This window comes from Gopherus flavomarginatus, chromosome 5 (assembly GCF_025201925.1).
Source record: "Gopherus flavomarginatus isolate rGopFla2 chromosome 5, rGopFla2.mat.asm, whole genome shotgun sequence".
Taxonomy (NCBI): domain Eukaryota; kingdom Metazoa; phylum Chordata; order Testudines; family Testudinidae; genus Gopherus; species Gopherus flavomarginatus.
In genome coordinates, this window is record NC_066621.1 from 53,373,334 (window position 1) to 53,434,281 (window position 60,948).

A 60,948-nucleotide genomic window follows, 5' to 3' on the forward strand; every position below is an offset into this window, starting at 1 on the left:
CCTGTATTGGGGGCACATGGAAGAGAGTATGGCCAGAATGTGCTGCACTCTGGTGATCCCCACCAAGCCCATTACAAGCTGGCACAGTTTAAAGGGCTCATGAGACGGTTTATAACTTCCGCTGGGGGCAATGCCAGGGGTTAAAAGAGCACGGATCCCCTCCACTCAGTGTCGCGGATACAGGGAGTTGTTCTGCAGAACTGTGATAAGCTCAAAAACCTACTGTTTCTTTGTTGCCTACAGGCGGAAACTACTGAAGTTCCCCATGGCAGCCTCTCATCATTGTCTGTGTCTACCGTCCCCAACTACTGCTGTCGATTCCTTTCTTCTGTAATGTTTCCATGACTATAAACTATAATTACTGTGCATTGAGAGAGATTTGTATGAGTAACATGTAGGATTAAATGACATGGTGTGGTTATACTCTGGGCTAGGTTAATGAATACCTGATTTTCCTGGTGAGACTGTTGAAAAAGAGCATCCTGACTGGCAAATCATGTTTAACTGGAGAAAAACAAATATATTTTTCTTGTTGCTCCCAGTCTCTCCACTTCTAGTTGCTTAGCATTGCTCCTGGTTCATGTTACTCTGAGCAGTGACTCAGCAGGGTTGCCAAACAAATGTTGAACAGAGCTCCAAAAAAATCCAGTTGAAAAATAGCAGGCATTGATGGGACACACAGACATGTTACTGTGATAGCTAATCAAACTCCTTGGCTACACTCATTAGATGCCAGCATCAGGAACTGGCCTCTGGCTTTGTCAGCAAAGCCTTGGAAATTGCCACAGAGGTTGAAACTGGATCTTCCCAAAGAACCCCAGTTAGCTAGATTGTACAGACAGAGGTGTTACTGGTGACGCCATACTGTTCAGTTTTACCTTCAGAGCATGTCTGTGTCCTGCAAACCTTTAATTACTTTCCAAATAAAAATGAATATGCATCCAAACAACTGTAACTACAGGCCAGTTAGTTTGACATCTGTAGTATGCAAGGTCGTGGAAAAAATTTTGAAGGAAAAAGTAGTGAACGACATTGAGGTCAGCAGTAATTGGGACAAAATACAACATGGTTTTACAAAAGGTAGATCATGCCAAACCAACCTGATCTCCTTCTTTGAGAAGGTAACAGATTTTTTAGACAAAGGAAATGCAGTGGATCTAATTTACCTCGATTTCAGTGAGGCATTCGATACGGTTCCACATGGGGAATTATTAGCTAAATTGGAAAAGATGAGGATCAGTATGAAAATTGAAAGGTGGATAAGGAACTGGTTAAAGGGGAGACTACAACGAATCATACTGAAAGATGAACTGTCAGGCTGGAGGGAGGTTACTAGTGGAGTTCCTCAGGGATCAGTTTTGGGGCCTGTGAGGAGGCGCCCTGGCTCCCCGCTGCGCCTGAGAGGGACGAGCCAGAGCAGGTGCCTCAGTGGGCAGAGCCACCGCTGCCTGTCCCCGCCCCCCAGAAGTCAAGGGGCGGGACAGGAAGTATAAAAGCCCGGCCCAAGCGCTCAGTTGGCGTCCGGCTGCCAGAGAGGACAGACATTGGAGCCCGAGCTCCCGCCGGGCCCAGCCTACCCTGTGCTCACTACCCGGAGGAACGCTGGCCTGACCTGTCTCGCGCTCGGTATCCGGAGGAGCGCTGGCCTGACCTGCCTCGCGCTCACTACCCGGAGGAACGCTGGCCAGACTTGCCTCATACCAAGTACCCGGAGGAACATCAGCCTGACCTGCCTTGCACCCAGTATCCCGAGGAGCGGCCTGAGCTTCCCTATGACCGGTATCCCGAGGAGCGGCCTGAGCTTCCCTATGACCGGTATCCCGAGGAGCTGCCTGAGCCTCCCTATGACCGGTACCCGGAGGAGCCCATGGTCTGGGACCCCCCAGACGAAGCTGGTGAGAGACAGGTACCCAGAGAGGGGGAGGTCAGAAGTGGCCCGGGGGTAGCGGACCCTGGTTTGGCTCCTGAAGAGCCTGAACCCATGTCAGTGTGTTTCGGCCAGGATCCCCACTGACAGCAGCGTGCCTTTGCCGCTGCTAGGGCCCCGGGCTGGAACGCAGTGGAGTGGGAGGGCCTGCGTTCCCCCTGCCACCCCCCGAAGGGTGGCAAACTCCCCCTCTCCCTGGCCTGAGGAGGCCTGCTGTATAGACTTCTGGGATACTGTGTTTGCTCAGCCTGCTGAAGGCCTGAGCCTGAACTGCTACTGCCCGCCCTGCCCAAGGGCCTGGGCTGATGTACTTTGTTTGCTCAGCCTGCTGAAGGCCTGAGCCTGAACTGCTACTGCCCCGCCCTGCCCAAGGGCCTGGGCTGATATACTGTTGCTCAGCCTGCTGAAGGCCTGAGCCTGAACTGCTACTGCCCTGCCCTGTCCAAGGGCCTGGGCTGATATACTTTGTTTGCAGACCCTTTATTCCCTCAACGCCTGCTGATGGGTTAGTCGTACCCGGACTGCTATGTGTAAGGAGGCGCCCTGGCTCCCCGCCGCGCCTGAGAGGGATGAGCCCCGACACTGCCGGCTTACACATGGTACCAGAAGTGGGGAGCACCGCCCAGTATGTGGGTGCGGACTCTTAACGCCGGTGAACGAGGGGCTGCGGGAGAGGGAGCCCCCTCCCCCGAGATGGACATGTCCCAACTCGTCGCCCTTCTGACTGAGAACCAGGATCGGCAGCAAGTGGCTCAGTCCCAGCGGCAAGAGGAGCAGCAGGCCGCCCAGCTCCAGCAGCAGCAGCAGCTCGTCGAGCATCTGAGGACTCAACAGCACCAACTGATCCAGGACCTGGTTAAGCAGCAGCAGGAGTTCCAGCTGAAATGCCTCCAGCACCTTGCAGCAGAGCGGGCCCCTCGAGAGGGGGCCCAGTTGGGAGGCATCGATGGGGGCCCGGGCCCCCACCTACCGATTCGACTGACCAAGATGGGCCCCGGCGATGGCCCCGAGGCCTTCCTGGTCACCATCGAGCGGGTGGCAACCGTCACGGGGTGGAACCCTGACCAATGGGCCTCCATCCTGGCCCCATACCTGACAGGAACGGCTCAGGCAGTCTATCGAGGCCTGTCTGCCGAGGCCGCCCAGGACTATAGTTAGGTGAAATCCGCTATCCTGGACGCCCTCGATGTGAGCCCGGAGACTTTCCGACAGCGGTTCAGGGGCCTGACGTACCCCGCCCGGCCCGGCCTCGTATGGTGGCCCAGGAGCTCCGGGAGACCTGCCAGCGGTGGTTGCAGCCCGAATGTCGAACGTCGGAAGAGCTGGCAGAGCAGGTGATTCTTGAACAGTTCACCCACATCCTTCCATCGCGAGGAAGAGCCTGGGTCCTCCGTCATCGACCGGCCACACTGGCCGCTGCTGTCACCCTGATGGAGGACTTCCTAGCGGCGGAAGCCCCGGTGGGCCCAACTGGCTGAACAACCCCATCGGGGCCGGAACGCCCCAACCCCGAGAAGAAGGCGACGCCCACTCGGGCTGCAGCCCCACCTGCGAGGCCGGCCCAAGCCCCAACTCCCGCTCCCCAGAAGATGCCCTGGAACCCTGCTCGGGACTCCCCCAGGATTCAGCCCCGATCTGGACAAACCGACTTGGGGCCTTGTTTCTCTTGCGGCAAGTCAGGACATCTCCAGAGAGACTGCCCCCACATGGAGTGCATCTTTGGCCAAGTCTGCTCCAGGGAGGCTTGGGCCCGTCGCCGACAGCCCATCAAGATTACAGCGCCCGTGGTGGTTGAGGGGTACCCGACCGTGGCCCTTCTCGACTCCGGCTGCGGACAGACGTTAATCTGCGACCACTTAGGTCCCCAGGCAGATGCACGCCTGGGCGAAATTCACCTGCAGTGCATCCACGGCGACATACGGCCTTACCCCAGTGCCTGGGCCCAACTGACAATAGACGGGGTGACCTGACGGCTGGTAGTAGGCCTCGCACCCAGGCTGGCGTATCCAGTGATCCTGGGCCAGGACTGCCCCGAGTTTCTGGCCGTCCTGTGCCAACATACCAGAGGCGGCCTGGGTCCCGTACCGGCCTTGGAAGGAGAGACCCCAGAAGGGAAGGAAGATGAGCGGGAGGCCCCCGAAATGGAGGAGGATGAGCAGGACTCCCCCGAGCACCCCGTCGAGATAATGGATGGGGACGATGCTTCCCCGGGGGAGGCAAGGGGTCCCTCGGGCCCTGCAGACTTCTGCCGGGACCAAAGAGCTGACCCCATCCTCAGCGGGGCATATGAGCAGCTCGCTGCCGTGGATGGGATTATCCTCGATCCGGGTCGAGTAGCCCGGTGGCCGCACTTTGAGTTGTGGCAGGACCGCTTGTATCGGGTCGAGAGGGACCCGCACACCAGGGAGCCCCGAACTCAACTCCTCGTGCCCCGATGCCATCGACGGGCGGTCATGAAACTGGCCCATGATGTCCCGGCTGCCGGACATCTGGGTACCGAAAAGACCCTGGCCCGAATATTGGGACGCTTCTATTGGCCAGGGATACACCACGAGGTGAAGGACTATTGTACCTCGTGCCCAGATTGCCAGTTGATTGCTCCGGCAAGGACGCCCAAGGCACTGCTGGTCCCGATGCCACTAATCGAAACCCCTTTCGAGCGTGTGGCCATGGATCTGGTGGGGCCCCTCCCTAAGAGTGTTGCGGGGTTCCAGTACATCCTAGTGATGCTGGACTATGCCACCCGGTTCCCCGAAGCGATCCCACTCCATAACATCACTGCCTGCACCATCGCAGGCGAACTGGTCAAGGTCTTCGCCCACGTCGGCTTGCCCCAGCAGATCCTCACGGATCAGGGGACCAACTTCACCTCGCGGCTGTTGGAGCAGGTGTGCAGGCTCCTAGGAATCAAGCAGCTGCGGACATCGGTATATCATCCCCAAACCAATGGGTTGGTAGAGAGGTTCAATCAAACCCTGAAAGACATGTTACGAAAATTTCCCCCGGAGGACCTCCGCCGGTGGGACCAGCTACTCCCGCCCTTGCTCTTGGCGGTGCAAGAGGTCCCCCAGTCCTCAACCAAGTTCTCGCCTTTCGAACTACTGTATGGCCGCCGACCCCGGGGCCTCTTGGACCTGATGAGGGAAACCTGGGAGCAAACTCCATCATCCGCCCAGGGTCTCCTACAATATGTGATCCAGCTCCAGGAGCGTCTCAAACAGGCTGGGACCCTCGCGCAGGCAAACTTGAAAGCCGCCCAAGAAACGCAGGCCCAGATGTACAACCGGGATGCGCAAACCCGTGACTTCCAACCTGGAGACCGGGTCTTACTCCTCCTCCCCTCCAGTGAGTCCAAGGTCCTGGCTCGATGGCAGGGCCCTTATGAGGTGGTTTGAAAGGTGGGCCTCGTTACATATGAAATTCGCCAGCCTGACTGGCGGAAAGAGCTCCAACGGTACCACGTCAACCTCCTCAAGCCCTGGCGGGAACGAGAAGGGTTATTGATCAATCTCTATCCACCGGAACCCGAGCTAGGGCCCCAGGTATACCCCAATGAAGACCCCGAGGGACCCCAGCTTGGGGAAACGCTGACAGAAGAACAGCTCAAGCAGACCCGCTGCCTCCTTCAAGCGTTCCCCCGTACTTTTACGGCCTAGCCAGGACACACCTCGATGATCTATCATCGGATTCAGACGGAGCCGGGGGTGGTGATCCGGGCTGCGACCAGACCCCTGCCGTATCACCGAAGGCGGATCATTGACGACGAGGTGCGGGCGATGCTAGACCTGGGAGTAATCGAACCTTCGCAAAGTGAGTGACGTAGTCCAGTCGTCCTGGTGCCAAAGCCCGATGGCTCCCAGCGATTTTGTATTGACTTTAAGGGCATTAACGCCATCTCCAAGTTTGACGCCTACCCCATGCCCCGGATAGATGAGCTGCTGGCCCGGTTGGGGGAGGCCTGTGTCATAAACAGATAGCTAAGGATTAATGTCTCTTTCACCTATAAAGGGTTAACAAACAGTGACCTGCAAACACCTGACCAGAGGACCAATCAGGAGACAAGATACTTTCAAATCTCGTGGAGGGAAGCCTTTGTTTGTGGGTTTTGGGTTTGGCTTTGTTCTCTCTGGGTCCTGGACGGGACTAGAGTGCAATCAGGTTTCTACCCATCTCTCTGCTACAGTCTCTTATCTATTCAGAATTGTAAGTAAGAAAAGGCGGTCATAGTCTTTTAATTTGTTTTTTGTCTTATTTGCATATGTGTACTTGCTGGAAGTAGCTTAAACTGTGTTTCTGCTGGAGAAAGTTTCTTTCTATTGTTTATAAGTTGAAAGACCCTGTAACTGTTTACCATCTAAAGTGCAGAGATAAACCTTTTACTTTTTTCTTTCTTTTTTATTAAAAGTTTTGCTTTTAAGACCTGTTGATTTTTCTCTCCTAATTAAGGCTCAAAGAAATTGAGTCTGTATATACCAGGGAATTGGTGGGAAGCCAGGAGGGAGGGGTAAATTTGTATTGCCTCTGGGTGAGGGGGAGAGAGAAACTTGATCTCTCTGTGTTGTGTTTCAAGGAATTGATTCACGGTATCTCCTAGTGTACCCAGGCAGGAAAGATCTGGGAAGAGGTAAAGAGGTGGGAGGGACTGGTTTATTTCCCTTTGTTGTGAGACTCAAGGAATCTGGGTCTTGGGGTCCCCTGTGTGAAAGTAAAATAAATTATATATTAAGAATAGAAAGGATTAAAAAAATGTTGTCTGTATTTTTAAGCAAAAATGTTCGAATGTTGCAACCAGGTGTCAGGAATACAGACATTAACATAGAACAATTGCACCGTTTAAGGGCAATTGGTGAAGCACTAGCCTTAGATCGATAACAGTTAGTAAGGAAATAGGATATGCATGCTGTGCCCCAGGTGAATTTTCCTGTTTTGCTTTCTTTGTTCCTTTGTCTAATTCCCGCTCTTTTATCTGTATAAATAATACTGTTTGGGTCTTGCATGGCCACTCACATATTCTAATAAACAAAGTGGTCTGACAAATTGTGAGTCTTGATTCTAACTTTGACAATTTGGAGGTTCCACCGAGATGGCAACCGTCTTCACTGGGGCTGTGTGATTCCTGACCGTTTGTGTAGGACGACCGTGGCAGCCGGCACCTGGGCACTTGGCCCAAGCGGTCCTCCACTAAAACGGAAAGGCGCATGACCACAGTGAAGTCTACGCCATCGAACCTGTTGGTTCCCACTCTGTTCTGGTAGGGATCCTGGGATCTGACATCAGGATTCTGGTCAGGTAATTATTTCTGTGTTTTGTCCAGACTGAGGACTGTCCTGGCTCTGTGTCTATCCATCCTCCCTGTGGAGTGTTTGAGTCTGGGTGCCGTCTCTATCTGGGGATCGGCCGACCAAGGGGTTCCTGTCCCTGCGGTCTGAGTGAGTGAAATCTGCACAATCGCAGCCGCACCACACCTTGGGTAAAACCCTTAGTGTGAAAGCAAGGGCGATTGAGGCAGTAGCCTGTGGGCTCCTTTTCTGTGTTGCACTGGGCATCGCTCTGACGAACCCTAATTTCCTTCTTGTGTGATTGGTGTGTGAAGTCCTCCTGTATGGGTAACCAGACGTCTAAGCCGGGGCAGTTCCCTAAAGGAACTCCGGCTCATTTTATGTATTTTAGGAAAGGTCTAGACTCCTGTAAGTTTCTGGAAAAATGGTCTAGGCTAACTCAGGGAGATCCCAAAACTCAGTGGCCACTGTTAGGATCTTGGGATAAGGATCGAGTAGACGTCTTAAAAGACAAGCTCGGCCAATCTAAAACTAAATTGGCAAAAGGAGAGGTCGATTGTTTCATGCAATGGTGGGAAGAGGCAATTCGTAGATGAACAGAATCGAAACTCGCCTCTCTCAAAGATTCAAATGATAAGTTAAAATCTTTATTGGAAACCTCCTCTCCCACCACTAGACCGAACGCTCCCCTTTACCCTGTTCTCCAAGCAGACCCCCCTTCATACTCCTGTCTCCGGGTGGGAAAAGACAAAGAAAACCCCTTGCTAGATTCCGGGGATGAGGATGAAGAAGACGCATTAATTGGCCTGGCAGCCTTGCGTCGAATCAATAGACGGCCACCCACGCCCCCAGCTCAGGAACAACTGTCACCAGATCTCCCAGATCAGGAACAATTCCCAGAGATCTCCAGTTCGGACCCGTCTGGACCATCTGGTAATGCTGAGGCCCATTCCTCTGGACTAATTCTGCCTCGTAAAAGTTCACGCTTAGGCCTTAAAAATATCCAGGCTCCCCTCCGAATCCTGCATACTGGGGGCCAGAACGGGGGTCCCACCTGGAGCTATAAACCCTGGACTCGAACTGAGCTCCTTTCAATTATAAAAGGCTTTCCAAAGCCCCGAGAAAATCCTACCAAATTTGCAGAGGAATTTTTGTTGGTGTGCGATACCTATGAACCCTCTGAGGCAGACCTCCTGCAGCTGTGCAAGCTACTTGTAACAGCCTCTAGTGAGCATGATAAATGGCTCACAGCAGCAGATTGGCCCGCTGCTGACCGCCACTCTACTTTGCCAGACACTGGTCCTACTGCTAAATACCGAAAAAAGTGTAAGGAACGAGCTAAAAATCTATTTGAAGCCATCCCTCGGGTATGGACCCCTAAAACCAACTGGACTGCCATAAATAGCTGTAAGCAACGACAGGGAGAAAACCCTGGCGACTATCGCACCCAGCTAACTGACATTTTTCTGCAACATTCTGGTATAAAGCAACCAGATACAAATGGACAGGGTGCCCTGGCTAGTGCATTTGTTAATGGCCTCCTGCCTGCTATTGGCAATCTGCTAAAACGCATAAGTGTTGAATGGAAGACCGAAACCATGGACAAATTGCAAACAGTGGCAGAGCACTGCCAACGTACTTTAAAAGGAAAGGAAAAGCAATCAGCTCAGCAGTTAATGGCCTTGCAAATACAGCATTATTCAGGGCAGGGCAAACAGTACCGGGGACGGGGAAAATACCAGGGACGAGGACGGGGGGGACGTGGTCGCGGGAGGGAACAGGGAACTGGATTTTCGGGTTATGGAGATGTTTGTAATTACTGTAAACAGGGACATTGGAAAAATGAGTGTCCAAGCCGGCCTGGTAACTCTGTGAACAACCAGTTAAACCCCCTGCCAGCACAGCCAGTCAGCCCCCAGCCTTACTTTGCCCCACAACAATGATGGGACACCGGGGAACCTCAGGAAATTTTAGCCCCTTTACTACCTCTCACTCCCACTGGTGAGTGTGTGTTAACTATCAATGATCTTTCTCTCCCTTTCCTTGTTGACACGGGAGCTTCGCTCTCTGCAGTTCGTACTACTGACCTGCCTGAGGTTCCCCGCTCCGGAAAAACTGTGTCCGCTGTGGGCATTACGGGAGTCCCAACCCCTTATCCCCTTTCAAAACCTCTACCGGTCCAGGTTGGTCCCCTTTCTGCGGATCATGCCTTCCTTCTCTCTGATTCCACTCCGGTAAACCTTTTGGGTCGGGATCTGTTATGTAAGCTTGGCTGCACCATATACTGTTCCCCGGATGGGGTCTATTTACAAATTCCCCAGTCTTCCCTGAGTGATTCTGTAGCCTCCCTGCTGTCTGAAACGTCCCTTTCTACTCCGGTCCCTTGTTGCCCACTGGTCCCGTCCCTTGAGCACCTAATTTCACAGGTCCCATCCTCTCTGTGGCCAACCCATCCCTCTGAGGTGGGCCGCTTAAATACTGATCCTGTCTGCATTACTGTTGACTCTTCCAAACCCCTGCCTCGCCTATCTCAGTACCCTTTAAACCCTGAGGCAGAGGCTGGCATTGCTCCGGTCATAACTGCCCTGCAGGAGCAAGGCATTATTGTTCCCTGTTCCAGTCCCTGTAACACCCCTATCCTCCCCGTTCGAAAACCTGATGGCAAATCATGGCGATTTGTTCAGGACCTTCGAGCCATTAATCGTATTGTCATACCTGTTTTTCCTGTTGTCCCAAACCCAGCAACGATCCTGGCTTCTATTCCACCAGCTGCAACTCATTTTACTGTTGTTAATTTGTGTTCTGCTTTCTTTTCTGTTCCGGTTCACCCTGATTCCCAATACCTCTTTGCCTTTTCCTACAGGGGACAGCAATATACATGGACCACACTCCCTCAGGGGTATACGGAAAGTCCATCTTATTTCTCCCAGGCATTAGCCCGAGACCTAGCTGACCTTGTTTTCCCATCTGGGTCCACTCTAGTCCAATATGTAAATGATCTGCTCCTCTGTTCCCCCTCGTTATCTGCCTCAGAAACTGATTCTTTAGTGCTCCTTACTGCCCTAGCAAACAAAGGTCACAAGGCTTCTCGCTCTAAACTACAGCTTTGTCAAACCTCTGTCACATACCTTGGTTTTCTCCTCTTCCAGGGTTCCCGTACACTTTCTCCCACCCGCGTCCAGGCTATTCTTAGCTTTCCCCGACCCTGCACTCCAAGCCAGGTCCGAAAATTTTTAGGCATGACTGGATTTTGCAGGCAATGAATTCCCCAATACGCCTCCCTTGCAAAACCTCTACAGGAACTCACTCGACTCTCTGTGCCTAATCCCATGCCATGGTCACCTGAAGCAGACTCTGCCTTTGTTTCCCTCAAACAAGGTTTGGCTTCGGCCCCCGCTTTAGGGCTGCCAGACTATTCTAAGCCTTTTACCCTTTTCTGCCATAAACAATCTGGATGTGCACTTGGAGTTCTCACTCAGGTGCACAGAGGCAGGAATCGCCCAGTAGCTTATTTCTCTGCCACTTTGGACCCCGTGGCCCAAGGCCTGCCCCCCTGCCTGCGTGCTGTGGCTGCTGCAGCACGCTTAGTCGAAATGTCTGAATCCCTTGTCCTTTGCTCCCCCCTTACTCTCATGGTCCCTCACTCTGTAGAAACTCTGCTGTTACAATGCAATACAAGCCACCTCTCCTCCGCTCGCCTTACCAGGTATGAACTTCTACTGCTGTCGGCCTCATATATCACTATAAAGCGCTGTTCTCAGTTAAATCCTGCCACTCTCCTTCCTTTGTCTAATGACGGTGATCCTCATAACTGCCTTGCAACTGTCTCTGCTATCACCATCCCGCGCTCTGACCTTTCTGATGTCCCTCTCCCTAACTCTGACCTTGTTTTGTTTACTGATGGTTCCTGTTTTCGAGACAACCAAGGTCGTCTCCTTGCAGGATACGCTGTAGTGTCACTCTCTGAAACCCTAGAAGCTGCACCTTTACCTTCTGTAACCTCAGCACAAGTTGCTAAATTAGTTGCCCTCACCCGTGCCTGCTTTTTGGCTGAGGGACGCTCCGCCACCATTTACACTGACTCTCGCTATGCTTTTGGGGTTGTACATGACTTTGGTACCCTCTGGCAAGCTCGGGGTTTCCTTACATCTGCTGGTACCCCTATTAAGAACGGCCCCTATATCGCTGCTCTCCTGTATGCAGTTTTACTTCCCTCTGCCCTGGCTATTGTTAAGTGCCCTGGCCACTCAATGGCAGACACTGATGTTGCTAAGGGTAACGCGTTTGCTGATGCCTCTGCTAAACATGCTGCTGCTATAGAACCTTCCCCAGATGCATTTCTAGGTTCCCTCTCTGTTTCTATACCACTACCGTCCCTCACTGACCTCACCCTGCTCCAGGACTCTGCCCCAGAAACTGAAAAAGATTCCTGGGTTGCCCAGAGTTGCTCTCTACATCGTGATTCCCTTTGGCGTTCGTCTACTGGTACCTTCGTAGCCCCCTTTTCATTCTACCCATCGCTGGCTGCCCTGCTACACGGTGTTTCGCATGTCGGAAAGGAGGGAATGGTGTCTGCTATAACTAAGGCGGGATGGTGGGCTCCCCATTTCAGCTCTTTTGCAGCCCGCCACTGTGCTGCCTGCACTACTTGCCAAAGCCACAATATTGGTAAACCTGTAAAAGTGGCTCAGGGATTCCGGGGCTTGCCCCAAGCACCCTTCTTGCATTGGCAACTTGATTTTGTACAAATGCCTAAGTGTCAACGATTTGAATTTATTTTGGTTATGGTATGTTTATTTTCTGGTTGGATTGAAGCCTTTCCTTGTTGCAAGGCTGACTCACTGTCCGTTGCTAAATGTTTGTTAAACCATATTATGCCTGCCAAGGGAATTCCTGCCACTCTGTCCAGTAACCGGGGTACACACTTTACCGGACAAATTGTTCAACACCTGGATCGTATATTACATGTCACACACCTGCTGCACTGTCCCTACCACCCACAAAGTGCAGGTGCTGTGGAAAGGTGAAATGGTGTACTTAAGAATAAACTTGCTAAAATTTGTGACTCCACAGGGTTAAGCTGGTCAGCAGCTTTACCACTAGCCCTTATGAAAATGCGATCCACTCTATCCCAAAGGCATAAACTAAGTCCTTTTGAAATCGTTATGGGACGCCCTATGCGAACTGTGGCTACCATTACTCCAGTCCCAAACTTGAATTTGACTCACAGTGCTCCTTCAATATTGCAAGGGATTAATGCAAGATGTAAGTCACTTTCATTCACAGGCTCGAGCCGCCTGGCCGACGGAACCCACCTCTGACGCCTGCCACAACCTTGAACCAGGTGACTGGGTCTATGTACGGCATCACCATCGAAAACACGCCTTGGAACCTCGCTGAAAGGGTCCTCATCAGGTACTGTTTACTACCCAGACAGCTGTTAAGCTATCTGGCACTGCAGCATGAATACATGCTTCACAGTGTAAGAAAACACCCTCCCCGGCGAACCAATCAACACCTCAGGACTGCGCAGAGTCAATTTTGACTCCAAAAGAAGACGTAGAGGAACAGCCTGCAATACCTTACAATCTACGCTCTCGTAAGGGTTGCCAAAAGCAGATGACGATCTAAAGCAAGGCCCAAGAAGCAGCAGCAGTGAGCCTAGCGCCTGCTGTCTGGTGGACATAAAACTGTGAGTGCAATTCCCTCAGTTGAGGTTGTCAGAACCAGAAGGGCCTTGCCTCCAACATGCAGCTCTGATGGCGCCTGTTCCTCGGCTGCTGGTATCTTAAGGTCTGGGGTGCCCACAATGACAATTCTTTTATCCAGCAGCAAGTGTGGATAGCCCAGACCCTTAATATTTCTAAATGCTGGGTCTGCAGCCACATCCCAGCCCACTCTCAAGCTGGTGTTCCTGTCCTGGCTATCCCACTGAATTCCCCAGACCTTACTGGAGGACCTCGTCCATTTAACAAAACATGGAACATCAATGACATTTGGGAAGCAGTGGGAATAAATGTATCTAAATGGATAAGTGTGGTGGAGGGGAAAGGTCATTGGTGTTGGGTGTGTAATGGGACAGGGCTGAATCTGGAAACAAGCCGTTGCCTTCAGCATATTGTGGCAAATGGTGTATGGAATTATTCAAACAAAACTAAAAAGTGGCGGACTGGGTATGGGGATATAAATTTTTTCTCAACCTGTGATCAAACAAAAAAATCAATCTCATGTTCCCCCTACAGTAATCTTAGTAAAAATAATACAATCTTCCAATGCCATACAAATACTACCACTCTTCGTAAAAAGGATTACCCTGTGCCCTTTGGAGGATATTACTCCTCATTTGCAGATACCTATGTAACAAATGGATGCAATCGACCCTTCCCGGCCTTAATAGGCCATCATTGGGTTTGTGGAACCAAAGCTTATACTGTATTACCAGCTAACTGGTCAGGTATCTGTTATCCCGCCCAACTCTTCCCACAATTCCGGGTGCTAGAGTCCCTCCCACAAGAACGCCTCCGTAATTTCAGGCGAAAAAAAAGGGACTTACTAGATGCCCAATGGTATATACATAACATAAGCCCCTTAACTTGGAAAGAGGCCATTGGCACTTCCTTTATCCCACTTGGGGGAGTAATACACCACGCAAAAAGACTCCTAAGGTTACAAGCAGTGGTTAAAATAATGGCAAATAAAACCGGAAAAAGTTTAAAAACCCTGGCCAAAGAAACAGGGGTAATCAGACAGGTTGCCCTCCAAAACCTTCAAGCATTAGACATAGTGCTGGCGGCCAAAGGAGGGACCTGTGCTCTCATTGGAAAAGAATGTTGTATGTTTATACCTGACAATACCAATGAGGTAATAAATCACGCTAGCCACTTAGAACAAATCGCATATCTTCCTCATGAAAAGCTAAGTTCTTTATGAAAGTGGCTAAGTAACCTGTTCAATTTCTCTGGCATAGGAAACTGGTTGTTTCAGGAAGCCCTAACTATCCTGTTTGGAATCTTAGTGATTTTTATATGCTTTCAGTTAATCTCCTGTTGTATTCACAATTGTGTCACCCAGATGACTACCCCAAAACAGAGTGCTAACATGATGATTTTAAATATCACTAATGAACTAAGAGATAAGAAACGGTTAATTTGTGGAACCCAGTAAGGGTTGGTCATCGCGTACGCCTGACCAAAAGGAGGAATTGTGAAAGTAAAATAAATTATATATTAAGAATAGAAAGGATTAAAAAAATGTTGTCTGTATCTTTAATCAAAAATGTTGGAATGTTGCAACCAGGTGTCAGGAATACAGACATTAACATAGAACAATTGCACCGTTTAAGGGCAATTGGTGAAGCATTAGCCTTAGATCAATAACAGTTAGTAAGGAAATAGGATATGCATGCTGTGCCCCAGGTGAATTTTCCTGTTTTGCTTTCTTTGTTCCTTCGTCTAATTCCCGCTCTTTTATCTGTATAAATAAGACTGTTTGGGTCTTGCATGGCCACTCACATATTCTAAATGTTATTGGCAGAGCGCTGTGCTAATAAACAAAGTGGTCTGACAAATTGTAAGTCTTGATTCTAACTTTGACACCTGGGAAGGTTTTGGGGGGACCAGAGGGTATCAGGCCCTAAAAATTCCTGATTGGTGGCAGCGCTACAGAATCTAAGCTGGTAATTAAGCTTAGAGGACTTCATGCTAGTACTCATATCCTGGACGCTAAGGTCCAGATTTGGGAATTATACTTGACAGCCCGCTATATCACTACCCTGGACTTAAGCAAGGGGTATTGGCAGATCCCCCTGGAACCGGCCTCCAGGGAGAAGACCGCATTCGCCACTCCGACCGGCCTGTATCACTTCATGCGGATGCCCTTCGGCCTTCATGGGGCACCCGCCACGTTCCAGCGCTTGATGGACCGCCTCCTCCAACCACATCACGACTACGCCGCAGCCTATCTAGATGATGTAGTCGTCTACAGTCAGCAGTGGGAGACTCACCTAGAAAAGGTCGCCGCTGTCCTAAGGTCCTTGCGGGTGGCCGGGTTAACGGCCAACCCTAAGAAGTGCTGCATCGGCTGGCGGGAGACCACCTATTTGGGGTATACCGTCGGAAATGGGCAAGCGAAACCTCTCGTGAACAAGGTTCAGGCCATCGCAGCCTGTTCTCCGCCGACTACGAAGTGCCAAGTCCACCAGTTCTTGGGGTTGGCGGGATATTATCGACGGTTCATCCCCCAGTTTGCGGCGATGGCTGCCCCCTTGACCGGGCTCCTCACCAAGGACAGCCCGCGACAAGTACGCTGGACCTCCGAGTGTGACGAGGCTTTCCAGTCACTTAAAGCAAGCCTCTGTAGCAAGCCGGTCTTGTTTAGCCCTGACTTCCATCGACCATTCGTCCTGCAGACTGACGCTTTGGAAGTGGGGCTCGGGGCTGTCCTCTCACAGGAGGTGGATGGGGAGGAGCATCCGGTCCTCTACATAAGCCGGAAGCTGTTCCCCAGAGAGCAGAACTACGCAGTGGTCGAAAAGGAAGCCCTCGCGGCGAAGTGGGCCTGCGATGCCCTGCATTACTACCTCCTTGGGGCCCCGTTCACCTTGGTCACTGACCACTCTGCCCTCCAATGGTTGTGCTGTATGAAGGACCACAACATGCGACTTCAACGGTGGTACTTGGCTATGCAGCCCTACGCCTTCACCGTCCGCCACAGGGCTGGAAAGGACCACGCCAATGCTGACTTCCTTTCCTGCTTGGGAGGTATGGACGAGCCTGGCCCCGTTGCCCGGGAGCCAGCCTTGAGGGTGGGATGTGTAAGGAGGCGCCCTGGCTCCCCGCCGCGCCTGAGAGGGACGAGCCAGAGCAGGTGCCTCAGTGGGCGGAGCCACCACTGCCTGTCCTCGCCCCTGGAAGTCAAGGGGCGGGACAGGAAGTATAAAAGCCCAGCCCAAGCGCTAAGTTGGCGGCCGGCTGCCGGAGAGGACAGATGCTGGAGCCTGAGCTCCCGCCGGGCCCAGCCTACCCTGTGCTCATTACCCAGAGGAATGCTGGCCTGACCTGCCTCGCGCTTGATATCCGGAGGAGCGCTGGCCTGACCTGCCTCGCGCTCACTACCCGGAGGAACGCTGGCTGGACTTGCCTCATACCAAGTACCCGGAAGAACGTCGGCCTGACCTGCCTTGCACCCAGTATCCCTAGGAGCAGCCTGAGCTTCCCTATGACCGGTATCCCGAGGAGTGGCCTGAGCTTCCCTATGACCGGTATCCCGAGGAGCTGCCTGAGCCTCCCTACGCCCGGTACCCGGAGGCGCCCATGGTCTGGGACCCCCCCAGACGAAGCTGGTGAGAGACAGGTACCCAGAGAGGGGGAGGTCAGAAGTGGCCCGGGGGTAGCCGACCCTGGTTGGCTCCTGAAGAGCCTGAACCCATGTCAGTGTGTTTCGGCCAGGATCCCCACTGACAGCAGCGTGCCTTTGCCGCTGCTAGGGCCCCGGGCTGGAACGCAGTGGAGTGGGAGGGCCTGTTGTCATAAACAGATAGCTAAGGGTTAATGTCTCTTTCACCTGAAGCACCTGACCAGAGGACCAATCAGGAAACCGGATTTTTTCAACTTTGGGTGGAGGGAATTTAGGGTCTGAGGTCTTTTGTCTGCCTGCCTGCTTTCTCTGAGCTTTGGAGAAGTACTTTCTACTTTCTAGTCTTCTGTTTCTAAGTGTAAGGACAAAGAGATCAGATAGTAAGTTCTATGGTTTCTTTTCTTTGGTATTTGCATGAATATAAGTGCTGGAGTGCTTTGATTTGTATTCTTTTTGAATAAGGCTGTTTATTCAATATTCTTTTAAGCAATCGACCCTGTGTTATATCATCTTAATACAGAGAGAACATTTGTATGTATTTTTCTTTCTTTTTATATAAAGCTTTCTTTTAAGACCTGTTGGAGTTTTTCTTTACTTCAGGGAAATTGAGTCTGTACTCACCAGGGAATTGGTGGGAGGAAGAAATCAAGGGGAGATCTGTGTGTTGGATTGCTAGCCTGACTTTGCATTCCCTCTGGGGGAATAGGAAAGTACTTTTTGTTTTCAGGATTGGGAACAGAGAGGGGGAGTCTCTCTGTGTAGTTTCACAGAGCTTGTGTCTGTGTATCTCTCCAGGAGCACCTGGAGGGGGGAAGGGAAAAAGGATTATTTCCCTTTGTTGTGAGACTCAAGGGATTTGGGTCTTGGGGTCCCCCAGGGAAGGTTTTTCAGAGGGACCAGAGTGCCCCAAAACACTCTAATTTTTTGGGTGGTGGCAGCAGGTACCAGGTCCAAGCTGGTAACTAAGCTTGGAGGTTTTCATGCTAACCCCCATATTTTGGACGCTAAGGTCCAAATCTGGGATTAAGGTTATAACACCTGTGTTCCCCCTGCTACCCCCCCAAGGGTGGCAGACTCCCCCTCTCCCTGGCCTGAGGAGGCCTGCTGTATAGACGTCTGGGATACTGTGTTTGCTCAGCCTGCTGAAGGCCTGAGCCTGAACTGCTACTTCCCCGCCCTGCCCAAGGGCCTGGGCTGATATACTGTTGCTCAGCCTGCTGAAGGCCTGAGCCTGAACTGCTACTGCCCTGCCCTGTCCAAGGGCCTGGGCTGATGTACTTTGTTTGCTCAGCCTGCCGAAGGCCTGAGCCTGAACTGCTACTGCCCCGCCCTGTCCAAGGGCCTGGGCTGATATACTGTGTTTGCTCAGCCTGCTGAAGGCCTGAGCTTGAACTGCTTACTGCCCTGCCCTGCCCAAGGGCCTGGGCTGATATACTTTGTTTGCAGACCCTTTATTCTCTCAACGCCTGCTGAGAGGTTAGGCCTACCCGGACTGCTGTGTGTAAGGAGGTGCCCTGGCTCCCCGCCACGCCTGAGAGGGACGAGCCCCGACACCGCCAGCTTACACAGCCAATCCTATTTAATCTTTTTATTACTGACCTTGGCACAAAAAGTGGGAATGTGCTAATAAAGCTTATGGATGACACAAAGCTGGAAGGTATTGCCAATACAGAGAAGGACCGGGATATCATACAGGAAGATCTGGATGACCTCGTAAATTGGAGTAATAGTAATAGGATGAAATTTAATACTGAAAAGTGCAAGGTCATGCATTTAGGGATTAATAACAAGAATTATTGTTATAAGCTGGGGATGCATCTGTTGGAAGTAACAGAGGAGGAGAAGGACCTTGGAGTATTGGTTGATCACAAGATGACTATGAGCCGCCAATGTGATATGGCAGTGAAAAAAGCTAATACCGTCTTGGGACGCATCAGGCGAAGTATTTCCAGTAGAGATAAGGAAGTGTTAGTACCGTTATACAAGGCACTGGTGAGACCTCATCTGGAATACGGTGTGCACTTCTGGTCTCCGATGTTTAAGAAGGATGAATTCAAACTGGAACAGGTACAGAGAAGGGCTACTAGGATGATCCAAGGTATGGAAAATGTGTCTTATGAAAGGAGACTCAAAGAGCTTGGCTTGGTTAGACTAACCAAAAGAAGGCTGAGGGGAGATATGATTGCTCTCTACAAATATATCAGAGGAATAAATACCAGGGAGGGAGAGGAATTATTTAAACTCAGTACCAATGTGGACACAAGAACAAATAGATATAAACTGTCCATCAGGAAGTTAAGACTTGAAATTAGACAAAGGTTTCTAACCATCAGAGGAGTGAAGTTCTGGAACAGCCTTCCAAGGGGAGCAGTGGAGGCAAAAGGCATATCTGGCTTCAAGACTAAGCTTGATAAGCTTATGGAGGGGATAGTAAAATAAGATTGGTCTTTGACTATTAGCAGTAAATATGACCAATGGCTTGTGATGGGATGTTAAATTGGGTGGGATCTGAGTTATTACAGAGAATTCTTTCCTGGGTGTCTGGCTGGTGAGTCTTGCCCACATGCTCAGGGTTAAGCTGATTGCCCTGGAAGAAAATCCCTTCCCGACCCCAAATACGGCAGATTGGCATAGGCCCTGGAGGTTTTTCGCCTTCCTCTGCAGCGTGGGGCACAGGTCACTTGCTGGAAGAGTCTCTGCACCTTGAAGTCTTTAAACTATGATTTGAGGACTTCAGTGGCTCAGACACAGGTTTGATACAGGAATGGATGGGTGAGATTTTGTAGCCTGCATTGTGCAGGAGGTCAGACTAGACTATCATAATGGTCCCTTCTGACCTTAATGCCTATGCTTCTATGAATTTATTTTAGGACATTTTTCAAAGCAGTGGGCCAAATTCTGCTCCTAATAACACAGGTACTAATCTGAAGTCAGCAGAATTACTCTAGATTTAGGCCAGGCTAATTGACACCAGAATTTGATTCCTTTATGTAGGAATCTGAAGCAGCTAAAACTCGTCCCTTTGAGAATTTTTGGTCCTGAACCTTTATGGGTTTTATTTTCTCATCCTTAAATGGGAAAAATGATATTACTTGGGCCCTTCAGACTTTTCACATATCACAGATCATTCAAGAATCAGGGTACTTTGTAATCTAAACTTAAAGAGGAAGCTGTTATAACCATTATTTGTCCGTTTTGGTTTTGTTCAATACCCCCCAGAAGCTGATAGAAAGTATGTTGTAAGTGTAACAGGGTGCCCAGCTCCTTTAAGGGCTGGAGGCCTGGAATGGGTCTGTCAATTAACTCGCCTGCCCACCCCTAAGATGGGGTGTGACTTGAAGTTTAATTGGTAAAACTAGCTGAGTACGGAGGAATTGATTCCCCTATAAAGAGCAGCAGGCAGCAAACTATAGAGGGAGATGATGGGAAAGAAGCTAGTGTGTGAGATTTCAGCAGAGGTTTAGCAAGGCGTGGAATGACTGCTGACAGTGAGTAGATTTTAGCAGGGACCCCTGAGTCTTTAAAGAAAAGGTTCCAGCCGCAGAAGGCCCTGGAGACTCCAAATGGGAAGTGGGGGCTGGGAGGGGGACCATGAAACTTGCTGGAGATTGGATAACTTGATTTGGGGTATTATTGTTATTTTAATAAATCCAGCCCTAAGGAGAACTGTTGTTGAACCAAAGAGTTTTTTATGGTAGCTTGAGTGGGAGAGCCCTGAAAGGTGGGGAAACTGAGGCAGGGCTGCTGCAGAGCAACCTCAGGCCATGAGGCGGCACTTGGAAGGCAGCTGACCTATTAACAGTCAGGATCTGACACAAAACTTTTTTTTTCATGCCAAAACTTTAAGTAGCTAGGGCAAATCTGCTGGGGGCCAGGGGAAAGATAGAGGAGCTTCCACATCTCCTGTGGAGCTAAGGAACTCTGTAGGAGAGAGAGATAGCAAAAGCTCCCTTTGCCCAAAGAGTTCCTGAGCAGCGCAGCAGAGAGGAATTTCAGAAATGCCCCAATCCTGCAGAGTTCAGGAATTCCACAGGACAGGAGAGTATTGGATGCTTCCCTCCTACGGACCTTTCTGCTGTACTCTTCAAGGTGTGGATGGATGGAACATCTGTCTTGCTCCTTCCTGTATGCATTAGGAAGTGCACAATAAAGGAGGTAAGATTCTATGGACCTTCAGAGGTTTCCCTCTTGTACATTTGTTAAGAGGCCCCAGAAACTATAGACAAATGAGAATTTAAATCAGTTTATCTTTCCTGAGGCAGATTTCATGTTTGTTTCTATTTCTGTACAGAATCAACAAATTATGCTGGCTCACAATTGCCAATAAAATAACTGGAAATTGGAACTGTTCCCAGTCAGAGTGTTTCTATTGCTATGGCTGTCCTATTAGAAGATTCCGCCTTCCCACATGAATCATGAGATTATCTAGCAAAAGTGGAAGATAGAGAAGCTAATGGGCTCAAAATCCTTCCTGCTGTTCTGGCCTCTTCAGGCCACTCAAGCAAGTGCAAAGCAGCAGAATCTGGCCCTAATGACCAGCTAAGAATGGGGGAGCTCTGAACTAATATAAAGTGTCATAGCTAGACCCTATGGCAAATGTCCGTCTGCATTCTATGTAGGTAGGGTGACCATCTGTCCCGTTTTTAAAGGGACAGTCCCATTTTTGGGGACTTTTTCTTATATAGGCACCTATTACCCCCCCACCCCCTGTCCTGTTTTTTCACAGTTGCTAACTGGTAACCCTATATGTAGGGGGCAGGAAGAGGTGGGTTGTGGGTAGGAAAAGTGCACCTGAGCTACACTAATTCACAAGTAATGTAAAGCCCCTGGGACCTTAGCTAGTTGGTGTAATTAGAGCAGCCCATTAGCGGCTCTAAATTATGCCAGTCATCTGGGACTGGTGCATGAGAAGCAGGGAGGTATAACTTGCTCCCTGACAGCACCTTTCCTTTTCTGTGCCAAATGCAACCTAATGAAGGAGAGCATCTGGAGCCAGCCATCAAAGGAAGTTTTTCCAGCATACAGCTGAATTGTCAAGAAACTGGCACAGTGACACTGCTACTATTATCTTGTTTTATTATTATTTGTATTACAGTAGCACCTGGAGGTCACAATTGAGATTGGACCCCATCATGCTAGGCATTGTGTATACAGAGACTAAGAGACAGTCCAAGCTCTGAAGAGCTTATAACCCTAAATAAACAAAGGGTGGGAGAGGCACTGAGGGGTGAAGTGACTTGCCCAAGGTCACATAGCAGGTCTGTGACAGACACAGGACAAGAATCCAGGTCTCCTAACACAGTCCAGTGTTCTTGTCTTAAGAATCAAGTGTATCCAGTTGTTTCACTCCTTCTAATTTCATTTAGTGACTCTCAGATTAGCATCATTTAGCTAATCACCTTAAAATATTCACCCTGACAAAGTGAGGTATTGAAGCCAATGGACACTGCAGGTGCTCAGGAGGGGGCATATTGTAAGTGTGATTGAAATCATTGAGTATTTCTGGCTAAAAACTGGTGGCCCTGATCTTGACACATTTCCTTTGTTGGGGGTTTGCCTGACTAAGGACCTTGCGATTTGACCCTTAATTTAGAATGTGTTACTCTATAAATGAGTTATCATAATTTGTCTGCAGTGTGCTTGTCACAAAAGCAATTCAGAAGAAATGAATCTGGAAGTAGAGTGACCAGATGCCTTGGTATTCAGGATTTTTGTATAGGAGCGTCTATTACCCCACGCCTCCTGTACCGATTTTTCACACTTGCTATCTGGTCACCCTACCTGGAGACAAACAGTAAGAGCCATTCTTATGTAACCTATGGCTGGAAACTTCCCAACAAGGCAAATGCCACTCCTCACCGTGACACAAAGCCAGAGCACATGGGCTTGATCTAAGAGATGTGGGTGGGAAGGAATCCTTTGCCCAGTCCAGCAATTCGTGATAAGTTACTGCACCACTGTCACTCTGACAGTTTGATGGATGATACTAGCAACTGAGGACTCTGTGCTACTCTTGGGGGAAGGGTATACACTGTGCACCCCATCAGGGCCGGCTCCAGACACCAGCATTCCAAGCAGGTACTTGGGGCGGCATTCTGCAAGGGGTGGCAGTCTGTTTGTTTTTGGCCCCAAGCAGCACGCTGAATTGCCGCTGCGGATGGCGGGGGCAGTCCGTGTGCCTTTAGGGCGGCATGCGCGTTTCTGTGGCAGCGGCAGTAGCTTCTCTCTTTCTGGCCCCTGTGACAGGTTGGATCACAGAAACCCCCCTGGGAGCTACCAACTGATGTGCCAAGACTATCTCTGCTCCTGTTTTCCCTGCCAGCTCAGGACTTCAGTACCCTGTCGTGCTGAGCCAGACACTCCTGTCTGCTCCAACAAAGACCCAGTGTCTGAATTACTTGCCCCAAAACAGCAGGTTTACCTGAAAGCAGCTAACAGAAGCGTGCTTGTCTTTAGCACCCAGATGCCCAACTCCCAATAACCCCAAAACCCAAATAAATCTGTTTTACCCTGTGTAAGCAGAGTCAGGATAAACTCTACACTGACATCTGGTGGAAACAATTTCAGAGAGTGTATTTGCATAGGCACGCCTACCCTATCCCAGACTCCCAAGCTGTGGGACTGCTTGGTGACAAATTGCTCACCCTCAGTTGGGTGGTACTGGCTAGACATGGGATGTGGGTTCCAAAACCCAGAGAATTGAGAGAGGTTGGGGACAGGTATTTGTGCCTGGTGGGGCAGTCTCCTTGTGGAGCCAGAAGCACCAGTTGCACCCCTTCCTCTCTCCACTGTGGAATGTCAGAGTTGATTTTTTTTATTCTCTTAAGAATTTAAATACAGGTTACTGAGCTGAAATCACTTTGGGCTAATGGTGCACTAGCACTGGGGCTCCCCTACTATGAGCTGGAATCACTAAGAGCTGAAAATGACTAAAAAGCTAAAATCACTGAGCTGAGAGCACTGAGTACGGTGCTAACTAGTGGGGAGCCCAAAGCTATACTGTGGAACAGAGCTGCTGGCGGAGTGGAGCAGTTTGTGGGGACGGCTGGTGGCAGCAGAGCGGCTGACAGAGCGGAGTAGCTGTGGGACGGGTGGAGCGGCCCACAGAGCGAGCGGAGCCGAGCAGTTTGCAGAGAGAACTGGAGCAGCTCATGGAGCAGAGCAGCTGGTGGAGCGGAGCAGTTTCTGAGGATGGCTGGAGGAGCAGAGTGGAGCGGCTGGTAAAGCAGAGCAGTTCGTGGAGAAGGCGGAAGCAGAACCCACGGAGAGGCAGGGCAGTTGGCCCCGGACCATGTAAGGTGCCCCTTTCTATCCAGGCTGGGGGGAGGGACCTCTACAGATAAACTCTCGAACTCTGGGGTGGCAATGACCAGAGACTTTTGGGTGATTGGACTTAAAACCCTAAGGGGAAAAAGGACAGTGCCAAACTTACTTGGAGGTGGGTTTTTGTTTATGGTTTGTTATAACCCTGTTTGTGGTGTTTCTCCAATGGGATGCCGCATTAATTCCTTCCTTTATTAAAAAGATTTTGCTACATTCAGACTCCGTGCTTGCGAGAGGGGAAGTATTGCCTCCTAGAGGCGCCCAGGGGGGTGTGGTATGTGAGTGTCCCAGGTCACTGGGTGGGGGCTCGAGCCGGTTATGCATTGTGTTACTGAAACGGAACCCCTGGATACTGAACCCAGCCCTTGTTGCTGCCAACTCAGAGGGGCAGAAGGGTTACACCTGTATAAAGCTCATGCAGGGTAAACTTATAAATTGTTCACCCTCTATAACACTGATAGAGAGATATGCACAGTTGTTTGCTCCCCCAGGTATTAATATGTATTCTAAGTTAATTAATAAGTAAAAAGTGATTTTATTAAATACAGAAAGTCGGATTTAAGTGATTCCAAGTAGTAACAGACAGAACAAAGTAAGTAACCAAGCAAAATAAAATAAAATGTGCAAATCTATGTCTCATCAAACTGAATACAGATAATCTCACCCTCAGATACGCTTCGGTAAGTTTTTTTTCTCAGGCTGGACACCTTCGAGGCCTGGACACAATTCTTTCCCCAGTACAGCTCTTGTTCCAGCTCAGGTAGTAGCTAGGGGATTCTTCAAGATGGCTCCTCTCCTGTTATGTTCCACCCATTTATATATATTTTGCATAAGGTGGGAATCCTTTGTCCCTTTGGGTTTCCACCACCCACTCGCCTTCACTGGAAAAGAACCAGGTTAAAGATGGATTCCAGTTCATATGACATGATCACATGTCATTGTAAGACCCCAAGCCTTCATTCCTTCAGCCTGACTCACAGGAAGGCTTGCTTGCAGACAGAGCCCCAGTCAATTGTCCTGGCTGATGGAAGCCATTAAGATTCCAAACCACCATTAATGGCCCACACTTTGCATAATTACAATAGGCCCTGAGAGTTATATTTCATATTTCTAGTCCCAGATACAAGAGTGATACATTTATACAAATAGGATGATCACACTTAGTAGATTATAAGCTTTGTAATGATACCTTACAAAAGAAGCATATTCCAGTTACACTATATTCACTCATTACCATATTTTTATAAAACCATATAGACTGCACAACGTCACAGCCCCTTCCTTAACTCACTTCCAAATACCTCCTCTGTGCTGCCAGAGACTATATGTCCACCCTACATAATTCACTCAAATGATTCAACCTCAAGTGACCTCCCTTACACAAGAGAGTCAACTTCACTGTAAAATAACAAGTGAGTTCAGTGCCTTTCCTCCTCATTGGTGCTGTACTCAATTATGCACGATGCAAAAACTTCTGGAGGCACATCCCAGAGCAAAAGGGACCAGGGAATTGTTCAGAGCACATGGAGATGCATCATCCCCATATGCAGCCTCTCATTGGCCTACAGTAGAATCATGGGACTGTGGGGACGTAGCAGCATCTGGCCTTGAGCAGAAGCGTTGGCCAAGCGATGTTCTTGGACATCTCGAGTGGGTGCTTGCTGCACAAGGGAGCCTTTGTCTGGGATGTGTTGAAGGCTGTCATCGTGCATAATGACAATTGAAGAAATGTTCAGGAGACAGGTGCCATTGTGTTAATTCTTCATAAGTATGGGATACTGTTGCCACTGAAGTGCTCTGTTGCTCTTCCTAGAAGTGGGACGTTACAGAGAGACGCTCTTTGATAAAGTCAACAGTAATGATCAGTGTTCCAACTAATGCTGCCATTGTTTATATCATTCGTTTAAAAGAGTAAATAAAGCTGTAGTCTTTGCTCCCAAGCTAAGTGTGGTGCTGATTTGAATTCAGATTGGGAAAATGAGGGAGCCTGGTCTGCTGATGGGCATTTTCAGAACCATTTAACTGTGTGGTCATTTTCGCTGAATAATCAGGCTTCTTAAAAGAGGGAATTCTATGCTCATGATAATATCTTGTATTCATACAGAACCTTCACCCTGAAGGCTTCTGTGTATTTAGTGATCCCTCACCCTCCATTCAAATGCAGCAACATTTGGGGTGAAAGGTAATCACTGTTTAATGAGTGCACAGCAACTACATAATGCTTGGGACAGAAAGTGACATTTAACTTAAATTGAACTGAAATGGCAGGAGAATTTAGGCAGGCAGAATGTAATTACTGAGGATGGAATTTAGCCAAAACACTGAGGCTAAAACTCCAGTGATTGTGAGAAATGCCATGTCCACAAGAAGGTCTCATGTGAAAGACAAAGCATCTGCACAGTGCACTCAATGCTACTCCAGTGCACTGGATCACTCAGAACAGTGTCACCGGATAACTCCCCAACACCACTTCTTGCAGTACCTTCTTTTTCTCAGTAGGGGTCTCCCATCCAACTACAAGTTGAACCTCTCTAGTCCGGCACCCTTAGGATTCGAGAATTTCCGAACCACGGGAGGTCAATATTGGAGTGAGCGGGTCTCTTTTTATTTTTATCTCGCTGAGGCAAATAAATGGAACAGCGTTTGCAACACCGCCTAGCCAAGGCTTACCGGCTCTCTTCAAACAAAGTGTTAGTTTGTTACACCATTTTACTGTATTGGCACAAGGAAATAAGTAGATAAAGCATAAAAAACATAAAATAAAATCATGCCGGACCACAGAGTGACAGACCTGAGAGGTTCAACCTGTACTGACCTGGCTTGAACCTTGTGAGATCTAATAGAATCACAACACGGCTGTTATGGCTATAGATTGTATATACTATGCCATTACAGCCCCAAATAACATGTTTTTCATGTTCTTTAGTAAAAATAGTCCTTGCCGATTTTCTTCATTCCAAAGGACATTTGCATTCAGGCAATGGCTTTCTTCTTTGTTGTCTTTCTTCACTCTTTGCTCAGCCTTGTGCAGTCAAGTTAGGATGCAGGATTCGGCAGGAGAAGCTAAGCTGAGAATGGAGAGAGCTTACTCAAGTTTGGACAGCGTAAGTAATAGCAGAGGGAACAGAGAAAGTTACCAGCAGAGAACATTATTATTAGTATGGACCAACCAAGATCCAGGCCCCATTGTACCCATTGTCTCTCCTAACTGTACGAGCTTACAGTCTACATAAACAGGACAGATGAAAGGTAGGAAAGGGGTAGAACAAACCAGCAGAATGGACAAAGATGGTGTCAAACATCAAATTAGTACCATGATTCTTTTTTTGGGTAGGTGGGTGCTTCACTGGGAAGGAATAAGCTCAATAGAAAGAAGGGTGGAGGGGACATTAAACTAAGTGGGGTAGGGACAGGAGAAAGGAGTAAGTAGGAAGGGCAGGTGTGGAATGAGGCTCTGGGGCAGAAGAAACTGTGAGATGGGGGTGGGAAACGGTTGGAGTGAACAGCCAGACAGGATAGGGGAAAAAACATCCAGACAAAACTGTAGAAAATATTATTAGTGTCCATAAGTCCCTGCTTATGCTGCTTCTGCACCTGCTCTCACTGGCTTCAAAACACAAACGTCTCTTGTAATGAACAAAAATGGCAAGGACAATTTTTACTAGAGTATATGAAAGACATAAGTATGTTGGGATACAATGGCCTACACATAAGTGCTGGAACTAGCGGTGCTGGGGGTAGGGTTGCCAAGTGTCCGTTTTTAGACCAGAACGCCTGGTCAAAAAGGGATCCTGGAGGCTGCAATCAGCACCAATGACCCGGCTCTGCAGCACCCATTGGGTGGGAACCACAGCCAATGGGAGCTGCAGAGGCAGCGCCTGTGGATGGGGCAGTACAGAGCCGCCTGGCCACGCCTCCACCTAGGAGCCAGAGAGAAATGCCGGCCGCTTCTGGGGAGCCGCCTGAGGTAAGTGCCACCCAGAGCCTGCACCCCAAACCCCCTCCCATGCCCCAACGCCCTGTCCCAGTCCTGAGCCTCCTCCTGCACTCAAACTCTCTCCCAGAGCCTGCTCCTGCACTCCAACCCCCTGCCCCAGCCATGAGCCCCCTCCCGCACCCAAACTCCCTCCCAACTGCCCCACCCCTGCACTCTGAATCCCTCAGCCCCAGCCTAGATCCTCCTCCTGCACCCCAAACCTCTCATCCCCAGCCCCACACCAGAGCCCACACCCCTAGCCAGAGCCCTCACCACCCCGCACTCGAACCCTCCATTCCAGGCCAGAGCCCTTCCCGCAACCTGAACCCCTCATTTCTGGCCCCAGCCCAGAGCCCCGCACCCCTTCACACACCCTATCCCTCTGCTCCAGCCCAGTAAAAATGAGTGACTGAGCGAGTGTGGGGGAGAGAGAGTGACAGAGGGAGGGGGGATGGAGTGAGCAGGGGGCAAAGGCTTGGAGAAGTGGCAGGGGCAGGGCCTCGGGAAGGGGCAGGGTAGGGGGCCAGGGCAAGAGTGTTCAGTTTTCTGCAACTGGAAAGTTGGCAACACTAGCTGGGGGTGCTGCCACAACCCCTGGCTTGAAGTGGTTTCCATCACATACAGGGTTTACAGTTTGGTTCAATGGCTCTCAGCACCCCACTATTCAAATGGTTCCAGCATCTCGGGCCTACAACCAGCCCCACTTGTGCATCACTCTTTGGCTGGCTCCTCCCTGCATTGGACTTTGTTTAAATAGTGTATGCTGTATCCTGTTTAAATACTCACTTCTTACAAGTTTAGTACTGTCAGAGGATGAGTGTTTCACAGGAAAATTAATGTACAAAGCCCAATTATCTCTCACTGAGCACCACCGCATCATTATAGCCTTAGACACTGAATCGACTGATGCTGTCATTTGTGTTGCCCTGAAGGCTGCATTTCAAAAGTTGAAATGTATGGATTGCAAAAGCTGACAAGGGCCCAGTCCGCTTCAGCTGTATATTAACACTGCAGTGAGCCTGCTTGAAAAGCTCACTTACAAGAGTGGGAATACCTCCAACTGTCAGATCAACTTCCTATTCCATGACACTCCACAAAAAAGCTCTTCAAAAATAATATTTAAACTCACAAAAGCAAAGAAATTTGAATTAAAGCTCAAATTCCAGTCTGACGCCCCTGTAACGGCTATCATGTTGACTATAACAGCTATAGTACTGAGCTAGATCTTCATCTGTTGTAAATTGGCATAGATCCACTGAAGTCAATGGAGCTATGCTGATTTATGGCAGCTGAAGATCTGGCTGAAGTCATCTTAGTATTTCACTGTACTCTATGACCTCCTTTGTACTATTAATTTTATGAGACTGGAATTAGCGTTATCAAAGCAAAACTGAGAGTGGACAGTTTCTCCTATAAACAACTTATACTGGGGATAAAATGGTAGAATATTACAGCATAAGGCCATCACTGATAAGAAGACAGTTTTGCTGAAGGAAATTCAGAAAAGACCATATTGTTTACTAATATGCTGAAGGTCTTCTATTTTTCAAATCAACACCAAATGTGCAATATGAAGAGATAATATGAAGAGATGCAAATTACAAGTTTCCTAAGAAACTGAGGATAAATCCAAATAGAGGTGAATCTACTGTTGAAGAAAGTTTAGCTGACGATAGTGAAATCTTGACCATACAAAGCTGAACTACCTAATAAATGTATCTGAATGAATATGCTCCCTACGTACTACAAGTCCCTCACTTAACTGAAACCACATTTATCCAAATGAATGCCTATTCTGCATTTCAGACCCAACCTCACAAGGTGCTGACCACCCTCAACTTCCATTGACTTAAAGGCTCAGCATTTTGCAAGATCAGGACCTTCTTGCGGATAATCAAGATTTCATTCTACTGGCTTTAAATTATGACACTCTCTAGTTTTTATTATGTTGACTGCACTGAAAACAATTTATCACTGTAAAGGCTCATGCAGTGAAAACTCCATTTGAGATTACACTCCTGTAATACACTCAACATGGGGCTACTTTCGGAAGATGAAGCTAGTGTAGAATGTAGCAGCCCATTTATTAGGCAGCTCTTCACACTGAGAGCATATTACACAGGTGTGTCACAATCTGCTCTGGCTTTCAATTAGTTTCCTGGTGGAGTTTAAAGCAATGGTTTAATCTTATAATGCCCTACACCAACATGGGTTAGGACTTGGTTACCCAAGAGAGCCTCTATATTTCAGTGTGACATGGCCACAGCTGCAACCAAAGGAGGCTCTTGAACTAACTGCTTTCTATGTAAATGAAAGAGTATGGTGTCAAGGCAATTATTGTCAGGGGTCCTCGACTCTGGAACTGACTCCGTGCCCTGCTCCAGCAGAACTCAGGTCTGTTGAGCTTTACAGGAGCATGCTGCAGGGTGTACCTATTGTCTGAGTGGGGTGGGTTGCGAATAAAGGTGGTCATACGATAGTGGGGGGAAGTTTGCTTAATTGGATTGTTTCCTGTACTTGCACTTTTCGGGGGAGCAATAATGGTGTTCCGGTACTTACACCACTATCACTTACCGGAAATACCAGAAGCGCATTCCAGCATTTCTTTTATTAGGACTGGAGCAGTGCTTGACAGTAATATAAATAATAATAATAGGCATCTTATTCTATTTTGTTTTCATTTATCTAAAAGATCTGTAAAAGTAGCTGGGAGCCTGATCTCCAGAAGATCTGAGCACAAAGCAATGGGAGTAGTTCTGAAAACCAGGCTGCTAGCATCATTTGGGAACAAAATCCAAACACTTAGCTAAATGTGTTTGGAAAGAATATACTTTGGCTCAGGAGTGATATGAAAAATGCACCATCCATCTGATTAGCTTCAGATGCCACCACAACCATCTGCAATTGCATGCAGGAAACTCACACTTCTCAGTTGGATAAGAAACGTATGATCATGAAAAAATTTTAATTCCACATTAAATAATACAATCCTTGGTATGCTCTTTTTGCTATTCACCTTCATCTCAACGCCTGCATGTGAAAAAGTCTTGTGCACTGAGGCCCTCTGGGGTTTAAAGCTCAGTAACGCAATGCTGAGACTTTTAGGGGAGAAAAAACATCATGTACAAACTTGTCTGACAAGCAGCCAATAAAAACAACAGGCTGGCACCAAATAAGGTTCACAGATGCATCTTTTAGCATGCGGTTGTGCAATATCTCTTGGCATATTATTTTCTACTGCTGCTGCTGTAACAAGGACACTGGCGCCATCTGCTTTTGCACTAGTACTCTGGCAGGATTAAACTATAATGAGGTGAAACCAAGACTGGAATGCTTGGCACTGTAAGTGCCTGATCCAAAGCCCACTGGAGTTAGTTCAGCGGTTCTCAAACTGTGGGTTGGGACCCCAAAGTGGGTCATGACCCCATTTTAATGGGGTTGCCAGGGTTGATATTTGACTTGCTGGGGTCCAGTCCAGGGCTCAAGCCGAAGCCCCACCGCCCGGGGCCAAAGCCTGAGGGCTTCAGCCCTGGATGGTGAAGCTCAGATTACAGGCCCCCTGCCTGAAGCTGAAGCCCTGGGGCTTCTGCTTTGGCCCCCTGCCATGAGTGGTAGGGCTCAGGCTTTGGCTTTGTCCCCCCATGCTGGGTGGTGGGACTTGGGCAGGTTCAGGTTTCAGTCCCCTCTTGTCAGAAGAGGGTTGCAATGCAATGAAGTTTGAGAACTCCTGTGCTAGTTGAAAGGATTCGATTTAGGATCAAATCCTTAGTTTCTCTCTTCTTACTTTGCCTAGGTTTTAATGTTTACTCTCACTTAGGGTATGTCTACACTATAAAATTAGGTCAAATTTATAGAAGTCGGTTTTTCAGAAATTGTTTTTATACAGTCGATTGTGTGTGTCGCCACACAAAATGCTCTAAGTGCATTAAGTCAGCAGACTGTGTCCACAGTACTGAGGCTAGCGTCGACTTCCAGAGCGTTGCACTGTAGGCAGCTGTGGGTAGCTATCCCACAGTTCCCGCAGTCTCCGCTGCCCATTGGAATTCTGGGTTGAGATCCCAATGCTAGATGGGGCAAAAACATTGTTGCAGGTGGTCCTGGGTACATGTCATCAGGCCTCCCTCTCCCTCTCTTCTAAGTTTAGAAGTGTGAGCAACAAGGGTGATGTCGTGGTGGGAGTCTGCTATAGACCATCAGACCAGGGGGATGAGGTCGACAAGGCTTTCTTCTGGCAACTAGCAGAAGTTACTAGATCGCAGGCCCTGGTTCTCACTGGAGACTTTAATCACCCTGATATCTGCTGGGAGAGCAATACAGCGGTGCACAGACAATCCAGGAAGTTTTTGGAAAGTGTAGGGGTCAATTTCCTGGTCCAAGTGCTGGAGGAACCAACTAAGGGCAGAGCTCTTCTCGACCTGCTGCTCACAAACAGAGACGAGTTAGTAGGGGAAGCAAAAGTGGATGGGAACCTGGGAGGCAGTGACCATGACATGGTCGAGTTCAGGATCCTGACACAAGGAAGAAAGGAGAGCAGCAGAATACAGATCCTGGATTTCAGAAAAGGAGACTTTGACTCCTTCAGGGAGCTGATGGGCAGGATCCCCTAGGAAAATAACATGAGGGGGAAAGGAGTCCAGGAGAGCTGGCTGTATTTTAAAGAATCCTTATTGAGATTGCAGGAAAAAACCATCCCGATGTGTAGGAAGAATAGTAAATACGGCAGGCAACCAGCTTGGCTTAACAGTGTAATCCTTGCTGATCTTAAATACAAAAAAGAAGCTTACAAGAAGTGGAAGCTTGGACAAATGACCAGGGAGGAGTATAAAAATATTGCTCAGGCATGCAGGACTGAAATCAGGAAGGCCAAGTCACACTTGGAGTTGCAGCTAGCAAGAGATGTTAAGAGTAACAAGAAGGGTTTCTTCAGGTATGTTAGCAACATGAAGAAAGTCAAGGAAAGTGTGGGCCCCTTACTGAATGAGGGAGGCAACCTAGTGACAGAGGATATGGAAAAAGCTAATGTACTCAATGCTTTTTTTGCCTCTGTCTTCACAAACACGGTCAGCTCCCAGACTGCTGCACTGGGCAGCACAGTATGGGGAGAAAGTGACCAACCCTCTGTGGAGAAAGAAGTGGTTCGGGACTATTTAGAAAAACTGGACGAGCACAAGTCCATGGGGCCGGATGCGCTGCATCTGAGGGTGTTAAAGGAGTTGGTAGATGCAATTGCAGAGCCATTGGCCATTATCTTTGAAAACTCATGGCAAACGGGGGAGGTCCCACATGACTGGAAAAAGGCTACTGTAGTGCCCATCTTTAAAAAAGGGAAGAAAGAGGATCCGGGGAACTACAGGCCAGTCAGCCTCACCTCAGTCCCTGGAAAAATCAGGTAGCAGGTCCTCAAGGAATCAATTCTGAGGCACTTAGAGGAGAGGAAAGTGATCAGGAACAGTCAGCATGGATTCACCAAGGGCAAGTCATGCCTGACTAACCTAATTGCCTTCTATGAGGAGATAACTGGCTCTGTGGATGAGGGGAAAGCAGTGGATGTGTTATTCCTTGACTTTAGCAAAGCTTTTGAAATGGTCTCCCACAGTATTCTTTCCAGCAAGTTAAAGAAGTATGGGCTGGATGACTGGACTATAAGGTGGATAGAAAGCTGGCTAGATCATCGGGTTCAACGAGTAGTGATCAACGGCTCCATGTCTAGTTGGCAGCCGGTTTCAAGTGGAGTGCCCCAAGGGTCAGTCCTGGCCGATTTTGTTCAATATCTTCATTAATGATCAGGAGGATGGCGTGGACTGCACTCTCAGCCAGTTTGCAGATGACACTAAACTTGGAGGAGTGGTAGATATGCTGGAGGGTAGGGATAGGATACAGACGGACCTAGACAAATTAGAGGAATGGGCCAAAAGAAACCTGATGAGGTTCAACAAGGACAAGTGCAGAGTCCTTAGGACGGAAGAATCCCATTCACTGTTACAGACTAGGGACCGAATGACTAGGAAGCAGTTCTGCAGAAAAGGACCTAGGGGTTACAGTGGACGAGAAGCTGGATATGAGTCAACAGTGTGCCCTTGTTGCCAAGAAGACTAATGGCTATTTTGGGCTGTATAAGTAGGGGCATTGCCAGCAGATCGAGGGATGTGATCATTCCCCTCTATTCGACATTGGTGAGGCCTCATCTGGAGTACTGTGCCCAGTTTTGGGCCTCACACTACAAGAAGGAGGTGGAAAAATTGGAAAGAGTCCAGTGGAGGGCAACAAAAATGATTAGGGGGCTGGAGCAAATGACTTATGAGGAGAGGCTGAGGGAACTGGGATTGTTTAGTCTGCAGAAGAGAAGGATGAGGGGGATTTGATAGCCGCTTTCAACTACCTGAAAGGGGGTTCCAAAGAGGATGGATCTAGACTGTTCTCAGTGGTACCCGATGACAGAACAAAGAGTAATGGTCTCAAGTTGCAGTGGGGGAGGTTTAGGTTGGATATTAGGAAAAACCTGTTCACTCAGAGTGGTGAAGCACTGGAATGGGTTACCTAGGGAGGTGGTGGAATCTCCTTCCTTAGAGGTTTTTAAGGTCAGGCTTGACAAAGCCCTGGCTGGGATGATTTAGTTGGGAATTCGTCCTGCTTTGAGCAGGGGGTTGGACTAAGATGACCTCCTGAGGTCCCTTCCAACCCTGATATTCTATGATTCTATGATTCTCCCTCCCTCTGTGAAAGCAACGCAGACAATGGTTTTGCGCCTTTTTTCCTGGGTTACCTGAGCAGACGCCATACCACAGCAAGCATGGAGCCCGCTCAGCTCACCGTCACTGTACATCTCCTGGGTGCTGGCAGACGTTGGACTGCATTGCTACACAGCAGCAGCTCATTGCTTTTTGGCAGTAGACGGTAGCCACTGTCATCGTATTCCTGGGTGCTCTTTTAATGGACCTTGGAGAGGTCAGTCAGGGGAGCCTGGGCAGACATGGGAGTGACTCAGCCAGTTCATTCCCATTTTCTGCCAAGCACCCAGGAGATGACGATGGCTAGCGGTCAGGAGATGATGATGGCTAGCAATCGTAATGAAGCATCTTCTGCCGAGCACCCAGGAGATGATGATGGCTAGCAGTCGTACTGCGCCGTCTGCTGCCGGCCTAAGATGTAAAAGATAGATGGAGTGGATCAAAACAAGAAATTGACCCGATTTGTTTTGTGAAATCAACACCCTGCTAAACCCAGGGTTTTGAGTTCAATCCTTGAGGGGGCCATTCCATGTGACAGTTGTTTGTGTTTTTCCTTGATGCAAAGCAACCCCTTTTGTTGATTTTAATTCTCTGTAAGCCATGTTGTCAGTCGCCCCTCCCTCTGTCAGAGCAACAGCAGACAATTGTTGTGCGCTTTTTTTCAGGGCAGAACTAGAAGCTGCAAAAGCAGGAGAGGTGGCGACGGCAGTGCGGTGATGAGAGTGATGATGACATAGACATGGACACAGACTTCACACAAAGTATGGGCCAGGCAATGTGCCCCGGCAATGTGCACATCATGCTGATGAGCTCTGCATGAGCTCTTCATGGTCACCTGCGCTGATCAGCTTGCCACACTGGCCAAACAGGAAATGAAATTCAAAAGTTCACAGGCCTTTGCCTGTCTACCTGGCCAGTGCACCTGAGTTGAGAGTGCCATCCAGAGCGCTCACAATGAGCACTCTGGGATAGCTCCCGGAGGCCAATACCGTCGAACTGCATCCACACTACCCCAAATTCAACCTGGCAAGGCTGATTTCAGCGCTAATCTCCTCGTCGGAGGTGGAGTAAAGAAATCGATTTAAAGAGCCCTATAAGTCGAAAAAAAGTGCTTCGTCGTGTGGATGGGTCCAGGCTTAAATCAAGGTAACGCTGCTAAACTCAACCTAAAATCATAGTGTAGACCAGGCCTTATTTTACCTTTTTATTTATTTACTACAACCAGGGAAGAAGCAAGACAGAGCTGTAACATTTTGCATGACATACAGACAAGCAACCAGAATCAAACAGTGACACAGCTTTTAACCTTATGATGCTTCTCCCACTGACCCCATCCCCATTTTTGGGCACTTTCCCCTTTATTCAATATCTTAACCTTGGGGGTTCCCCTCCCCTTTATTTTGTGGCATTTACGCAATAGATGCTATTAAGAATAGGTACATATTTCAGGCATACATTTGTAATTATTTAGTGACATTTCAGCTTCCATTGTAATCTGTGAACTGTTTGTCCTCCCACTGTTTCACTAGTTTGTGATTTTTGATACTGTAATTCGCATTTCTTGGCACACCTTTGAGCTAACCTGCCATGGCACTTCATCTCCTGCCAACTGCCACCCTAATTACTCTCTTTCTGTTTATATTTTAATATGTCATTTTAAATACAGATTGTAGTTGCGTTTTATTGCCCATGAAATCAAGGGCTAGAGCCAAGCATAACAGGCAGGCACTGCTCACTTACTTGAATCTTGATTTGCAACACACATGTTATTCAAATCTCGGGCTTCTCTTGAGCATAAATCACCAGCTGTGCCAATATCTAAGGTGATTTATGATCCTGAGAACTTACCATTGGACATTAGGATGATTTTGCTGGAATAAACATTCCATTTATTACACCAAGTATGCTGTATGAAATGGGGACAGAATAACTGATACAAAATACTATCTGTAAAATAGCAAAATATTGAAGTTCCACACAGACATATCTCTTTGAAATCTGAAAACTGTAGCTGACCTGTAAATTAAGTCATCAGTCCTGTAAACACTTATACACGTGTTTAACTTGATGTTAATGACACCAGTCACCAGGGGCGGCTCCAGGCACCAGCACGCCAAGTGCATGCCTGGAATGGCAAGCCATGGGAGGTGCTTTGCTGGTCACAGCGAGGGCGGCAGGCAGCCTGTGGAGGGTCCGCTGGTCTCGCAGCTTCAGCGGAGCTCCTGCAGGCAAGCCACCGAAGGCAGCCTGCCTGCCGTGCTTGGGGTGGCAAAATAACTAGAGCCGCCCCTGCCAGTCACATAGCACATAAAAAATGTGATTGGGGCCTATCACTGTAATAAATATAGCTGGTTCAAACTTTCATCGAAAACATTTTTTGAGCAAAACATTTGGTGAAAAAGAAGTCCATTTTTTTTCAACTAGTTCTAGTTGTAAGTAGCTTCTCACTATAAAGCTGTTTTTTGAAATTTCCTTTAACTTTGCCAAAATTAGAACTGGTTGAAAAATCGTAGTAACATTTCATGGGGACATTTTTTTTGCTCAAAACTTGTATTCAGATGCATAATTTTTTAAAACAATTAACTAGCTTTATAAACTAGTAGAAAAAATGTGAAATTTTCTTTGAAAAATGTCCAATGGCTATAGCCAAAATGAACCAATCTACCTGAAATTTCTCCTCTTCAGTAAGGTTTTTTTTTTTTTTTGGTAATTATATTGTGGAAAGTTTGAGGGTAATTAGGCAATGGATCAATCAGATCAGAAAGTTTGGAAAACACAAAATCAGAAGAAAAATCTCCTACCTTTTTTATGCCAGGTCATAACAGGAAAGCAGGCTTAGAAACTCTGGAGTTGGTATACTGTGTTGTCTTCCATGAGTTGAATCACTATTTTGGGAAAGTCTGAGGAGTTTATTTTGGAATTATTCCTTACATTGTGGTCAAACATATGAGAAGTTCATGGGACTAGACAAAATGTAGGAAGTGACTTCCTTAAATGATGTACTGGAGCTGACTGAAGATACAGGGTTGTAGTTATCCACAGCAGCAAGTTTCCATCCCTTATGTCACACTACTGCCAAAGAAGAGACTGGGTGATGCCAGGCTACAAGATGATGTGTAAATGTGCTCAAATTTCTGAAATCACTCTTATTTTATGGAAATGATATCGATCCCTCAGGCACTGCCTGGGAATGTTTACATGTCCCAAAGTCACTCATCAGTGGCCTATGAAATGTCTATACAATGCAAACTGATGACACACAGACACAACACCATTTTAACCACCACTAGTGTAGAGACAATGTTGGTGGGGATGTCACTCTATTATGATGCACAAGAAAAAGTGGCAACTGGGTACTGAGTGTCACAAAAATGCAGGGCTCTAAGGAATCGTAGTACTTGTATCCAAGACTGGCCTTTGTTATCCTGTTAGATCTAGGAAAAGATCAGTTTCCTGCTAGGGTGACCAGATGTCCCGACTTTATTGGGACAGTCCCAATATTTGGAGCTTTGTCTTATATAGACGCCTATAGCCCCCACCCCGTCCCAATTTTTCACACTTGCTATCTGGTTACCCTAGTTCCTGCACTCATTCCCAGGACTACAGTCGGCAGAGTTAAGAGAGTGTATGGGACCAAATGTAATTATCAAATGCAAAAAAGATTAAACTAAGCAAACAGAAGCCCCAGACTAACAGCCGCAACCTCTCCTCTCTGTCACTCGCTCTCACCTCCCTCTCTCACTTTCACCAGGCTGGGACTGGGGGTTGGGGTGCGGGCTCTGGGCTGGGGCCAAGGGGTTTGGAGTGTGGGAGGGGCTCTGGCCTGAGCTTGGGGCAGGGGGTTGGGGTGCAGGAGGGGTTTCATGGTGCGGGCTTTGGGAGAGAGTTTGGATGCAGGAGGGGGCTTAGGGCTGGGGCAGGAGGTTGGGGTGCAGGAGGGTGTACAGGGTGCTTGGTCTGGGAGAGGGCTTGGGCAGCGGGTTGGGGTGCAGGGTGCGGGCTCTGTGAGGGGGTGGGGCAGGGGTTAGGGTGCAGGAGGGGGTGCAGGGTGTAGGCTCTGGGAGGGGGTTGGGGCATGTTTTTTAGGATGCAGGAATAAATGCCTATTTATACATACAGGGAAAGCAGAAAGAGGACAGAAAGAGTTTCAAGGTGAGGGAATTGTGAGGGGAAAGTGGAGGAGCTGGAAATGGAGAATAAATGACTAACCTCCGATCTTCCTCCACTTTCCCTTTTGACCCACTCTCCTGTTGGTCACCTTCCTTGCTCCTGCCCTCACAATTCCCTTGCCTTGAAACTCTCTTGTCCTCTTACTGCTTTCCCTATGTGTACAAAGAGCAATTTATTCCCCCATCCTAAAAAACAACCCCTCACCCTGGTGACTGAAAAGAAGGGATGTGGAAAAGGAAGGAATGAGGACAGGAAGAATGTCCAATCTTCCTGCAGTCAACAAGAATCTGGATGGAGAGGGTGAGTGGTGGTGGAGAGTTTAAGGAGGGAATGAAAACTGGCAGACAAGTGCTGGGGTTTTGAGGTAGGAGAAATAGGACTGTTGGGTGAGAAAGATGACACAACTGGAGAAGAAGAGGGCAATCTTATACACTAAAAATATCCTAGGTCTCCATTTTGTTTTGGAAGGCAATCAGGCCAGAGGAATTGGATCTGAAGTGTAAGCCAGGGCTGGGATCTGGTAGGAAAAAATGAGTTGAGACTGGAGAAGATGGTAGAGTAAAGGGTATTGATGAGACTCAATATTACCTCTAATTTGTTCTTCTCAGTGGTTTGTGTTGTCTTTTGGGGTTTTGTCAATGATCTGAGGAACATTTGAGTTTGGGTTGAGATGTTCACTCTGTTGTTCTGTAGCTGAGCATTGCTCAGACCTGCTGCTATGTGGGAATGGAAAGTATTACCGGGTTTTCCATTTCTGGTACACAGAGTGCCTGCTGCTTTAGTTGACATAGCACCAGAAATGGAGTGCCCTTTTTCATATCTTGATAGCCAAAGAGAAATTGCCTTACAGTCTTTATGAGAGTTCCTAATTTTTGCAGAACTGCAAATATGGGATTTTTGTTGGGATTTTGTCCCATTCATGAAGTTTGCATTTAGAGTTTGGCTACAGACTTTGCTCCTATATAGAATTCTGAGTAATGTTAGGCTACCAAGTGTTTTAGTAGCCCAATTTGTGTGTACAGGGGAGGAAGGAGAGGGCACACAGAGCCCACCACACTCTTTCCTGAAGTGTATGTTTGCCCTTTTGAAGTTTTGTGATGCCCACTCCAAGTATTCAAAAAGTGTAAATCTGCCACTCCAAAAAATCGTGAGGTCATAAAATTACGAGATTTTAAAAAATCAACAAAAATTGGGTTCTTTTCATTAACCATCTGGCTTTTGAGTCTTTTGGAGTCACATTTTCTCTGCAACCAGAGGAGCTAAAAATTACTTTTTAAAAAATGAAAACTGAGAATCCGTTACAATCACAATTCCAGGAACTGATGCTTCAAGAAAAACAAGTGTCACAGTAGTCGCCATGAAACTGCAAGTTAGCAAGACTGGTGATGCCAGGTTGAGAAGCGAGTAGTTTGCAACATGTTCTAGAACTTGTACCTGGAATTTAAAATTTTAATTAGTTTAGTAATATTTGGGGCTTGTTGTGCAGCTCTGAATCCCACCACTATTCCAGACTGCATCAGAGAGGGTATAGAGGCCTGATTCTCTCCTCCCTGCATTTTTTGGGGGGAAGGGTGGGGAGCTGGTACCACTGATTCCCCAGTTCCCTGCATCCTGGGCAAGAGAGCGTGTAGCTCTGATTCCCCTCCCTTGCATCCTAAAGGCAGGTGGGATGATCGTTTAGCTGATTCCCACTTGTACCCTGGTGGTAACCCTGATTCCCCCACCCTCCCCGCTCCTTGGGGGCGGAGCCAGAGCTCTGATCCCACCCTGGAGACTGGCTACAGCGCCGACCTGATCCTCTCTGTCTCTGTACCTGGGGGGCGGGGCCTAAAGCCCTGATTCCGTCTCCCTGCCGCCGGGTAGAGGTGGAGCTAGTAGAACCCGAGTCACGTGTTGTTGATGACACGTGTCTCAGACACGGGGAGGAATGTGACGTTGACCAGGAAGTGACATTGAAGGTGGTGACGTGTACGAGGTCATATAAGACGTTGGCTCGGCGCTGTCGTCGGCTGTGGGGGGCCGGAAGTGGTTAGGGGGGAGTCGCCTCTGGAGTGAAGCCTCCTCAGCTGGGAGGTCTGGGGCCCGTCTCGCCGCCGGAGCCAGCCCCAGGCAGACATGGATTTCCGAGAGATCCTGATGGTGGCGTCTGAGCAGCAGGGGCTGAGCGGGGTGTCGGTGAGAGCCCGGAGGGGGGCAGGGGAAGGCCGCGGGGGGGCGCTGAGGAGGAAAACCCCGGGGGAGGCTTTCGTGAGAGCTGGGGGGGACCTGAGCTGGTAGGTGGGGCGAGTCGAGGGGGGTGAGCTGGGAAGTGCAGGGGGCCACGGGCTGGCCTGGGTCGGGGGGGTGCGGGGGGCCTCGGGCCGAGCCGAGCCTTTGATGTCACTGCCAGCCAAGAGTCTGTTGTCAATTCCCTGGAGCAGCGCGGCGGGGGCCTTTCCAGCCCCGGTTCCCAGCGCTGCGGGAGCGGAGTGGGCTTGTCCTCCGCCTGCTCTGTCCGGCGGCCCGGAATGAGACGCGCATTCCGGTGAAATGTTTGCAGGGAGCTGCAGTTACTGGGGTCCAGGTGGGATCATCCTTTGCGTTTAAAATAGAGTTGACGTTTGTTTCCAGTGTGGGACGAAAAGGCAGAAAGAAAGACCGTCCGGGAGCAGCGCACTTCCTAAGCAGCCCCAGATCTTTTCTAGCTTTGATCGCTGTGAAATGAAGGAGGCAGCTGTGGCAGGTGGAAAAGTACAGTGTGCTGGGATTAATTTCTTTTTTTCTATGTAAAACATTTAAAGCCAAATTAACGTCAGCCTTTGTTCGCTTTTACAACAAACAGAATAAAATCAGTTTTATGTGGAATTAATGTAGATTTGTGCATAAAATAAGCCAATTAACTGGTGTATGTGAAATCTGAAAGCAGGTAGGAGCAAGTAGCTTGATGGTTTGGATTTCCTGCTCCTGTCTCTGCTACCCTTGACTGGCAAGGGCTGAAATTACTTCTAACACAGTGTATCTGTTTCGCGAGGGTAAGGAACTTTTCTCATTTTCCAGCAGTGATCACTTCAGCTAGTTAAACAAATTTACTGTTGATAAATATGTAGCGGTCTTGTCCATTCTTCAGTCAGAGCTTTGAGGTTCTGTTTCCCTGGTGACATTTGATATCTTCACTTATCTTGGTGTAGATCTTGGGGTAGGGTGGAGGCATTTGCCTTTTGGTATTAGTGATGAATCAGCAATTGCAGAACCTTTAACTTTTGTCTTGACAGGTAATTCATTTGCCTGTATGTTGTATTCTATCCCTAACACTTGATCTGTTTCTGTCTTGTAGTAGTTAGATGTCTTGCACCTTTTAAAATTACACGTCTACTCAGTTTTCTCCTGCGGTTTTAATAGAATACTTGTATTTGCTTCCTATCTTAAATAGTTGCGTGTTGTTACTATGCACTGTTGAAACAGCTCTCATTTCCAATCAGAGGTTCTCTACTATTCAAGGGCCCAGTCCTGCTCCTTTTAATAGGTGTTTAGCCATAGCCATTGTCTTCAAAGGAAGCTGGATTAGCAGGATTTACTTGCATGGTTAACTTAATTGTAGAGTGGAAAAATGCATTTCAGGTGTAGAGGAGTTGAGGCTTCCTTGTGTCCCTGTGCTGATATAAGTGAAATTAGTGCAACTTCTGCTTGTAGGCAAGGCCATCTGTGTAGTGTGGAGGGGCTTAGGAAGGGTTGCTGTTCTCAGTGAGGTGTGCAGTGGGGGGAACTCTGCCATGTGGTCTTTAGTTGTAGCTGCCAAGGTATAGGAGAGGCTATTTCTTGTGGGCTTCTGAAGATAGACATCTAAGGCACCCCTACCTGCTGTTGACTTCAAATGTAAGGGACACTGTGGTTTAGTGTGGTCTAGCAGAATAATTCCGCAGAATAATTCCGGATTATAGAATTTGCACATGCTATTGTCAGTTCTTTGCAAACCAGCAGGACAGTTAAGAACATTTTGTTCTATTTTTTTCTTTTAGAAAAACATAAGAAAGTATGTGAAGAAAATATTGAAGTTGTGCAACTAAGGACTCATACTATGGAAAGTCAATTAAGTTATGGTTTCATATGCTAGGTAACTCTCCCTTGTCTGTGTATTCTCTGCAATATCATCTTTAATGATCACATACACTGTATGCAATTTAATAAATTTTTCTATAACCTTAGATACACAGAAATACAAGATGTTTGTGTATGCCTGAGTTTATGAAAGCCATTTGTATGAAAGGTATACAGTAAACCATATTTTTGCATCATACCATTATGTTAAATGTACCATACAGAGTAATTAGCAAAACTTCCTGACATATAAAAACCACAAAATCACAGCTAGATTAGTGTCTTTCTTAAATGACTTATTCCCTGAATTTTACTCAAGGAAGGCTTATTTACTGTAAATAAGTTTTTAGTATGTGAGGTGTTAATGAAGACAATATGTTCCACTTCATGACAATGAAAAAAACCAGGATGCTGTGCATATGCATCTGATTTGTAGAAAAGTATATTTGTATTTTTTAGAACTAGTATGTGGTATTTAAGTTAGACTGTATTGTTGTGCATGCTCATTAGGGTCATAAAGTATGCAGCTTCACTGTAGCCTTTTCCTGACTTCTGCTTTAACCTTAATGTTCCTGCAACATAGCATTTTGAGTGGAATAAAGTCATTGGCAATGAGATTTTTAAAACTGGAAAACCAAAACTGGTTGCTTAATGTTGTCACCGAGGAAGTGCGGAAAGGCTGAGTATTTGAGATGGTCAATTTAAGGGCACTGGCAAGCTTGCTCTGCAGTCTTTCCCATCTATGTATATCATTCATTGACTTCAAGACTTTAGATGGCTCTGGGGTGGAGCTGGGGATGAGGGTCTTGGGATACAAGAGGGGGATCTGAGGTTGAGGGGTTTGGAGAGCAGGAGGAGGATCAGGGCTGTGGCAGGGGATCGGGGCACCGGGGGAGGGGGCTCAGAGGTGCAGGTTCCCAGTGACGCTTACCGCAAGGAGTTCCTGGAAGCATGTTCCCACTCCTGCTCCGAGGCGCAGCCAGGCACCTCTGCAGGTGCCATCTCTGCAGCTCCTGTTGGCTGGGAACTGCGGCCAGTGGGAGCTGCAGGGGCGGTGGCTGCGAACGGGACAGCACGCAGAGCCGCCTGGCCAAGCCTCCACATACTACTTAGGAGCCGGAGGGGGGATCATGCCGGCTGCTTCCTGGGAGCTGTGCGGAGCAGGGCAGACCCCTGACTCCATTCCCCGGCGGGAGCTGAGGGCCGGATTCAATGGTCTGACAGGCCGGATGTGGCCTTCGGGCTGTAGTTTGCCCACCCCTGATCTAGAGCCTCTGAATCCCAGACTTTTGAACTCCAGGCAACAATTCAGAGAGGAGGGGCTGTAATAGGGTCTAGCATAGAAACAGCTTGGCTCCAATTTGGGCCATAAATGGCTATTTTCGGAGGAGCAATTAGGGTGGGAGTCTTCCTTGGAACTGGAACAAAAACACTACTTTCAAGTTCATTAGCCAGAACATTTGATCAGTCATTCAACATCCTTTTCTGGCTGCATAACTGGTATTGGTTCTACCTATATGTTCGAATTTAAATGTGCTTTTAGTAGAAAAGGTTTATAATTGCTTCATCCCATTAAGTCTCTAAGGAGTTGCCCTTTGCTAGAAGCCAAAGTGGTGTTCTCCATCACTTATTTATATAAAAGGTTTTCTGTGTGAAAGTTCACTAAACTTGTCATTATCAAAAGAAAAATACTTTTTTCAAAGGAAATTAAGCACTTTTGTCAATAATGTTTAGTTAAAAACAGTGATAGTATAACAAATTACAGCTCCTGTTTGCCAGCTAATGCTGCTACATGAATGGTGGGTAGATGGTCATCAAAAGTCTTCAGACCCCAGATTGAAATCCACTGACAAGGGAGATCTCTCCTACTTCTGATGAAGGGCCAATCCTTATTATAGAGAATTTATAAAACACAGCAATTAGAAACCTGAAAGAGAATAGGACTTAAATCTCATGGAGGTCACCAAGAACTGAAACAACTTTCCTGTAGACCTGCACTGATTGAAGAGATGATATTTTTTGGTAAACCACACTTAAATATATGATAAGTGAATACATTGAGCCATGTGGACTAATGCTGATGGATTTAAATGACTGCAGTGCAAGTTAAATGAAGAAGTAGCTGCCGGCAGAATTTGCAGATACATGGATGTCAGTAACATGGTTTATTGTACATCATTATAAAAGCCCCTTCCCTATAAAATTTATTTCTATGGCTGAGAAGTAGCACCAATGCACAAACAGCTATGAACAGGGGAAGCCAACAGAGCTTATAACCCAAAGTGTATACTTGAAAAAGGCTGTGAGCAGCTGAAGAGAAAAGACCTTCTGGTGCTCATTGGAATGTGTATTACCTCCTCTCATGGGCAGTGGAAACTTTGGGCATGTTATTTCTGCATATGAAATATGAAGATGGGACCTGATGTAGAGTAAAAACATGACATGCCTACCCACAATCAGTCCACACTTAGCGCTGGTCTGTTCTAGGGGCAGGGATTGACTTAAGATACACAACTTCAGCTACAATAGAGTACTGGAGTCAACACGCAGGTGCTCGGGGATCGATTAATCGACTCCTGATAGATCAATTGTTACCTGCTGAACCGGTGGGTAGTGTAGACCTGCCCATACAGGGTTCATGTAACTGTGTCTCACCTCATAAACCAGAGCCTAGAAATAGCATCCTATTAGACCGGTGGTTCTTAACCTGGGGTGCATGATTCCCTTTCTGGGGGGTGTGAGACATGCCAGATATTTTTAGAAGGTAAATCATCGAAAACACAAATTAAGCACAGGTGCCTAAGTACAACTACTTTGTTTCATCAAACCTATGTATTTATTAACATACATTTTTAACCATTACTGTAATATACAAACAAAAAATATATCTAAGTTTAAAGAACTGACCTACTTCAATTATTTTTGATAAAGGGTGCGAAAACATATTTTGATTTTTGATAAGGAGTGCGAGCACATATTTTGAGAACCAAAGGGGTGCAGGCTGCAGTAAAGATTAAGAACCACTGTATTCAACCAACTTCCGTATGACAATGGGCAAGCCATAGAATGTGATATAAAATGCCGGTCTGGACTGAAGATTTTTGTTTTATTCTGAGCTTGATTTGCTTTCATAACTGAGCTTTAGGGTCCGGCAGAGTTTGTGACCAAAATGTACGTAGGGATCTGACTTTTCATTTTTTTTTTGATTAATCTCTATTGCTATGTAGAAGACACAAGGGGAAATGACTATATGGGAGGGAACAGTGAAACTTGCTATTGATAAATGTTGTCAAATGCATAAGCAGAAAAATATTTTTCTGTGATCATTTTTAGCTACTGTAATCTTTGGTTTTATGAAAATAACATGTATAAAATGTTCAGACTGATTTTTTTAGTTGTCCCTGTAAGTAAAGACATGCAAGATTCTGTTCAAGGAAATTTTCCAAATGAACATCAACTTTGAGGTTTTTGAATAGTTACCTCAGTAGTTCTCAGCCATGAGTACATGTACCCCTGGGGGTACACACAGGTTTACCAGTAGGGGTTGGCTGGCTGTGGGCAAAATTCAGGGAGGATGAGGTAAAAATTTGCATCCTCTGAGCATGAAGGAGCCTCGGAGGAGGATGGTGGGGAAGAGAATATCTTCTAACGATAAAGCTCATTAGTGGGATGAATAATTTTTTCAGTACTTTAAGGCACACAATGTACAGTTGAGGAAAGGTGCTTCCAGTGCCCAGAAGATGAGCCTTGAAAATGTATCTTGTATTTTGTGAGAAAGCAAAGCCAATGTGGTACACTTCAGCAATATTTAGCCATGGAGTTGATATCAGTTGCTACCCTGAGAGATAATCAGTGTTTACAGTTTGAGAAGCACACTGTTCCAGAATAGCTTGACCTGCTCTTTTCTAAAGGCTGTTTTTCCATTCCTTTGGCAAACTTTCTGATAACCGTGTGAAACTTGATTGGTGTAGCTGCTGCTTACTTGGTAAAAAGTAGAATGTTCATGCTTATCTTGTCTGTCATTCCAGGAAACTGATGTTGGAGTAGCTCACAGTTTAGAATAATCATTGTGTGGATGGTTCTGGAACAGCTCTGTGCTTCAGACCAAGTGTTCATTTTTTAAATAGAGCTAAACTTATAAATCTGTTCTGGTTACTCATTTCACAATGTGTACAAACAGAGTTTGAAAAAAATACTTTTTGGAGCAGAACTAGTGATTCATAACATGAGAAATACTGTAAATAATTTGTGGTGTTTGGTAGCTGCATCTTCAAGATCAAATAGAAATGATATTTAGAAAGCTTCCTTGACTGGAAAAAACTCATTTTAAAAATATTACTATATACTCTTGTACAAGTTCCCACACAAAGGATGTTGAGAGGAATTGCTTGTAATGCCGCTTATTCACCAGAAAGCAGTGTATTTTGCTGCATTGTAATACAGTGCTCAAAAATGCTTCTCTAACCCTTAATTTCTTTATAAGCCTTTCTAATGTGATAGATCTTTCTGCATTTGGCCTGGCTATATGTAAAGCATTTTTTGCCAAGAGGTTCTCTTGTACAGAGCTCTTAAACAAAATTTCTGTTTTGTACATTTATTATTTTTTAAAATCATTTGTAGAAATTGAATGATAAATTTTGAACTCTGAATTTACTGTTGGTGAAATGTGTTATCAGCTTTAGGAATGAAATCATCCACAGAGCAATAATATAACAGGTAGTAGCAGTGCAGGGTTCTCTAAATTGCTCACCAGTGTGTGTCGACCTTGTTCTGGAAGGATCTCTTCTAAGAATGAGAGGGTAGTCCAGTCTTTGTCCTTTCAGTCTGAAACTGTCAACAAAAAGATCAGTCTTGATCTGATCCTCTACCCTGATATAACACGGGTTCGATATAACACGGTAACCCCAGGGCTCCGGCAGCGGGGCTCAGGCGGCGCTTTAAAGGGCCCGGGGCTCCGACTGCTGCAGGGAGCCCTGGGCCCTTTAAATCACCTCTGAAGCCCAGCTGCTGCTACCCCCAGGGCTCTGGCAGCAGGGCTCGAGTGGCGATTTAAAGGCCCTGGGGCTCCGGCTGCTCCCGGAACTGTTTAGTTCCCCGGACATTTTATTTTGTACCCAACAGGAAAGGTGAACTACTAACAAAACTGCTATTGGTGCCTTTAAAATTAAGGGCCCAACCTTTGAAATCTTTACTTTCTCTAGTTGTCATTACTAAGATGATTAGTCCCACTGATTTCAGTTGCAAGTGCAAAGGATTGTTGTGTGTATGAGTTAAGAGCTACTCAAAGGAGTAAGAGGTTTGCAGGAAGTCCTCAGATTGTGAAGATACATTTTATGCATAGACATATCTATCAGTAGATACATTCAGGTTGTAGAAAGCTCGTAAACTTGATGTTGAATGTCAGGTTTTGCTACTGAAATGAGATTGTGGTTTTTTTTAGTTTTGCTTTAGCAATTTCAGGAATTACTAAAAGGCAACTTTTAAACAGCTGCTACAGGAGCCTTGCAGCTGGTGTTCTAAGAACCAGTTTTGGCTTAATGCTTAGTAGAAATAATCCTCTGAACCTTGAATCTTAGTAAACATATTTGTTTTAACACATGCTCATATTTTTATATAAAACACTCAAAGCATTTGTGTTGGTATGTTGCTATCTTCATCAGAAATTAGAGCTAAAAAACTCCAATTGGCCATATACTTAAGTCTGAGTAAAATTACAGCTAACCAGTTTTTCTACCTCCTAGGTATTTGGCCATAGGTTTCTTTTTCCAGATGTTACCCAGTACAATGATTTCCTAAATTAAGTGTCTTGGTGGTGGTTTTTGTTGAATGAGACTAGCCACCCCCCAGTGATGATGTGTTTCAGCATGCTGCCAGCTGTAGAAATACTTAGTTTCATATATGGCAGGATTTCAGCTCACTTCCCCAGGCAATTCTTTCAAATGAGGGAAATCTCAAAATTTTACAGAGTGATTTTGTTTCACCTAGCAGTCCAGTTAGCTAATGGCTTTTGCTTATTAGCAGAAAGGAAGATATACACTCTCTAAAATTACCTTTCTTTTCTTTCGGTTCTCCCAGCTGCTTTTGGATTTAACTGATTTCCCCTATTTCAGTTAGCTTATCTATTGTCACCTTTGTTTCCTTCTTTAACCCTTTTTAGTTTGAAGTGTGTCCCTTATATAAGGGAAGAAGTTCCAGTAATTCCCTAGTTTCTCCTTTTTACTTCTTCCACTCCTTGTAAGTTCTGTGTGATAGTAACCCGTAAGCCTCAAACTAAAATAACATCAGTTTCACACCTTTAATTATGTCAGAACAGATCTTTGTGTGGTCACACATTTTGGATTAAGAGTATCCTATTTGGATGTAATGTAAATTGATTTTTTACCAAATTAAATTATATCCAAAGAAATTACTCTTAATCTGACAGTAGGGTCCACACACAGACTTGCATCGAAAATAACTAATCGTATAAAATAAAGCCAACATAGTTTGTATGCAGGCAGACAAGGAAGGCTGGACGAAGCCTGTAAACTCTTTCGATCTGGAAAGAGGGAGTCCTCCAAGAGTGAGGTGTATTACCTCACTCTCCAGACAAAGGCTCGTGTGTTGTGTGTGGTACTCCTTTCCCCTACTGAGTGTAGAGCTGCATCTGGGCCCATTCTAATGGCTGTTTCTACTAGACCACTGGTGTAGCTATTGCACATGTTGTCAGTCTCCCTCCTTTTCTCACTTTTTTTCCTCTTCATCCCTTCTGATTTTCTTCTGTCTTCTCTTTTGGTCCATTTCCTCCTTTCTGGTTCCTTATCCATTTTATGCCTAGAATGCCGCCTTTTGTACATAGGGCCTGTTCCTGTGCAATGCTGAGCTGCCTCATTTCTTGTTGGAAGTCTGTTGCTTAATGAATATTGCCTTTCATCATTAACATATTTAAAGCCAGATAAATCCCTGTTACTAAGGCTTCGTCTACACTAGCACTTTTGTCAGCAAAACTTTTGTCAGTCGGGTCTGAAAAAACACACTCGTGACTGACATACATTTCACCGACAAAAGCACCAGCGTGACCAGCGCGATGTTGGCAGGCGAGTGGCAGTGGCGCAGGTGCAGTGGTACAGTTTTCTGTAGTGTAGACAGCCTAAACTTCTCATTGATTGTGATTTTCCCATTTAATAAAAACAGCTATATATATTAAAACCTTTGTTTTCTTCTGACCAATTTGCTTTCTCTTTGCAGAAAAGATACAGTTTGGCAGTAGGCCCTCCCAAAAAAGATCCAAAAGTCAAAGGTGTCCATTCTGCAGCAGTGCAAGCTTTTCTGAGACGGAAAGAAGAAGAAATTAGGGAAAAAGGTACTTGTTAAAGTTGTTCTGAGTATTCCCTACTGGAGGAGAACTTCTTCAGTGACTCTCTCTTTGGGACATTTTTACCCTACTCCTTACGTGCCTTTGAATATCATTGTTATAGGTCCCCATTCTTTGGAATGTCCTTTCGTAATTGCTGTGGAGTCAGAACCCACTATAGAGCAGTGATCCTCAGGGCTGCGCACATTCTCCTTTGTGAATCCAAATGTTTGCTCAGCAGCACTTACGCATTTACTGTCAAAGCAGCCAGAAAGGACTAATAGCATGAACCAGGAGTGGGCACAAGGAATTGTTCTGAACTTTTGTACAGCTTTTAATATTGAAAAAACTGTATTTAAGTGTCTAAAAGTGACACAAAGCCAGGATTCCTGTCTTTACATCACAACATTGTGCCTTTAAAAATTAGACACTTTAACCCCATCTGGACTAATTTTAAATCTTTTGGCTATAGACTTGATTCAGACCATTGGTGTTTTAAAGTTGTGTGTATGTTCCCTATAGTTGTTGTTGTTCAGACTGACGGTAGCCATGTTCTTCATAATATTTACTTAATCCCTCTAGAATTCTTCATCTCCAGAAATTTAGATTAGAGGTAACTGAAAAATCTTTTCCTGATATTCTTTTACAGAACTAGAGGCAAAAAGGAAGAAGGAGAAACTTCTAGCTAAGCGTATTGAACTGAAACATGATCGAAAAGCAAGAGCTATGGCTTCACGGACAAAGGACAACTTCTATGGCTATAATGGCATTCCTATTGAAGAGAAGCCTAAAAAGAGGCAGACTTGTGAAAATGTCAGTCGATGCACAGATGCAGAATATATGACAGAAGATGAGGAAGAGCAATTTGAATACAGTCAGACTGAATCTGAGCATGAACCAGAGGAATATGAGGAGAAACCATCCAAAGCTGCAGTGAAACCAAAGGCACCTCCCAAAAGTGCTTCTACCCCTATGAACTTTGTAGATCTTCTGAGGCTGGCTGAAAAAAAACAGTATGAACCAGTAGAAATAAAAGTAGTTAAAAAGACAGAAGAAAGGCCAAGAACAGCAGAAGAATTGAGAGAAAAAGAATTTTTGGACCGGAAAAACAAAAAAGGGGAAATCCAGAAAGAGAAAAAAAAACCTGAAAAAGAGATTAAGAATGTAACTGCATCAAGTTCTTCAAATAAAGTGTTTTCTCATAAAGAGTTTATAAATGCAAAACTTAGCAAAAACTCAGTGGATAAATGTTCCTCTTCAAAAGGCAGTTTCCCTTCTCAGTGTGGTCCTGATAAGAAATCCAGTCGACCTGTGTTTAGCGACAAACATGCAAGGTCGTCATCTTCCTCCAAATACAGTCAAGCGGAAAAAGCAAAAGTTACACAAAATGAATCTTTAAAAAGCTCATCAAGTGGCATCCATAGTAGATCTTCAGTCAATGGAGTAGGAAAATTTGGGTCAGGCACACATACACCAAGCTCAAAAGCACCCACTAATGGGGCTCAGAAACTACAATCTGCTAAAGAACCTAGTCTGAAAAAATCTACTTCTCTGCATACAAAACTGGGTAGTGCAACACCTCCTCAGCATGAAATTGTTAAAAATTCCAGCTCTGGGCGACCGGGAAGCAGTGTGGGAGTGGGCAGGCCCGGGCGGCTGGGGACCAGTGCAGGAACGGGTAGGCCGGCCAGCAGTGCGGGGACGGGCGGGCCCGGGCGGCCGGCCAGCAGTGCGGGGACGGGCGGGCCCGGGCGGCCGGCCAGCAGTGCGGGGACGGGCGGGCCCGGGCGGCCGGCCAGCAGTGCGGGGACGGGCGGGCCCGGGCGGCCGGCCAGCAGTGCGGGGACGGGCGGGCCCGGGCGGCCGGCCAGCAGTGCGGGGACGGGCGGGCCCGGGCGGCCGGCCAGCAGTGCGGGGACGGGCGGGCCCGGGCGGCCGGCCAGCAGTGCGGGGACGGGCGGGCCCGGGCGGCCGGCCAGCAGTGCGGGGACGGGCGGGCCCGGGCGGCCGGCCAGCAGTGCGGGGACGGGCGGGCCCGGGCGGCCGGCCAGCAGTGCGGGGACCGGCGGGCCCGGGCGGCCGGCCAGCAGTGCGGGGACCGGCAGGCCGGGGAGCAGTGCGGGGATGAATGGACCTGGGCGGCCGGGGAGCAGTACGGGGATGGGTGGACCTGGGCGGCCGGGGAGCAGTACGGGGATGGGTAGACCTGGGCGGCCGGGGAGCAGTGTGGAAATGGGTGAGCCTGGACGGCCGAGAAGCAGTGTGAGGGCAGGACCTGGAAAGTCAGTCAGTTCAAGCGTGGGACCTGGGCGACCAGGCAGCAGCTCAGTTGCACCTCCAAAACCTAAGTGCACTGTTGTATCAGAAACAATCTCATCTAAAAATCTAGTCTCCAGACCAATTAATGTACCAATGAATGGAACAAGACCTTCTCCAGGGCATAGACCAGTGTTTCATCCACAAGGTATGCTGTTTTCAGCAAATATTGTTTTGTGTTATAAATATGTTTCATGCATTACTTGTTCCACATTTCTGTGGTTGAAGTTGATCGGAATTGCCAGTGAATTGTAGATACACTTAGAAAAATCTATCTGATAGCCAGAGTTGCATTCTGAAGAGTGCCACTAAAAATAGCAGTATGACTTTTTCTCTCCCCTTGCCACTCATTGCAATATTTCTTTCCTTTTCACCTAACATTTACACCTAAGAAAATAAGATCCTTAGGTAGGTGAGGTCTTTTCCAGGGAAAGAGAGAGAACAAAATTAAAAAATAGAAAGGAAGGAGGGAGGAGTACAACTAATAAAAAAAAAATGTAATTAGCTCTTTTCAGGTAACTTTTATAAACACGAGCTGCTTTTTAAGGATAGGTGTGTGAGTGGCAAAGGGGGGGAGAAATGAAGGATTCCTGAGGTCCAGGTGCCATTTAAAATTGTGATTAATTAAATTTTAATAGTGCCTTCTGTTTAAGGATTTCAAAGCACTTCATAAAGATTAGGCCCCACAACAAATCTGTGAAGTATGCGTAGTAAGTGTTGTCTGGATTTACTGTACCTTTTTGGCATGGGGAAGTGAAGTTTAAAAAATAAATTTCTTTGTAGTTGTAAATAGGATAGCACTTTTGCAAACCAGTATATTTGAAATTCCATGGTTGAACAAGTATGCAGGCATACATTTACCTTTCATTCTGGCAGTTCCTCTGGGATGCAGTTGACTATAATGATGGGAAACTTGGCTTGTACGTGGAGCTTAGAGGAAATATTTCCTCTTGCTGAGATGCTTGGAATGTCCAAATCAGTTTTTTTTTTTTAAAACTTGCGGCCCAGAGCTGCAAATTGTACTCCAAATCATAGGTATACCTGCACAGAGTCCAGTGAAATCATTTATTTATCAAGGAGAAATAAAAGGAGAGAAGTAGTGGGGAGGAGCATAAATCAAAAAATTAATAAAAATAATAATTTCAGTAGTGAAGATTATTTTGTGACAAATGGGTTACAGAAGTTGTAAATATTTTTACTCTTTCTGTTTAGGTCTTCCAAGGCCTTCTCTTCCACCTATAAGTTATAAAAGGCAAATAGAAGATGATGAAGAATATGATTCTGAAATGGATGATTTCATTGATGATGAAGGGCAACCCCAGGAAGAAATATCAAAACATATTCGAGAAATATTTGGCTATGATCGGAATAAGTAAGAGAAATTGATTAATTTTGTTTGACTAGCTCTTTTCTTCTGAAACTGTAAATTGTTAAACACTTTAGGGGAATTCTTTATTAGAGCTTCTTCTAACAGGCTAGAACTGATCACAGAACTAAAAATTAATGGTAGCTTAGTTGCAAGTGATCATTACTTGATCACATTTAAAATGTGCAAACAGAAGAAAGTCCAAACCAGTAGTATATATGTACTTTATGCTTTAACAGAGCCAGCTTTACAAAGCTAAAAAAAATTATGAGCCAAATCAGCTGGAAAGAAGAATTTAATCAGAAAAAATGTGAATGATAATTGAGGATCATTTAAAAATATCTTACTAAATGCTCCAAAATCCACAATCCACCAACTGAGGTGGAAGGTCATGGTGGTTAAAAAAACCAATTTGATTTAGAAAGGAAGTGAAGGCAACTATATATATATATATATATATATAACATTATATATATAACAAATGGAAGAAAGGAGATGTTGACAATGATGAATATAAATTGAAAGGTAGGAATTACAGAAAATTGATAATGAAAGCAAAGGAAGACAAGGAAAAATCTGTAGCCAGCAGAATTAAGGACAATAAGAAGGACTTTTTAAAATACTTTGAAAACAAAAAGAATCCTGAAAATGTTGTTGGTCTGTTACTAGATGGAAATGGTAGAATTATCAATAATCAGAAAAGACAGAAGGGTTCAATAATATTCTTGTTCTGTATTTGGGGGGGAAACATGATATCATCTAATCACATGGTGATTATGCGCTTTCCATTCCACAAGTATTTCTGGAAGGTGTTAAACAGAAGCTACTAAAGTTAGACATTTTTTAATCATCAGGTCCAGATAACTAGCATCCAAGATTTTTTTTAAAAAGCTTGCTAAGGAGCTCACTGGACTGTTAATGTTGATTTTCAGTAACTCTGAGAGCACTGGGGAAGTTCCAGAAGATGAGGAGAAAGCTGCTGATGTGTCAAGTTTTAAAAAGGGTAAATGGGATGTCCTGGGTAGTTATAGGCCTGGCAGTCTGATGCGAGTCCCAGGCAAGATACTGGAGTGGGTGATATGGGTCTCGATTAACAAACACTTAAAGGAGGGAATGCAATTATGCAAATCAACATGGCTTTATGGGAGATAGATCAAACTGACTTGATATCTCTTTTTTTCTTGAGATTACATGTTTGGTTGATAAAAGTAATAGTGTTGCATAATAAATTTAGACTTATCTAAGGTATTTGACTTGGTACTACATGACATTTTGGTTAAAAAACTAGAATGATATAAAGTTTTGTAGTAATGAGACATAAATTACAAAATTATCAATTCTTTGAGTTGCTGTATGTGATAACGGACAATACGTATTTCCAGCCCTGTGGTATTTAATGCTTTCTATGGAAGCCTGTAGTATTTCACAGTCTCTTCTAAATATTTATGCTCTATATTCAACATATAGTATCTTGTTGCTCAAGTGTAAAAGCTCTGTAGCTAGCTCTTCAATTTGTGTTAACTGTTCTGTCGGAGGGTCAGACCTCTGATATATTTGTTTCATAGAGCAATTAACATATGCACACACTGACCCAGAAATGAAACCTTTTAATTGCCTTGTTTCATACTCTGCCTCCTTTCTTATGGTATTCACCTCTACTCCAATATAACGTGACCCGATATAGCACGAATTTGGATATAACACAGTAAGATTTTTTTGGCTCCCGAGGACAGCGTTATATCGGGGTAGAGGTGTATTTTTAAATGTAACGATATTTCAAAAACCTCAGTTTTTCTTGATAAAACAACATTTTCTTTAACAGTGTGGCAACCTTAATAGAGCTGCCATGTAAGCATAACCCACCGTATGAATTAATTAGTGTGAATAGTGTCAAGTGAACATTTTTGACCTGAAGATTTGTGAAGCAGAAGTGTTATCCTCTTCTGCTTGCAGTTGTTCTTTCACAGCTGTCTAACCTATCAGTATAGCTGTCATTAAAATATCATGACAGTTCAACCACAAGAGGTGACCCCCTCAGACTGTTGAATTGTGTGAAGGAGGAAGCAGATGCCTACTTTGTTTCTACTTGACTTTCGTTTGTCTTTTTTTATGGATGGGAAGGAAGGTGGGTAACTAAACAGTCCAACGGCCCAGGTGAGGAAAAGAGCAAAACTATTCAAATAAGACATTAAAAAAACCTGGCATATTGTCAGGAGCTTTTCTTTTACAGTGTTGGGCTAGAGGCTCAAAGACTAAATCATATGGATACATTTTTTGTTTTCTAATGAAGAATACTAGGAAGGATTTCAGCCTTTTCCATATTATGCTGTTATGGACACCTGGACCTTCAACAGCAGGTCTGGTATTGTTAGCACTGCAACAGAAACAAAACAGAATGAGCCGTGTCAGGTGTTCTGCATAGGACAGGACACGCTTTCTGTAATTCGTTATTGAACATGGGTTAACAAATACTCGGTTAAGTAAGTTAAAGTATGCTTATTATTCAGCGGGTTAAAACTTGAGTTTAATTTTTTGGAGAAATGTAATAAGGTATATATCAGGATAGTCTTTTTTATTTTAAAAAATCTTGCCTATTCTTAATTCAACCATATATACTAGTGTTGATTAGCTCTAATATTTGTTTCTCATTATATTGGATTAAATGTAAGTATTTTCTTTCAGATATAAAGATGAAAGTGATTATGCCTTACGTTACATGGAGAGCAGCTGGAAAGAGCAACAGAAAGAGGAAGCCAGGAGGTATGAATTAGATTTAAGTTTTGTTAGTAAGAATTTTCTTCTGCTTACTACTAGAACCTTTGTCATGCAGCTGAGTTAAAATGGACATTTTTCATATGAAATTTGGTCCTAAATATAAGCTTTGTGAAAACGAGCTTACATAAAACTTAAGGCCAAATGTCTTCCATAAGTGTCTTATAGTTCCAGTCAAAAAATGTTAACAAGCCTTGTGGTTTATCATTTAAATATTGTAGAATGTTGCTAATTCTTGAGAGCTGGGGAAAGGAATTGGCTAGTAAATGCATATATAAACATCGTCCAGACACAGAAATGCAAAATATAGTAATAATAAAATAATGAAAAATGAAGCAGATTTTTGAATTTCAGGCATAAATATCCAGGGCCGCTCTTTAGTGGCAATATATGACACAGGCCAACAGTCTGTAGTAGACCTTTATCATCTGCATTGTTTGAAGGTGAATGTGGTGCAGTTATAAAATCTACTCAGTGTTTTATCCGAACTACTGGGTACTGGGACTCAAACATAGAGACAGAGTTGCACAAGTTTCCTGTTTTCATTATTGGGCCTTTACGTTGTCCTTTAAAAGATGTGTTAAGTATTGCATACTTGCAACTTCTCACCAAGGTTGGCCAGTAGGTCTTGATTGCTTCCCCAGGTACAGCTACTCTTCCCACAAAGTTAGTCAACCTGCAATATGGAGTTACGGGGACCAACTGTCCAATTGATTACTTGAATGCTACACAGCAGCTGCTCTTCACCAGATTGTGTGATTGGGACCATGAAACAAGGGTTTTTTGGAGTTGATCACCTGGCTCCCTGTTAAACTGTTTTTGAAGGTTTAGATGCTCCCCTTAAAAGTCTAAGGAAAGAGTTGTATTAATTGTAAAGCACCTGTGCAAAATATCTTTTTCTCTCTACCCCAAAATGCTTTTAACCATATATCCCAGGCTTGTTGTGCATCCTTCAAGTGGAGAGAGATCTTTCTAACCCAACAAACCTAAAATTCTGGGTACCATGCAGCTTTTATTTGAAAAGAAAAATATTTTATGCCAAACTTCAATTATTTAAATACTTGGTGTATTTAATACTTCAAGTTAAACTCTAAATTTGGGTTAGTTACTTTTTCTACATGAAAAAAAGAGCAGGAGTTATACACATTAATGTCTCCTGGGTACCTGTATGTAAAGGATTTGGTATCTTCTCTTATTTGGCAGTTTGAGACTTGGTGTCCAAGAGGACCTAGAAGAGCTGAGACGTGAAGAGGAGGAATTGAAACGTAAGAGGCAGGCAAAGAAGCTGAGGACACGTTAACTGATTTACAGTGGTTTTGTTCTGTTTTTCTACTATCCTGGTCACTCCTTTGCCTCAATATTTCAGCTCCTCTTATACTATAACTTTAGTTTTTATTTGCTTATTGGTGAGCAAGAAAATATGTAAAGGGAGGAGAGGGCATAGAAAAACAAGGCTTTAGTTTGACCCTAAAATATTTATTTTTAATACTTGCCAGGGTTAATTTTTTACAAAAAGAAACTAATGCAGATTTTTGGAATAAAAGCTATTAATGAATGTTTCCATTGACTAAATTAGTTCAAAATGCAAGCAGAAATATTGACTGACTATGCACTGGCTTGCAAGATTTATGTGGGCCCATACACCAATAAATCAGACTTGCATTCTTCATTTGACATGTGGGGAAAAAAAAGATGAATGCCATTTATGTTAATTTTGAGAGATAAAAGTACTGCTTTGTGTCTTAAATCTCTTGGATTAGGATCCCTCAAAATATTGAAATATCATCTTCTGTTCAAAACAGCTTGGTTATAAATTTCAGCCATTGCCAGTAATGTTTAAAGCAATAAAATATGTTTTTCTGGTTTGAGAACCTTGTGTCTTGACAAAAATAGTAATTAAACAGAAGAACCTTTGATTTCTAAAAAAAAGCTTGTCATTTGTTATACCTTGCATTTAGCAGTGTGACCAAGTTTACATTGGCATTTTTTATGTCTGGAATGTCAATGCCAACTGGTTTCAGTAAAACACAAATAAACATTTTTCCTGGAAAACAGGAATTTGCAGTGTTTGTATATAACTAGTGCTTTTTAGCTCAAGCAAATGCTTAGGAATTTTTTTCTGCTCTGCAAATCTTAAAATTGATTTTACACTTTCATCTGTTTTTACACGTTGAGTGTACAGTATACTTTTATGTTTTCTCTTGTGTTAAAAATCAAGTTTTTTTTAAAATATGAAGCAGTTATTTATGCAAGCAGTTGCAAAGTCTGGAAGAGTACATTAGAAGGAAGTTGTGTGAAATACAGAATTTTCAGATTTTTTTTTTGATCAAGCCAAGATGCATTTGCAATTCCTCTGAGATATCAAATAACTTTGCAGTTGTCATGCTGAATTCAACTAGTGAATACTTCTGATTTAATTTTAGCGAACCAAAAATTTAAATGTAATGTGTATCAAGAGTTCCGCCCTCTATTTTAATGCCCATATTGCACCTTTATTTCAAGCTATGCACTACAAAGATAAGTTTCCTCTCAGTAAATAAGCATGTAAACAATAGGCACACGGTTCATCTAAATCTGCAGAGATTGCACTCTGGGTTCACAGCCCTAATCTAATGATGCATTACTTTTTATCCCGCATGCTACATAGTGTGTGGTCTCATCAAAGAGCCAGTATCACTACTCTACTCTGCTTCAAGCATTAGCTCTCCATTAGTAGTACTTCTGCCATTAGATACTTGAACTGTTGCTAACCTCTAATGCTACAAGCAGTTGGCAAAGTGTTACAAGGTTATTGGGGGTAAGTGGAAGAGACTGGCCAAGGAATAAGGAGGAGGAGGGAGAAGAGAAATTGCATGCAAAATGAATAGATACACTAGGAAGGAGGGAACTTAGCCTATCAGAAGGCATTTCTTGTCATTGCTGCCTCCAGAAACACCAATTCTGGCATCAAAGTGGAAGGACCAATATTGGCAGCAGGTGACCTGACTGACTCACTGTAAGGAAAAAAGGGGCATTGTCCCTATCATAAACTGTTTATGGCAGTGGTGAAGCATTCCATCTTTTCAACACATTTCTAAAAGGAATGAACCCTTTGGATAGTGGTTACAGGTTTGTGTAGCAGTAATTGACAGAGATACCCAAATGAAGGTAATTACCAGTGCATCTCTGTATTTTTTTAAAAACTATTATATTGCAGAACATAGAAACTGATCCATCTCTGTTGTACTTGAGATATATACGCGCGCGCGCACACACACACGAGATGATGCAAGATACTGTCACCTGATTGGTTGATTATTTACATGCCATTGTATGTTTGCTTTGCTTAATGGGACCAGCTGAATTGTTTGCTGTAGTTTCTAGAATTATCCACTCAAGACAATGAATGTTGGGACCATGACCAAGTGGCTGTTCATTTTTTTAAACTGAATTGGACCTCTAGATCTTTGTCAGCCCAGATAACTATATTAGCCACGAACAATCATCTGAATTGTTGAAAAACCATTTGGAAATAAAAAATGTATTCACTGTTTGATCCACTGACATTTTTTAAAGTGTGTATTAGAAAATGACACTTCTAAAACATTCAGTTTAGAGCTAAATCTGCCTTTCAGATAAAAATAGGTGAAATAAAGCCCTGATTATCCTTTTTTTTACTTCTGTAATTGGCAGAGATGCTGTAATTAACCACTATTACAGGATTATTTCAACTCTTTTATCTTGAAAGCACCGTGTTGTCATTTGTCTTGTACAAAATGACTGGAATTTCATCTCCATTGCTAGCCTTCCTCAAACACAGTACACCTTGTGCTGTATTTGTTCCCTTATAAAATAATTGTTTAAATTTTTTTGATATTTCATATAGAAATTTAATTCACTCTTTGCAGTCAAGACATACTTTCTCATAGCTAGTATGGGTTACTAATTTTTTTAAACTTTGTACAAGTTACTAGATTTTAATTAACCTGCCTTTGTACATTTACTGCATTCTTACTGCTTGTAAATCAGCTAGGAAAGTACTAAAAAATTATTTTATATCCAAAAATCTGTTTACTCTCTATCAGATAATTAATTTTATTTTGTTAATGTAGTCAATATCTGATGAGACTTCAAAAGACTTTGAAGTAAGAAGAAAAAAACCCATTGCCTATTCCTGCTTATAAGGATTACATGTTAAGCTAGTGACGTTCATCATAATTAAATGTTTATTTTGGTTTTTAGATTTAAATTCAGTGTTTGAAGATGTGCCTTTTTTTTTTTACTAAATTGGGTCTAAAAAAAATCTATTCATGAATGTAGGAGTATAAAAAACTAAAGATTAGTCTGTTTC

At 45.7% G+C, this 60,948-nt stretch overlaps 1 protein-coding gene across 2 annotated transcripts; it reads left to right on the forward strand.

Annotated features, from left to right (window-relative positions):
* Positions 1–40,724: 40,724 nt before the first annotated feature.
* On the forward strand, positions 40,725–58,670 carry SPTY2D1 (SPT2 chromatin protein domain containing 1). 2 transcript variants are annotated; one of them, XM_050956619.1, is made up of 7 exons: positions 40,725–40,932; positions 42,753–42,847; positions 50,059–50,173; positions 50,814–52,628; positions 53,693–53,852; positions 56,529–56,606; positions 57,822–58,670. In XM_050956619.1, exons 4-7 carry the CDS (start codon positions 50,891–50,893, stop codon positions 57,916–57,918), a joined length of 2,073 nt encoding a protein of 690 aa, XP_050812576.1. In that variant the 5' UTR covers positions 40,725–40,932; positions 42,753–42,847; positions 50,059–50,173; positions 50,814–50,890; the 3' UTR covers positions 57,919–58,670. The 2 variants fall into 2 exon arrangements, with proteins under 2 accessions (XP_050812576.1, XP_050812575.1); XM_050956618.1 differs by lacking the exon at positions 42,753–42,847 and having other exon boundaries at positions 40,726–40,932.
* Positions 58,671–60,948: the final 2,278 nt, after the last annotated feature.

What these genes read in the sequence shown, in the direction of transcription:
- SPTY2D1 (XM_050956618.1), top strand. Translation starts at nt 40,873, where the DNA reads ATGGATTTCCGAGAGATCCTGATGGTGGCGTCTGAGCAGCAGGGGCTG. An exon ending in ACCAGTGTTTCATCCACAAG is followed by an intron (nt 52,629 to 53,692) that starts GTATGCTGTTTT and finishes CTTTCTGTTTAG; the next exon opens with GTCTTCCAAGGCCTTCTCTT. An exon ending in TTTGGCTATGATCGGAATAA is followed by an intron (nt 53,853 to 56,528) that starts GTAAGAGAAATT and finishes ATTTTCTTTCAG; the next exon opens with ATATAAAGATGAAAGTGATT.